Consider the following 55,782-nt stretch of genomic DNA (forward strand, 5'->3'; position numbering starts at 1 on the left):
TTCAACTTGTTTGACGACTTTGTTGCTCTGTGAAACTCAAATGAATTGATTTTGAAGAATGCTTCGACTTTTTTTGTCCACAATGAATGGAAAAAGGGGTTGAAAACAACATTGGAACCCATTGACTTTGAATGTATGGACAAAAAAAAACACTTGAGTTATTTTTCAAAATGTCTTCTTTTTTGGACCACAGAAGAAAAGAGAATGTGATACAAGCTTGGAATTATGTGACGGCAAGGAAATCACAGGATTTTGGGGTTAACTGTGCTTTTAAAGGCTCCTCTCACACTAAAAGACAAATATGAGTACTGGTAAAAGCTTTTGATCAAAATGTTATACTGGATCATCCAAAATAGTGATTTAAAAAAAAAATGGTACCAGTCATTACAGAATCATTTGTCTTAAGCCATATTTAGCTCATATGTTGTAATATCAGTCTTGTCAGGACCGCTAACGCATGCATGATTTAATAACAGTATGTGTCAGCAAAGAAAAAAATGTATTCTTGCTATTCAGCGTAACCAGTTTCTGATGCCAATATTCCCAGTGGAAGTTTTTTTATATACTACTGTGCAAAAGTCCATTAGTATTTTCATCAACAACAACAACAATAAAATTTAAGCCAGTTATTTCTGTCATTTGCTGAAATGTGTTGGTAGGAAATATCAGTTCACTTTTCCAAGCATTCCTTTTGCCATTAATTGTAATAATCCAGTGAGATTTTTGTTTGCACAAGTCTTACAGTCTTGTGTCTTACGACAGCCAGTGCTCCACACAGATCTGATCTCATCAACTTTTACACAGTACTGTATATATATATATATATATATATATGTATGTTCTCTCATTTAATGAAAATATTTGTTTATTTTCTTTTATTTACTTCTTGCTTCTGTTGTATCATTGAATGGGAAGTGCAATAAAATGCTCAGTCTGTACAATACCCTTAAATCTGTTTATTTATTGACTGCTCATAGAAAAATATCTAGACTTATTGCTTATCTTTTTCATCTTTTCTTTTTTTGTCTCAACACACATTACAACTTGATGTATGTGACATTTCACAACATCAGACCAGTGACAGTCCATCTCATTTTCAAGTTTCCATAGTGATGACCTTGAGTGGGCTCTACCTCTCCTTTTAAAACACTGCGGCAAGAGCAGCCGATCGATATTCCATTACAGCAGTTCAGTCAGTAGGGAGGGAGCTAGAGGAGCACTGCGGTGAGCCCATAGCATTTTCCCAAGGGACATTAGATGTGTGTGTGTGTGTGTTTGGCAGCCCAGTATTGCAAGTCAGTAGTTTGCAGTGACATCAATGTATGATGAATGCTGTGGTCAGCATATTACAGTCACTGTCTCCTGATGGCCTAAAAAATTTTGTTTCTTGTTTGCAAACGAGAAGTAGATGTAATTGTATTAATGTTTAAAGAGATAATTTTACCGTTTGAGATGCCAGGGAAAAATAAATAATTTAATAAATGACATATTTAACATATTTTTAATTCAACCTTTAATTTGTATAAAATTATTTTATATAATTTAGAATTTTCCTCAGATTTAATCAGTACAGAGTAAGCAGATATTATTCATGCTTTTTAAGTTGTCACAAAGGACAGCTTGGTGACTCATCGGAAAATTGTATTTAGTATATAAAAATGCAGTAAAATAAACAGGGATGCACTATAAGAAATGGTTTATACCTTAAAATTTTGTTTACTATCAATTCTCATAAAACTAGGTAAAGACAAATTATTGATACTTGTTTTGTGAGCTATTAAAATGACCTTGTATATGTATATATATACATATATATATATATATATATATATATATGTGTGTGTGTGTGTGTATGTGTGTGTGTGCTAAACGTATACTTATCCTCCAACTCACACACTGGCGAGTAAAATTTGAGAATTTACTAGCCATTGGCTAATATTAGACATCATTTAGTCGCCCAAACTGAAGAGTCGCATATGCAAGTGATTTACTCGCAATGTAGAGGGCTGGTCAAAGAAAATGACTTTGGAAAGAAATGTAACATTACAACATTGTAAAATCTGTTTTAAAACTAGTTGAGAACAGCAACGTCAAAAATTCACCTTTCTTATCTGCATCAGTGTTGGTTTGGTATTAAGATAGTATTTCTAAATATTTTGAAATAGTTTTCATTTTCCTTTTAGTTTAAGATTTAATGATTTCATGTGTTTTTTAGTCATTTTTAAAAATTCTGTTTCGCATTTAATTCATTTTTATTCAGTTTTTGTTTCAGTAATTTTAGTACTTTAACTTATTTCAGTACTTTTAGTAGTTTTTCTCATATGTATTTGATCTCGGCTTTATTTAGATTGGAGAAAACTATTTTCTTATATTTTTTATTTACATTAACAACACTTAACTACATGTGATTCAGTAAGAGTTGAAAAAGGGAAATGAAGAGACAGACATCACTTGGTAGTATTAAATGTACTAGATGTTTTATTGGATTTGACCTTTCAGATTCATGTTTCTACCAGTAGTTGTGTCCTTGTCTTTAGTTTCAATATTCACACATCTGTTAGACTGCAACAACGCACGGTCCCTCCACACACACACACACAGACACAGACACAGACACAGACACAGACACAGACACAGACACAGACAGACAGACAGACAGACAGACAACCAGACCTGATACTGCTTCATACCAATCAAAACCTGGCGTGTTTCGGTTCACAATGACGGTTGATTTTATTCCAGAGATGCTGTTAACATCATACTAGTTTTCTGTACAGAACCTGTCAGGAAACTGAATTCTTTTGTTTCAATCACATGAGTTCAAACATACAAGAGAATCATTTTATACTGTTTTTCAGTGTTTCTATCTGCCAAGATATGTCTTTATTCATTTAATCAGATGTGGTATTGTTTACATTTTCCCTACAACACAGAGACTGAGAGCATTTGGGATTATTGTAGCGGTCAAACAAGCACACAAAGACAGCAAAAGAACGTCAGTGAGAGTAAGAGGATTCCAATGTCAAACTTAAGTAGAAAACAAAATATATAAACAAAGCCACCAAAACCACCTCCATTAGTGATTCAAGAACACAAATCAATTAACAAGCACAATTATTGACAAAACATGAGTGAAATAAGTCAACCTTCCTATGTTAAACAGAGTTAAGTGTGTGCGTTGGGATCCAACAACAGGTTTTGTGTGATGTCTGTATGCGTGTGTGAATGGACGATAGGTTGAGGGAAAAGGCATGGATGTAAAGGAGAGGTGAAGGGACGGCCTTTTTTAATAGGCGGGCGTACATACTCCCATTTTTGCGTCAAAATCTCCTTTCGTATCTACATAATGATTATGCAGCTGCCCGCTTTAGGTATATAGAGGACTTTATGTACACAGCCGTGTGAAAATACATGCAAAGATTATTATAGGAAATGGGGGGCATGAGGTGAACATTTGAAAGTGTGGAAGGTGCTTTGTGGTTTCCTCTTTGGAGAGAGACGTGCTATTGGCTTAAAGCTGCTGGACGGCGGGAGAGGATGGTTTGCGTCTTGTTTGGGAAGAGAAGTAGCAGAACAAAATGAAAGATGTAGGAATGTGATTAAAGAAGATTTGTTGATCAGTAATATGTCTCCCTTTCCACCCATCCTGCAAAAAACAAAAAACAAAGAGAAAAATGCAGTAATCACTTTGAGAAATGCTGCACATCTGGTGAGTTTTCATTTAATTCTTAATTAAACAGTGTTTTATTGTATCCCTGATGCAAACAAAGACATTTAATGATCCAAATCGGGGGCTTTATGCAAGATATACTCATAAGAAGTGTGTAATTTTGTGCATGTGTCTTTGGGACAGTATGAAGGGACACGTACCACCGGGGTTCCGGCGCAGGAGCAGCTTTCGGACCTCATCATAAACAAAGATTAAGAAACTGTATGGGAAAGCACAGAACCACCAGCTCGGCCTGGAGATGAGAGAAACAAATGAAAAGAGAGACTGTTTTAAATCGCAGAATACTTTGAGTACCATAAACTTCATATAAAAGATTATGGAACCTTAACATTTGGATCATGCGATATACTGTATGTAAATTTCAAATGAGTGTATTTATTACTGACCTAATAATTAAATAGCCTATTTACTAATAAAATGAATCATGAAATCTGAATCAGTTTCAGATTCTTTTGCTACTGTATGATTCATTTTCATATCAATGCATTTATGCATTTTTACACCCCATATTCAAAAACATGAGGAGCACGAATTCCTATCTGAATGGTTATACTTTTCATTTGAAATAGAACACTGAAGTCTTTCCTGTCATTTTTGTTCTTCCTTGCTGATTAAAATGATTCATTCCTTTCAAAACAAAGAGAAAAACCTAACTGACCCTAGAGTTGGAACTGGATATGTGCTAGTAACTGGAAAATCCATTTTCATGTATGCATTTGTACATGTGTGTGTGTTGATCTCACTTGAGCGGGTACATCCTGAGGGCCACATCCATGCCTGGGCAGTATGAGAGGAATGCAGCAAGAGCTGTTTCTTCAAACAGCCCAAAGATCAGAATCTTATTCCTGTAAAAGGACAAACACAGTTAGATCATATGTTCTCGTTGATTTAAATACATAAATGTACACACACTTCCTGAACTCACTTCATGCCCTGCTGGAATACTGAATTACGTCTAGTCTTGCAGATGATGACATCAGCCCATTGTACAACCACAATACTGACAAAGAACGCTGTGTGACATGTAAACTCGACGATCTTCCTCTGCTCGTATGTCTGGGGATCATGAACACACAATCTTACAACATGCAGGGAAAGTCTTTAAACCTTTGAGACAAGCGTGACATCTAATCACCTTCATAACTCGCTAAAACACTCACCCACTGCTGTCCGTAACTGTCTTCCAGGTCATTCATTGAACGGTCATCCCAGTTGAGTCTGATACCCACGAGCAGTGAAGGAAGGAAGCCATTCTCAGCCAAAATCACAAAATAGCTGAAGAAACCACCCAAAGCCTGGATCATACCTACACACACAAACACATGCTTACTTTTTCTTTTTCTTTTTTTTAGCAGATGCCTGCACAATTTAATATTCATGACAGATTTATAAAATAACATATTAAATTTACTAAATGATATAATAGTTAAACAATGTTTCTTTCTTGTTTATAGACAAGTTCATCATATTCTCTAGTTTTATTTGTGGTACTATGAGAAAATCTGTACATAAGTAAGCTCTGTTCAAATATTTAATGCTTTACGTTTAATGTTCTAACATCTGAATGATATATATATATATATATATATATATATATGCTACTTTTCAAAAGTTTAGGATCAGCTGGATAATAAATAGATGATTACCCAACCCCCATTATTTTGTTAATTACCATTACTTTTCAGGGCCTAGAACTCACAATTTAGTTTTAGTTTATGACCATGGAAGCCCTAATATTAGTAGCTTATGCTATGGGGCTGTTGAACGCTTGAATATGATTGGCTGACGAACATTCTAAAGTCCAATTTATACTTCTGCGTCGAACCTACGTCGTAGTCCACGCATAGACACACAATTGCAAGGTGTGCAATTATTTTCAGGGAAACACACAGTTAACATTGTTCCAGGCAGCTGTGGATCGCATTACATGTCCATGTCCCTTCGCCAAGTGATTTCTGTTATTTCAAGGGTCTTACAACAGCACAATAACCAAAACCCACAATAATAGATATAGTAAGCAATATGATAAAAACAACAGATCATTTCCATGTTTTGACACAGACTCAGGGGTAATATAGCTACGCTCTCTCTCTCTTTCTCTCTTTCTCTCCCCCTCTCTCTCTCTCTTGCTCTGTCTAATAACTTAATTATAATTAATTTTAATATCTGCATTAGTCTGCTGGCAATGGCTCAAGCCAGGGCTGTTGCTAGGAAACTGGACCCTGTACACATCAAACATTTCTAATTCAAACAATAAAATAAGAACAAGCAGAATAAGAATTTACCAATCAAAAGAAATCATTAATTTGCATTACAGAGGTGGCACAGAAGAACACATAAGTGGCATACAGGCTAGGTATTTACAGAAGTTTAACTAGGCTTAGAGGTGACATAGATGTTTTAAATTCATAACAATCTTATGAAATTAATATTTTAAATATAACATCTTGAAAAAACTAAAATATTGATTGATTGATTGACTGAAATGATTTAAACAACTCAAAGGATACTTAAAAAATTTAACTAAACCTGCCAGTAGGTGGCAGCAAGTCACGCAGTTTGTCACAGAATCATTAGGCTTGTTTGAGATGTGCCTTGCCTCGCCTGAAATGTAGGCAAGAGTAGGCGGCTGCAGTAAGGGGAGGGGTCAAGGTCCGCTAGCCAATGGCGGCGCCCAGGGGTGCTTCAAAAAAATATGAAACCCTGCCCCCCTGCTTTGAAGTCGGACACTTCCTGAATCTCGCTGTTTTGTCGCCTGCAAACGTCAGCAATGGAGGAGATCGCGTTCGCGTTTGTTATCGCAGACGAAGTGGATGTAATCGAAATACCACGGTTTTGTTATCATGTGCAGATCACGTCCATAGTATTTTTTCCAAACTATGCAAGTCAAAGCTGTTTTTGTAGCAAACATTCTTCAGAATTTCTTCCCTTGTTTTAAGCCAGACCCTGACACTTCTCAGATGAAACCACACAAAGATGAGGCATAATGGCTAAACAGTCTATTTAGATATGTACGTGTGCATGTATATTTTTAATGGATTGATTTATTAATTCACACAAACATACAATAGAATAAAGTGAAAATTACAACAAGGAAGAATTCTAATTAAAATTTAAATAAAATAACGCATGTCCTAATTCTTAACTTCACTAGGTGTTTTGTTTAGTTCATGTAAATATAAATAAATAAATGGGTAATCTAATTCTTAGAAGAAAGAGAAAATGTATCCGTTGACCTTCTCAGCCAATGAGCATGAAGCTGTGTCATCAGTCAGTCGTTTCTCATCATGCTTTTGATCAGCGCAGTCGGTGGAGAGCAACTGCGCTCAACTGCTCAGTCCGACACAGCCGCCTTGCCGTCGCGACAGTTTTTTGGCACACGTCAGCAGGACATCAGAGCAAGGCGGATGTAACTCAGACACTTTTCTTACTGGCATGCATCTCACGGTGATCACCGGTGATCAGTTCTGTGCAGATTTTGCTCATCTCAAACAAGCCTATTCATTCAATTGATTCTTTAGAATGGCTGATTCATTCAGGAGCTTGTAAGTCTGTGATGGGTAGTTGAATCATTAAATAAGATTAATTTAAAACGCATTCATTCATAAACAAAACAGCTGTGTTTGCTTGGAGATTGACTTATAAGCTATTTTCGTTGACAGAGAAAAATCAGGCAATATTGCTATAGTCAGACAATGTAAGACACTTGATATTAACTTCTTATTAATTGATCTGTTGTATTAAAATCCATCACATTTGCAAACTCCCTTAATAATCTTTCAAATTCACTTTAAAAATTCACCTATTTGTTAATGAGAGGACTTGAGTTTGCATAAGCAGGTGTTTTGAGCAGTGATTGGATTCTGATTAACATTGCATTCAATGAATCAATAGAAATGTCTTTGCTACATTACTCAACGCTGCAAAAACATGTTGTAAAAACCTTTGAATGTTTCCCGGGCGCAAAATATGCTGATTGGGTCAGTTGCACTGGTGCTTACATTTTTATTTATTTATTTATATTTTTTAAATAGTCACAGCACATAGTAGTTTTCAGTCACAAATGCAATGGTCGCACTGTAGACCCCTGGGGGAATGGCTTGTGCACACAAAATAACGTTTGGGGGGTGGGAGCAGATCGCGGGCCCCCCAGACCTCTGGGCCCTATACAGGTGCATCTCAATAAATTATAATGTCGTGGAAAAGTTAATTTATTTCAGTAATTCAACTCAAATTGTGAAACTTGTGTATTAAATAAATTAAATGCACACAGACTGAAGTAGTTTAAGTCTTTGGTTCTTTTAATTGTGATGATTTTCACTCACATCTAAAAAAAAATGAATACTTCATAAGACAAATAAAAAAAAACATTTTTAGTGAATTGTTGGCCTTCTGGAAAGTATGTTCATTTACTGTACATGTACTCAATACTTGGTAGGGGCTCCTTTTGATTTAATTATTGCCTCAATTCAGCGTAGTATGGAGGTGATCAGTTTGTGGCACTGCTGAGGTGATATGCAAGCCCAGGTTTCTTTGACAGTGGCCATCATCTCATCTGCATTTTTTAGTCTTGTTTCTCATCTTCCTCTTGACAATAACCCATAGTTTCTCTATGGGGATAAGGTCTGGTGAGTTTGCTGGCCCATCAAGCACACCAAAACCATGGTCATTTAACCAACTTTTGGTGTTTTTGGCAGTGTGGGCAGGTGCCAATTCCTGCTGGAAAATGAAATCAGCATCTTCAAAAAGTTGGTCAGCAGAAAGAATAATGAAGTGCTCCAAGATTTCTTGGTAAACGGGTGCAGTGACTGGTTTTCAAAAAACACAATGGACTAACACCAGCAGATGACATTGCACCCCAATTCATTCAGACTGTAGAAACTTAACACTGGACTTCAAGCAACTTGGGCTATGAGCTAGAGCTGTAATCGGGCCTTAAAAGTTAGGCCCGACAGGACCCGAGCCCGACAGATTTCGTCCTGAGCCCGACAAGTACATTTTGATTGACAGCTTTTTAAAAGCCCGAACCCGTTTACAGTCCGACATTATTCAAATGTGCGCACACACACAGCTCTTTTGCCTTTTGTCAAGAATTAGTCATTTATACATGTTTTAACATAATTTATTCATAACTAACGTAGACTAGGCCACTTGGAAGTTGGAACAAAGAAATAAAATAAGTCCTCTGTGACATCTTAACATCTCAGCACTCTAAATAGGCCTAAGCATAGTCCATTCGATTTATAGGCCAACGCACCAATAAAAACGAGTCTATTTTTAACAAATTAAATTAAGATAAATTTTAAATTGAGATAGGTATTTGGCAATAACGGAATTAGATAAAGGCTCCGGCTCCGCCGGATTTGCTTCGCAACTAGCAGCGGACATTAAATAAAAGAATAATGCCAACATTAGCCTATATACTCTGTCTACATTATGCATTTAAGACTCAATGAATATTTAGTTATCATTTGAAAAACCTTTACTCACAGAGATTGGGCTAGGTCTACATGTTTTTGTGGAGGAAAATGATTGAATCCATTGTAACGTTAGATCTACTATGAGCTTCTCTACCCTTCCTCCAGACTCTAGGACCTTGGTTTCCAAATGAAATACAAAACTTGCTCTCATCTGAAAAGAGGAATTTGGACCACTGGCAACAGTCCATTTCTTCTTCTCCTTAGCCCAGGTAAGACGCTTCAGGAGTGGCTTAACAAGAGGAATACGACAACTGTATCCAAATTCCCTGACACAACTGTGTTTGGTGGCTCTCGATGCCTTGACCCCAGCCTCAGTCCATTACTTCTAAAGTTACTCAAATTCTTGAATCGATTTTGCTTGACAATCATCATAAGGCTGCGGTTCTCTTGGTTAGTTGTGCATCTTTTTCTTCCACAACTTTTCCTCCCACTCAACTTTCTGTTAACATGCTTCGCTACAGCACTCTGTGAACAGCCAGCTTCTTTGGCAATGAATGTTTGTGGCTTTCCCTCCTTGTGAAGGGTGTCAATGATAGTCTTCTGGACAACTGTCAGATCAGCAGTCTTGCCCATGATTGTGTAGCCTAGTGAACCAAACTGAGATACCATTTTGAAGGCTCAGTAAACATTTCCAGGTGTTTTGAGTTGATTAGCTTATTTGGATGTCACCATATTCTAATTTTTTTATTTGTTTTTTTTGTTAAAAGTGAGCCAAAATCATCAAAATTAAAAGAACCAAAGACTTAAACTACTTCAGTCTGTGTGCATTCAATTTCCCAATTTGAGTTGAATTACTGAAATAAATGAACTTTTCCAGGACATTCTAATTTATTGAGATGCACCTGTACACTCTGTCACCCTTCCCCCCCCCACTAGCAATGCCCCTGGCTCAAGCCTCCATTACTAGGTCTAAAATGAAGTTTTGGAATTAGCAACGGAGGCGTTGGATGAGATGTGCAAGAAATTAATCCTACTCACAATAGCGTTTTAAGTACAAAAAACGGACAAATGCCTTGAGAAATATCATCTGATCAGTGTTTTCAGGTGTGGTAACCAGAGTATAAGCTGAATAATTGACTATGGGCCATTGAATTATTAGAAAAATAATGCACACCCGAGGTGGTGATGTGACCAAGATGCAAAGTGGCAAAGCAAACAGTTTCAAAGTTGTTTGTGACTAACCAATTTGTCCATAAGCAATGCTGATGAGACGCTCGTTCACAAGTTTGTCTCTCTTAGGGTTCCTGGGCTGCCTCTTCATGATGTCACTCTCAGCAGCCTCATAAGCTAGGGAAATAGCAGGTACCTGTGGAGGTACATATAAAGTTAAGTTTCTGTGAATGGGTAAATTATTGTGAATATTGGTCTGAGAGTAGGTCATTATTTTTCCTATTGTTCTTTCATTATTTTAGTGCTTACCATGTCGGTTCCCAGGTCGATGCAGAGGATGGTGATGGTGCCCAGGGGCAGAGGGATATTGACAATAATGAAGAACAGGAAGGGGGTGATCTCAGGGATGTTGCTGGTCAGGGTGTACGCAATAGACTTCTTCAAATTATCAAAGATAAGTCGGCCTGAATGGGGAGAAATTAATTTATATATTTTGTTTGACAACATCAGTCCTGTCCTCCTACTCAATAGTCTTACTCACCTTCTTCTACTCCAGTAACAATGGAGGCAAAGTTGTCGTCCAGCAGAATCATGTCAGCAGCCTGTTTAGACACATCAGACCCAGCAATGCCCATGGCAACACCAATATCAGCCATCTTCAGGGCTGGAGAGTCATTCACACCATCACCTGTTACAGCCACAATGGCTCCCTAAGTGACAGAAAAACAAACAGGACATGTATAGAAAACAATAATCAGTACTTTATTAAAATTACAAAGGACCACAAACAATCTTGAATACCAACATGTGCGTTTACCTGCCGCTGGCAACCCTCTACAATGATGAGTTTTTGCTGAGGAGACGTCCTGGCAAACACGATCTCAGTGTGATTCTGCAGAACTTCATCTATTTGCTCCTGAGAATAGTCCTTCAGATCTGTTCCATGAATCACACAAGCTTTGGCATCCCTGAAACAAACAATAAATGCTGGTAAATATATAAATAACTTTGTCCGGCAAATTTTTACAGGCAAAATCCAATATTTTAAAAGCAGTTTTGTGTGAGTGCGAAATATTTTGCCATACAGATTTCGCAAAAGGTTCAAGTTGGCCATGTTGACCAATAGAAACTGCTTGGTTTGGAAGTGATTTCTGTGTGAGTTGTGCTTCATTCATCATTATATTATTGACAGACAATGACACCTTTTTTGGACATGAAATTTCACTAATCCGACCGTACCATTAATGCATGTTGATATGTGATGTGCATTTACAGTGCTGGTCATTGTATTACCTGGGATTGACCTGACTGACGGGGATGTTGAGGCGGGCAGCAATGTCTTCCACAGTCTCGTTACCCTCTGAGATGATGCCCACACCCTTGGCGATGGCCTTGGCAGTGATGGGGTGATCTCCGGTCACCATAATGACCTTGATTCCAGCAGAACGGCACTTTCCCACTGCGTCAGGCACGGCAGCACGGGGCGGGTCGATCATGGACATCAGACCTATAAAGCAAAGGTTGTCTGTATGGAAATTCACATCTTCTGTGTCAAAGGCAAAGCCTTTTGGGTACTGGTCCTCAGGCATCAAGACATGGCAGAATCCTGTGGAAAGAAGGCAAGTTTACACATTTTTATAATATATAATTGGGTTCTTTAATGTTTTGAAAGATATTTCTTATTCCCACAAAGACTGCATTTTTTTAATGAAAAATACAATAAAAACAGTAATATTCGGAAATACTACTATAATTTAAAATAACTTTTTTTCCTTTTTGAATATATTTTAAAATGCAATTTATTCAATTTTGGGAAACAAAAATCCAAACTTTTGATGCATATACTTTGAAATAATAAATTTTTATATATATAAAATTTGAAGGCGGCTATATTTTATAACCATTCATTTATCATAAAGGGGTTTATTTTTTCTGCTTATTACACAGCCACTCAAACTTCCATAAATGGACATCAAATTATTAATTGAACATTTAAAATAATTGATTTCAGTGAAGAAAGAAACCACAGAGTGCTAACAGTCAATTATACAGTTTAGTGATCATTATACAAAAATATTTGACCTAGAATGCCGTGACTAACCAATAGGATTTGAATATTCTAGAGAGCTGTGTAATAATACCATATATACCCACCAAGCACTCGCTCCCCAAGACCTCCAAGCTCCAGGTAGGCGTTCTGGAAGGCCTCCTTCATCTCCTCATCCATTGGCTGCTCTTTACCCTGCAGCATTATAGTGGAACATCGATCTAGGATGCGCTCTGGTGCCCCTTTCATCACCAACAGGTAGCGGTTATCATTGGGGTCTTCTGTCTCATGAATGGACAGCTGGGTAAATATGGAAAGAGGGATGACTGAGCTTGACTAAAATTGTGATAATACCCCACTTCTATTTTTGACATGCTGCAGAGGTGCTCCACACACTTTATTATCCACATCTGATTAAAAAAAAACAATTTCAGATTTACATTTAGTCTTTTATCAGAACCAAACAATATTAAGTTCCACTATTTTCACAACAACAACAACCGTATTTGCACTACACTATGTGCTATTGTTTGTTTGTTTAATCTCAGCTTTTCCATTGATGTAACTCATACTGATATTTTCTGTTTGATTTAGAAAATCAGTAACGGATGACAAACCTGGTATTTGTTAGTGGAGTTGAATGGGATTTCGGCTACTTTCTTATTTTTCTCTCTCATCATCTTCACTGAGCCACAGGAAAGCTCGATACACTTGAGCAGGGCAGACTCAGATGCATCACCTGCCACATCCCTCTTTAGGATAGGCAGAGGATCTTGTCCCGCCTGAAACACAGCCCTGTTACACAGAGCCGCCACACGGGCCAGAGACACCCACGTCACTGAGCTCTTATCAAATGATGCACCTGCAGAAAGAGACCAACTTAGACTCTGGAGGGAAAAAATGGTGTCATAAAGTGGGCAAGACCAGATCACCATTAGGCTCTGCATTAGAAGAAAAGAACAAACCAGACTGATCTTCAGTGGTATCAGCTTCATGGATCTGGTTGTCAAACCACATGTGTGCAACAGTCATTCGATTCTGTGTCAGAGTTCCAGTCTTATCTGAGCAGATAGTTGAGGTGGATCCTAGTGTCTCTACGGCTTCGAGATTCTTAACCAGGCAATTCTTCCGAGCCATACGCTTCGCCGTCAGTGTGAGACACACCTGAGATTAAAGAGACATAAGAGAGACGTTGATTAAATTACATTTAGGAATAAAAAATTTGTTCCAGTTCGTCTCATGCGAATTAGTGCTTCTCAATAAATTAGAAGGTTTTGGAAAAGTTAATTTATTTCAGTGATTCAACTTAAATTGTGAAACGTATGTATTAAGTTCAATGCACACAGACTGAAGTAGTTTAAGTCTTTGATCTTTTAATTGTGATTATTTTGGCTCACATTTAACAAAAAACCCACCAATTCGCGATCTTAACAAATTAGAATATGGTGACATGCCTATCAGCTAATCAACTCAAAACACCTGCAAAGGTTTCCTGAGCCTTCAAAATGGTCTCTCAGTTTGGTTCACTAGGCTACACAATCATGGGGAAGACTGCTGATCTGACAGTTGTCCAGAAGACAATCATTGACACCCTTCACAAGTAGGGTAAGCCACAAACATTCATTGCTGTTCACAGAGTGCTGTATCTAAGCATGTCAACAGAAAGTTGAGTGGAAGGAAAAAGTGTGGAAGAAAAAGTTGCAACCAAGAGAACCGCAGCCTCATGAGGAATGTCAAGAAAAATTGATTCAGGAATTTGAGTGAACTTTACAAGGAATGGACTGAGGCTGGGGTCAAGGCATCGAGGGCCATCACACACAGACATGTCAAGGAATTTGGATAAAGTTGTTGTATTCTTCTTGTTAAGCCACTCTTGAGGCGTCTTACCTGGGCTAAGGAGAAGAAGAACTGGACTGTTGCCCAGTGGTCCAAGGGTCCTCTTTTCAGATGAGAGCAAGTTTTGTATTTCATTTGGAAACCAAGGTCCTAGAGTCTGGAGGAAGGGTGGAGAAGCTCATAGCCCAAGTTGCTTGAAGTCCAGTGTTAAGTTTCCACAGTCTGTGATGATTTGGGGTGCAATGTCATCTGCTGGTGTTGGTCCATCATGTTTTTTGAAAACCAAAGTCACTGCACCCGTTTACCAAGAAATTTTTGAGCACTTCATGCTTCATTCTGCTGACCAGCTTTTTGAACATGCTGATTTCGTTTTCCAGCAGGATTTGGCACCTGCCCACACTGCCAAAAACACCAAAAGTTGGTTAAATGACCATGGTTTTGGTGTGCTTGATGGGCCAGCAAACTCACCAGACCTGAACCCCAGAGAGAATCTAAGGGCTATTGTAAAGAGGAAGATGAGAAACAAGAGACCAAAAAAATTCAGATGAGCTGAAGGTCACTGTCAAAGAAACCTGGGCTTGCATACCACCTCAGCAGTGCCACAAACTGATCACCTCCATACTACGCTGAATTGAGGCAGTAATTAAATCAAAAGGAGCCCCTACCAAGTATTGAGTACATGTACAGTAAATGAACATACTTTCCAGAAGGCCAACAATTCACTAAAAATTCTAAGTATTCTAATTTGTTGAGATAGTGAATTGGTGGGTTTTTGTTAAGCCAAGTTCAGACTGCACGATTTTCGAAGTGGTCGGGCCACTGTTCTTTTCGACAGAAGGTTTCACACCGCACAACTCTGTCTGGCACACAAACTACGTTTCACAACCAAACACACGCGAGATGTGACAAGGAAACAACGCGATATCACGCGTGCAAGACCGAGTTCTCACGTGAGACTGGAATTATTATTAAAAATGGTAGCCCGCAAGAAGCTTGAAATACGAATTGCCTGTTCGCTGATTTGCAGCGAAAACAAGAAAAAGAAAAGAAGAATATGGAGAAGGAAATGGTTCGGGAGACGGGAGGATATTGTGCTCTATAAATCCTCCCCGAACTCCCTGCTGCTCTGTATGTTACTCTCTCGTTGGCTATCGGTCATCGCCGATGTAGTTTTCAGTCAGAACACTTTTCACACAGCATGGATATTTAGCATACCAAATATCTCACGGGCGTTGGCGACTCGTCACTTAATTTTGCTTATTCACACTGCGTGATTGTCACACGCGTGAACGAGCACCGATTTGCCTGTGATTTTGGGCATTTGTCGCGATTTCTCAAAACCTGTCGGCGAGCCAAATGTGGGCTAAAATCGTGCAGTCTGAACTCGGCTTGTGAGCCAAAATCATCACAATTAAAAGAACCAAAGACTTAAACTACTTCAGTCTGTGTGCACTGAATTTATTTAATACACGAGTTTCACAATTTGAGTTAAATTACTGAAATAAATGAACTTTTCCATAACATTCTAATTTATTAAGAAGCACCTTTATTAATAATAATCATTCAGTTTTATTGGAACGAATGGCTTGTGTTGGAGTAGCTGATAATGCACTTCTTTGGTTTTCATCTTATGTAAGTGACAGGAAGCAGTTTGTTCAGATTAAGAATGGTCAATCAGAAATGTCCATTCCCAAATGATTATGAATTGATCATATAAAATGTTTATAAATAAAAAAATTATCAAAGATATGTTTAAAGAGACTTTTTACTGATTTAGATATATATCCACTGTATGTTTTGATGCACTAAAAATAATTCTAGTCTTTTGCCCAGGAATCAGACTATACTGGTCATGCTAAATGTTTCTGCTTCACAAAATAAATCATAAAGGCTCCAAAATTTCTGATGCACTGAAAAGAAGTGGTTCATGAGATTAATTTAGCTGGAAATCAGTCTACCTTGGTTGTACTGAATGTTTTTAATTCACTAAAATGTTCATTTCAGCGTAATTTTCTCTGGAAACTATCTGGTCATGCTGAATATTTTTGGACAGCACTGGTTACACTGTGCTAACTTTACTGAACTGTATTCGAATGCTTAGATTACTGAATGTGCTCACAGTGACAGTAGCCAGCAGACCCTCAGGCACATTAGCAACGATGATTCCGATGAGGAAAATGACTGCCTCCAACCAGGAGTATCCCAAAATGATTGACAGAATGAAGAAAGCCAGTCCTAGGAAGACAGCCACGCCTGTGATGATGTGAATAAAGTGCTCGATCTCCTTGGCGATGGGGGTTTTCCCTGAATCCAGTCCTGAAGTCAGTGTGGCAATGCGGCCCATCACGGTGCGATCTCCAGTGCAGACCACAATACCACGAGCAGTGCCTAACAGAGAAACAAAAAATGTCACGCTTCTAAACCTTACATTTACATAGGTAGACAGGTTCAACACTTCACTGTAGCAAATCCTGCACCTTCCACACAGTTAGTGGAGAAGAAAGCGATGTTACGGGTTTCCAGAGGATTGTCATGAGTGCAGTCAGGTGATCTCGTCTGAGGTTCTGATTCGCCGGTGAGGGAGGAGTTATCCACCTGTGTAAAGACACACAGTTGTCCACTGGGTAGCAACACAGGAACAATTATTTACAAATGACTGGTTTATAAACCACACACCTTGCAGCCATGAGAAGAGATGACTCTAAGGTCAGCTGGGATTCGGTCTCCACCTTTGACCTCTACCAGGTCGCCTGCTACCACTTCCTCAGCATTGATCTGCATCTTCTCTCCTTCACGGATTACTAATGCTTGCTGTGGATAGAAAGAGTGGGTAACACTTAATTTTAAGGAGTCCTTGTTACACAAGATACATGATACAAAGAGTGTTTTTTTCTACTCATTGTTTCTTTGTCTGTCTGTGTATTTTAAATTTGCAAGGAGTGTCGCCAGTACCTGGGGCACCATGTTTTTAAATGACTCCATGATCTTGGAGCTCTTTGCCTCCTGGAAGTAGGAGAAGCAGCCAGTGATGATGACCACAGCTGACAGCACAATACCCAGGTACAACTAAGAGGAGACCAAAGGAGACACATTCAGTTATTCTATTCATGTATTCATATTCAATATCGATTCATTGAAAAGGATGTGTGTAGTTAATGGTGCTAGTGTGTGAATGTATACGCACGTTATCTCCAGCTGGCTCATCTTCGGTAGCAGCCTGAATGGCGTAGGCCAGAAAGCAAAGAATAGCTCCGGTCCACAGCAAGATGGAGAAACCTCCGAACAGCTGACGGCAGAATTTAACCCACTCTGGTGTTGTGGGAGGTGGGGTCAGAGCATTTGGCCCATCTCTTGCCAGAAAGTCTCTAGCCTTTGCATTAGTTAAACCCTTTTGCAAAGAGAGAAAGAGAGATCATTGTCTAAATTTATTAAATCAATGTCGTGCCACTCAGTTACAAGTTAAGTAGCTACAATGCAAAAACTAATCTCAATAAATCAAGTTACTTTCAAATGCTAATTTTACATTTTATTTTAAGTATTCACTGTGTGAACATATAAAGTATGCTGTGTACTAATAAGGGTCTATTATACCAGCAGTTCTCTTCCAGGGGGCCTCAGAAAACATAGCTACATGGAGGTGACAAGATGACTTGAAATTATTTAAAATACATTCTTATTTGTTTATTGTAATTTAAAATATTACATAAATAAATATTAATGTATTATATAGTGTATGGTGCTCCCTAGTGGTCAATAATAAGCAGTTTGGTGCATCAGTCATTCCCAAGATACATTTTGAGCTAATATTATCTACTTCTTAAATATTATTTATAATAATATTATTCTACTTATTAAAAAGATCTAAACTTTTATTACATAAATAAATAAGCAAGAACCTTATTTAAAATAAGTGCTAATTACAAGATTGACACATGTATTTTTTTTCATCAACAACTGTTGTTTTAATTGTTTCATATACAGTTACAGAAACATCTTGAATCATGAAATTAATCACAGTCATTATCGTAATCTGCTGGCACCTATTGACACTCCTAGTTTCTGTTAATTTAAAAGTTTGAACACAAGTAGTTTTGTCATCATTACAGCAGAAGTACATCCTACAGGGGATGCAAAACGTTAATAAACCAATCTATTACCGGTATACAGAGTATGGTGCTCCCTAGTGGACAATTAGTGCTGCAAAACTGTCATTCTCAAGACCTGTTCTTCATACACTTAAACTCAGATAAGTATGTTATGCTCTATTATATTTTAAATCACCTAAACACATCAGATTTATATTTGGAAAAGGGTGTTTTTTTGTTGTTGTTTTTTATTTTATTTTTATTATTATAATTTTTTAGAAAACATGGAAACCTGGTTTTAGAATACACTAAATAATTTGTGAGTTTACCTGAACAATGTCTGTCTGAAATTTCCGGCATACTTCCTCAACTGACATCTTGTGTTCTGTCTGAAATGGAAGGTAAAAAGTGAAATTAACAAAAGAAAAAGACAAAAGATTGCTACCATGCTGCTTTGTGAGTGTGATTGTTACCAAGGGAACTTCTTTTTTCAGATCATCAAGATCCTTGACCCCCTTCTTCTGCTTCTTTGGAGAAACTTTGTCATCTTTATCTTGCGTGGTGGCCACGCGGTAGCTATCCGATCGCCCATACTAAAACACAGAGATTAATCAGTTAATTAACTTTTGACATTCAGTCACAGAAACTGAGATTTTCATCTCTACCTGCTGTGGTTCAAACAACATAAGATCATAATAAAGAACATTTCAAGTCATTTACCCTACATTTACAGTGATTTCAGTTTGAACACTGGTCTGGCAGATGGTGGATCATGGGTAGTGTCCGAACAGATCCGTCCCTTTTGTGCTTGTGTGGTCCCCTCAAAGAGGTAATTTAACCTCATTTAATTTGCTGAAAGAATACAGAACTTCCCACCGTTCTGTCATTCATATGAAGTGAGTGTGGCATCACAAAGACTCTTGTTGTGCATCAAAGACACTCTGATTAGGTTGAATATCAGTCTGTTTCAGTTTACAGTGTCATGAAAGTCTAAAATGTGTAGTGAAACATGCATGCAGACACAACACATTTCAGAGAGTGCATGAGCTTCAAAACATATTAAATATAATTTTTCACGCTTTGTTCTTTATCTAAATGAAAACAGAACCGACACGCCTGGTTTAGACCAAAAGACGTAGACTCACACACACAGCCAGTTGATGCCTATTAAAAGAGAATGAGAACGTGAGAGAAGAAGATGGATGGATAGATAAAAAGAAACAAAACAGGGGAGAAGATGGAAAGAGAAAAGAGCTTTCAGATGTGGGGATTGAGAGAAAGCTGACAGACTAAGAGAGAAATTCAAAGAGAGAGAGATTACCAGAGAGAAAGAGGGAGAGACAGAGGAATATGTGTCACTTCCTGTGTGGTAATTAGATATTGACCTGCTGCTCTATCAGTGTGAGCTTGTCGCAGTCAGCGGCTGCTTTTAATGCCTGATGACTCTCAGCATCACACCACCTGCCCAAAACCAAGCGGACACACAGCCGCACACACACAGTGACCTTCTAACCAGCCTGCATGGGACACAACAATGCCACGGATCCTGTGACAAAAGCGAGTGCGTGTATGGTAGGTGACACCACTGAATAATTAAGTGAATAGAAAGTGAGGATCACCCTTATCAGCTCACACTGATCTTACAGCACATCTAAAAGCACATCTAGGAGCTTTTAGAGTTTGACTTTGTAATAGTGGCATAACAGTGTGAAAGCTTGTAAAAAAAATTAAAACTGATGAGATATACTTGGAAACACTGCAAACATACACACAGGTCCTCTTTCATATCTATCAAATTAAAGACAGCTGAATACACACAAAGAACAAAGGGAACGATGAGAGAAATGAGAAGGAGAAACCCATAACGAGAGTTGTGGTCAGAGGAAAATAGATTAAAAAGAAAATAATAATAATAATAATATATGCTGTGTAATATGTTTCTATACTTTTTCTGTTTTTATGGTAGGTGTGTGTCTTTAGATGTGAAGGATCTGCACTGATACCTGCACTGCGGCCAAGAACAGAGCATACTCTTTCTCTCACAGACAAACCTGATGCAAATTCTTAGAGATATCAGATTAATATTAACTTTGAGTAAAGCTCATGTTGAGAGATAAACTATCAGACATACAGAAAGGGTCTGAGAAAAAGAGGACAAGAAGATCAGTTTCTAAATCTTTTTGCCACACCTGTTAATGGAAGATCCATTGAAAAGTGTACATAAATAAAAAAAATAAAAATAAACATAAATAACATTTATTTATTAACATAAATAACATAAATACATTTTCTACTAAGATAAATGTTGTTATACCATGGAAGTTACTTCATCTTTGAATTGTTCATGTCACATACATTAGTGAAGGCCTGATTCTTACACTGTTATTGAAAACATTTTATTTTCAGTTCATAATAAATTTATTGGCAAGTAACTTTAGAAACTGGTGAGTAAAGTTTTTTTTCGTGCCAAAGCCACTTATTTGAACCTTAGAGAAAACCCTTCAAATCTGCAGTTATTTATCATTATCATTGCTATATTTATGTGATTTAAATTACAGTATGGTTTACAGTAGAAGTCTACCGTAGAAGGTGCATGTCATTAAAAGGTGACAGTGGTTATCTAATTCCTGATGAGATATAACTGTGCTCTTTTGGTAACATTACTGACTGACATACTGCTCTGTGAGAGAACCAGAGACGATGGGCTGGAATTACACACCAGCACAAAGACATTTCAGCTGACTAAGACAGAACACACACACACACACACACACACACACACACACACACACACAGTCTCTGGTACCGACTTATGTCTGTCCCCTGAACTCTTCTCACAAATTATTGATGCTCTTGAAACTGAAGGACTCATTCAGTCTACATGTGTGCACATGTAAGTTCACATTCTACCGAACAAGAGATACAGAGAGAAGAAAAGTGTGTGGCTGTCGAGCTCAGGGACTTATGTATGTCCATATAAGCTTGGGCAGAGGGACTGAGATAGATTTTGCAACATAGAGAAAGAAAGAAAGAAAGAAAGAAAGAAAGAAAGAAAGAAAGAAAGAAAGAAAGTGTGTGTGTGTGTGTGTGTGTGTGCTCTTGTTTTTGTGACATATCAGGACACAACTTTGTATAATGACATGGGTATGACACAGGTATTACAAGGAGAGGGTGACTTATGAGAACATAACCCATGTCCCCATTTTTCAAAACGCTTATGAATCATACAGAATGAGTTTTTTTGAGAAAGTAAAAATGTACAAAGTTTCCTGTGAGGGTTAGGGTTAGGTGTAGGGTTGGTGTAGGGCCATAGAATATACAGTTTGTACAGTATAAAAACCATTACGCCTATGGGATGTCCCCACTTTTCACAAAAACAAACGTGTGTGTGAGAGAGAGAGATGACAAAAAGCACATATTTATTTCCTTTCATATTTTCCACACCATTTTTCTATGGTTGCAGCACAGAATTGGTCATCCATATGTTTTGTCCATCTCCCCAGAGGAGCAGGGCTGTACATTTTAAACTTAATTTTGGCAACTTTAGAAACCACAAAAGCATGCAGATGTTAGCCTTGAAGCTAAAAACCATTGACTAACACAGATCACTTAAATGGCTCAACATTAAACAAATTAAAATAACATTTCAATCAAGACTTAATTATAAAATACATATTTTCTTCAGCTTCTACTTTTTCAATTTCTTCAACATCTTATAATCAGGATATATGAGGTAGTCTAATTTTAAAAGTGTGATTTCTACCTGAAATTACTGGTAATGTAAATGAACAAAATCTTATAAAACTGCATTTTTTCTAATGAATATGCATTTTTCTAGTGAATATTTTATTGGGTATATATTGTGATTAAAAAAAATATAAAAATCATAAAACTCTTCCTCACTGAGTTTGTCCTTGTCGTGATGACAATGTAAGTTAATCTGTGAATAAGCAAAGCAAACCTTCCCTTTAGGAAGAGCAAAGGGCACTGCAGCCTTCATGAATGTTCACAAAAGTGCAACAAGCACACTGTTCTCCATGCAGTGTCATCTTGTCCTTACAAGCTTTTGGTGGGAGAGGACTAAATTAATAAATACTGTAATACTTTTACACAAACACCTTAATGCTTATTAATACAGAGATGTCCACATACAGACAGAACAGAATAGTCACTTCAGTACAATTTTGGGTCAGTATGATTTTTTTTATTAAATCAACATTTTTTTTTTTTATTCATTTGATTTGATCAAAAGTGACAATAAAACTATTTATAATCTTACAAAAGATTTTAATATCAAATAAATGCTGTTCTTTTGGTCTTTCTTTTCATCAAAGAATCATATTTAAAAAAAAAAATTTCACAGTTTCCACAAAAATATTAAGCAACACAACTGTTATAAACATTAATAATAATAAGAAGAAATGTTTCATAAATACCAAATCGTCATATTGGAATGATTTGACAGTAATGGCTCCTGAAAAACTCAGTTTTGCCATCACAGGAATGAATTACATTTTTAAATATAGTAAAAAAGAGAACCTTATTTTAAATTTAACCCTGAATCAACAACAGAACTAACAAATATTGCTACAAGTGTGACTGCATCATATAATAATTGCTGTTAATAGTGTTCATCGTCTGGCTGACTACGTCTTGTATTAATTTGTTCTGAAAAAATCCTCTCATACGTGCACAAACTGTCAGTCACCACTTATAAGCTACTACTAAATATTGTAGAAACGTAATTTTCTGTAAAGTTGCTTTGTAACGATTTGTATTGTAAAAAGCGCTATACAAATAAACTTGAATTGAAATTTACATTTAGTCATTCTGCAGATGCTTTTACCCAGAGCAACTTACAATTGTTGACTAAAGAGGCAACCAGACACAGGAAGTGCTCGTAATACCAAGTTTCAGGTATTGTTCATATAAGTACAAGCTAGAAAGGGAAGGAATAAATAAAGAGAAAGACAGATTTCCTCTCTTTAATTTAAGATGACAGACAATTAAAGATTTCCTCTCTTTAATTTAAGATGAAGTAGTGTCAAAAGAGATGGGTTTTCAGCTGTTGCTTGAAAATATCAGCTGTCACCTGAAAATTGTCATATTTCACAATATTATTGTTTTACTTTATTTTTGATCAAACAGATGCAGCCTCTGTGAGTATAAGAAAAATAAGAAAATCTTACGGATCCCAGACTTTTGGAAAGCAGTGTAACTTGTGGCAATGATGAAACCACCATCGAAACCATCTTAATCAAACGAAATAGAAATCATATCGTTTTACACCATTTGTTACGATGGTGTTTTAGAGCCACGCAAATAAAAAATGATAAAAAGATTACAATAAAGTCTTTTTTTTAATAAAGTCAAAATATTTTTGGAATAAAGTCAATATTATGATAATTAAGTTGTAGCAGTTACGAGAATATATAGTTATAATATATATAGTTATATAGTTAATATATATAGTATATAGTTATAATATTTCGAAAGTACAGTATAGTCTATTTTGTGCATGCAAATGGCCCAGATTGGGAGCATTGGGAGAAATTCCAGAGGCCTGGCAACTGATTTGAATATATGTGGGATTGTCAGCATGAAGTATCCTATGTCATATAATCAGAGGTACAGTATGCTTGGAAATAATATTTCATGTGTCCGAATGCATTTGTTACTTGTAGAGCGCCAGTCACCCTATAATAGCAATAAGCATTGTACTTTGGTGCTATTAATGTAAAACAAAGTCTCAGCTTTCAAATTCTATCAGTTTTATAGCAAAATCCTAAAAGGATGTTCAGGACCAGAGGGTCTTCTCAGTCCAGCTAGTCCTGATCTCTAGGCAGCATGGTGCCAGCTCTAAAGCATTTGACTGTTATGGCAGCAGACACATCAGTACTGCCCTGAGAGTGCTGTTTGGTGTGTGTGATACATTGCTGTGAGTGTGTCAATGACTTTTACACGTCGATACAGCCATAAAAAGGTCTTTTTGATCTGGCATGAGTGTGTATTTGTGTGCTTGACTCTGGGGACTGACCTTAAAAGTGTGAGTCATGAAGTACTTCAAGAGCAGATAAGACTGAACACTTCATCCAGTTTGTGACTGAATGAGTGTGTGTGCGTGTAAGTGACCTTGCTGTACTATCTGTTACATTGTGAGATGTAGACCAGGCTAGATCTGGGCCTCAAAGTACAGAATAAATAATCTATATTTAAAAACAATCTTTCCAATGCCATATTACTTATTTAAAACATCCCTTCAAAAATCATGGTAAAATCATTTTAAAAAATGTAAAAAAAAATTCTAGTTATCTCAAGCACTAAAAGATTTTGTGTAGAAATTGATATTTGTGAGGAAAAAAAATCATTTATAAAACTTGTGTTTTAACAAAAGACTAGAAATCCTGATGAACGTTCAATATATGGAATAATGGAATTTATTTATTATTATTTTATTTTGTATATATATATTTTGACACTCCTACTTTCAATTGCTTTTTTTCAGCCAGAGCCAAAAAGTTTGAGAATCACTGGTTTGAACCAACAGAAAAATGAATAAACCTCCTTCATTAATAAAGAATACTGAGATTAAATAATTACTATGATGAGGTCATTTAATTCCTTTACACAGAATCCTCACATAACCCTTCCACAGCTCAACCAACAAACACACACACACACACACACACACACACACACACATTTAAAGGATTGTAAAAGAAAAAAATAAGGGTGGAGAGGGGTTGTTGCAATATAATTTCATTTGGTCAGCGCTTTCTAAAATCAACATTGAACAAAATCTATAATCCTCCTTGTTAAATTATTACCTCTATATCCCCTCCTGTTCTTTCCTATCCATTACTCTATACTTCCATCTGTCTGTACTTCATCCACTCAGCCAAGCAGAGCCAAGCAGCTTTGCCAGAGTGTGGGGCATCTGTGTGTATGTTCTTAATTGGAAAAATAAATCACCGTCCCAAACTACAGTCACAGCAGGACACACAGATTCTTCACGTCTCAAAGGTGTTGTCCAAGAATTCCTCTCTTTATTCTGTCTCATACAGACATACTGTACACACTTCATAAGCAGTTTCTCTTGCCATTTTATAATTTTTAACTCCCTAGTTAGTACTTAGTCACGTTCTCTCTGACATCTGACATTTATTGTTCATTACAGCTCTAGTTAAAGCAGAACTGATGGTCAGCTGCCCAAGAATTCCTTCTGTCACAAATGGACTATTATTTCTCTGCTCCTCTACCAACAAAGGATGCATTAATAAATGATTGTGTGGTGTGGATGTGGAACCTGAACCTCCACCTCCACACATGTCCCCACTGATGGACCTGAGGGGGCAGTTACGCTACATCAACACTGGGGAAAGAGGAGGAGAGAGTAATCTGACCTTGAGTATCCTCTCCACTCACAGACGTCGAATGGACAGAATGTGATAACGAAACCTAACACACTTGTAAGCCCAAATGTGTAATTTTATGCAGAGACAATTGTCAGTAAGACACTTTTAAGTTGTCTTTAAGTTGACTTAAAAGGGAAAACATAGTGCAGAAATTGCATTCTTCACCTTTAACCTTTAACAACAACAAATCTTTCATACCTCTAAATGTGGTCCAATAACATTGATACATTGAGAGACTGTACCAGAAGCCTGTAGTTATAAGAGGCGTATGATGTGGGTCAATTAGTTCAAAATAATTCTGTCATTTCAATCCTATAGTAAAGTCATATTAATACAAAGGCAGCAATAAAATGTTCTAATTATTGATTATGTGCTCAACTGAAGGATGTTATACAGAATTTCCATTTATTCAGGACATGATGTTCGGAGAGGACATGCATTGATAAATGACATTATTTATTTATTAAATGTATTATTACATTTAAAACACAATCGATGTACTTTATATACACTACTGTGCAAACGTCTTAGGCCATTAGTATTTTCACCAACAACAGTAGAACAAAATGTCATGTCTCACAGGACCACGGTGCTACATAAATACAGACATACAACAATGAAGTAAAACAGTATAAACCTATACACAACTAAACTACTGACAGATTTTGACTATTAATATAGTATATATAAATGTTTACCTATATACAAGCTAAAAAATACAGACTACACGAATGCTTCACATAATACTATACCTATACAAAACTAACCTTTTGACTTTAAATACTATATATAAATGTTTACCTATATATAAACTAAAAACAACATACAAACTATCCATATGCTACACATAAACACTGTATATATAGACAAATTAACCTACAGATTTTGAATATGAACATACTATATATAAATGTTTACCTATACATAGACTGAATAGGAAAAATATATACGTAGACTATACGAATGCTTCACATAATACTGCACATGTGCAAAGAAAAACATCGTAAGTCAAGCAGCTGGCTGGGGAATAGTGCAAGATGACTTGTAGTGCATGTAAACACATATTTGAGTCTTTTATGGGATTATGTGCACACAGCAGTGTGTGTGGAAAGTGTCTAGTGTGCATAGAGGAGAATTGCACAAGAAGGATTCTTTTTTAATCATTTACCTTCTCTTAACTAAATCAAATCAACATTTGGTTGCATTTACAGGTAGGTTTCTTCAAGTGTTTTGTAGACAGCGCATCATCACGTGTCTGAAGATGCCATCAGATGTTCTCTCCCTCTCTCTCTTGGGTTAACAATGAAGCAATATTTAAATGGGTTTACACTAAATTAATAATCATTATTGACATGCTCATAAGAAATATTTTTAATTTAGATTACTACAATCAATTTGTATATTACATGTATACATGTAGATAAACATTTTAATAGAGTAAGCTGTGCACATTCTTGGTGTTTGTTTCCTTCTGGTCTTTTTAAATGGCAAGACTTCAACCTTTAATAACTGAAATTAATGTTTTACATGATTTTAATGTTTTCACATTTAAATAAGTCATACAGGGTTTTAAAGGGGTCATATGATGCGATTTTAACTGTTCCTTTCTCTTTGGAGTGTTACAAGCTCTTGGTGCATGAAGAAGATCTGTGAAGTTACAAAGACTAAAGTCTCATATCCAAAGAGATATTCTTTATCAAAGTTAAGACTCTTCCACGCCCCCCTAAAATGGCTTTTTTAAACCCGCACCCACATCTTTACGTCACTGTGTGGAAAATCTGTGTAATCCCGCCCAAATGTTCACGCAAAGAAAAAAGGCCTGGTTTCAGTAACTGCAGTTAGTGTTGAAGCAGCCATGTCAGAGAGATCCTGTGTGTTTCGAGGCAAAAGCAAAAGCACTTTATTTGGCCTTCTGAAAGAAAATGCATTTTAGGAATCTTTAAGATCACTTACAACGACTGTTTCGTGTAGGAGAGGAGGTAATTCTGACTTTACTATGAGTTTCCACATTGCGTGTGTAAGTGTGTGTGTGTGTGAGTGTGTGTGTGAAAGAGAGAGAGAGCAGGTCAGCTGTCTTAACCGTCCATGACTCGTGTACTGCAAACACATACGAGCTTCATCACTGTGTCTGTCACACCACTCTGTTCATCTTTCGGGCTTGAACTGATGGTAAAACTAAGGACATTATTAACTGTCTTTACATTTATGTATTTATGGAAAGGTGGTGCGTAATATTTCCAACATGTCCTTGCAGTGTTCGGCCAATCACAATGCATTGGTTCAGTTGGCCAATCAGAGCAGACTGCGCTTTTCAGAAGGAGGGACTTTACATTTGAGAGAGGCGGGGCATAGAGGACCTACAATAATGTACAGTATTTTAAAAAATAATGTGTTTTTTTGAACATTAAAGCATGTCAACATATTCTGTTACACCAAATACACGAAATAATGATCTTTTAAAAAGCATCATATGCCCCTTTTAATGTTTTTACATTCAAATAAGTCATACAGGGTTGGAACTGCATGAAGATATGATGATAAAATCGTACTCTTTAGATTCAATATGAATGGCGTGCTCAATCCCTTTTAAGTTTGATTTGGGTGCTCTTCGGTCCAAGGTAGAACATCTTAAGAGGCAGTGTAGAGAAAAGAAATCTCTGATAGCCGAGGCACTCCATAAGTAAAATGTCTTTATTCCAAAAATGACATGTCCTAAATGGACAACTTTAAAATGCCCACGCGTAGCGGCAATGCTTCTTCAGGGCATGTCATTTTTGCAATAAAGACATTTTAATTATGGAGTGCCTAGGCTATCAGAAATTTCTTTTCTCTACACTGCCTCTTAAAATCGTACTCTTGTTAACTATCCCTTTAATAGACCATTTGAAATCCAGGAATTCATGACCTCTATGAAATTTGTTTAATTTCCTCTATTGGCTTTTCGTATCCGCATCTCGTGCCTATCACAGACCGTTGTTGGGAATTTCCTCTCGCGTGGCTCCGCCTCGTGTTTGACGCAGAAAGCGGCCTGTAGAGCTGGGATGATGATGATGATGATGATGTTGCACTGCCGCGAGCATCACTGCGACACAACCGGCACGGCGCGCGGCAGAATCGTCTGAACGTTAAACTGATAGAAAACTGTGCTTAAGAAACCAGCATGTCTGTTTAACCACACAAGCGCTCGGATTAATCCATGACTTGACAAAACTGTCTGCGTAGCGCTGCTGGTTCAGTTTTGACGCATTCACTGCAGCGCGTCTGTGACATTAAGTACTGCGCTGTTTAATGTTTCTAACGGATCTTTTATAGCTGAAGCCGGTCTCTCCGGTTCCCTGGCAACGGCTATAAATTCTCTCCGCGCCTCGTTGCTTCCTCGGCGCGTCATACAGACACGTGACTCCGAGCGCGATAAAAAATCGCAGATGAGACAAACTGCGCCACTCGCTGACATTCGTTTCACCCCAACGCAGTTACACACTGCAGCCTACCTGATGATTCTCCATTAGCCGCTATTAAATTTTCAACATTAGGGTTCATCATTCAGAACTGGATCTATTAAATCTGTCCTGTCAGTGATTACCCGCGTGAAGTTATGTCACAGATGCAGGAAATAAGCCGTCTGAAGTACAGATTTCGGATAACCGCATTATGACGCATGGACTTCAGCTATGGACCGGCTTTGAGATGTGTGTGTTTTTGTGTGTGTGTGTTGACACCAGTCACTCAAACACACCCAGAAATGCCGACTGTGCCCGTAAATACAACAATGACTCAAATTCACATTCAGTACATCCGGATTAACTGATCAGAACAGGAGGCGCGCGCTGCTGACAGTAGCCTCAGTACAGAAGGATGGGTGGAAATGGGGTGCTGGAGGGGGGAAGGGGGGGAGAAACAGTTCTAAAACATGTCAAAACGAACTGACAAAACAACTTCTGAGCATACACATTCTGAATAGAAACATACATCACGCATTCATCAGCCAAAGACAGATAGACCTATAGACCTATAGGTCTCCAGCATAACCCTATTAAACTGGCACGTGAAGGTTACTAAGATAACCTTCCAGATACTATAATTAACACAACACCGACAAGCTTTCAGTTAATATGCCAGGTGTAACGTCATCTGCGTCTACGCCACAGACTGTATAAAAACAGGTCTGCGCGGACTATGACGACAGCGTCTAAAAGTTATGAAAAGCAGTTCCTCTGCATTTGCTGCTGGTCATTCACAACCTTTAATCACAATGTCAAATTTATAATGTCTAATCTGTGACGTGTGTTTCTAGAGCGTCCTGTCCCATCAGTTTGTCGCAGTCTCGAAATCCGCATATAAGTCAATGTCATTCTGTCACTTTAGCTATATCTGACAGCATAAGACATGACGCTGCGTTTTACAGCATTTAAACCTGCTCAATAAAGTTTAAATTCATTTGAAACATTGTTTTAACCCTTTTCTGTTTGCTACGATGCAGTCAAAGAGAGGTGTCGTACTTACCCCCATGGTTGCGCAGTCAGTCCGTTCTCTTCAGGTAATATTGGAGTGATGGAGAGAGGGACAGCCTTTTACGAAGAGAGAATGGCAATCATCAGAAAGGAGAATAATTAACTTATACCTGGTTTAAAAACTTTGATTCGGGGTGCTTTACCTCGGCTGAGGGACCTAATGCGCACACTTTCACGTCAAGATATAAAATCAAGTTATTCGTTGCAACATGAAGTTAATGAATCTGACAACTTGTTAAGGATTAAACAAACTAAATGGTAAAATGAAATTCGACGGCGAGGCAGTGCATTTCGCATGGATGCCGGTCTCGTGCGATGCTCTTAGTTGTTGCGATTAAAGCCGGCAAAACTGCGAAGCCACACGGACACCTTTTTATGATCTGGTGTCTCTCCGCAGCACCGCAGCTGTCGCATCACTCCGCCTGGAAAGAAGCGCCGGTGGATGTGAGAGATGCGCTTCTCAAAGGAACGCCCACATTGGCGCTCTCAGCCAATAGACGCACGCACGCTTTAATATCGACGTATCATCTGTCCAATCAACGCGCAGGCAGCAGATACATGTCATCAATCGGAAGCGGCTGAGGCTCCTCCTGCGGTACTGCAGAATTCCTAAGGTAACAGTCGCACAGCATCATCGCGTGCTTTGAGATAATCTCTTTTTTGATAAAATGGACTAAGAATAAGCTAAGTCATAATCGGTGTGATTGCATGATTAATGTATTGTAAACGTGTTTGGTTTATTGTTGTTTCTGTGTATTTATTACGTGTATTCAATTTGTCAGAGAAAGAGAGCACTCCTGCAGTTCTAGCCGACACTGCGGTAATTCTGAAGCACACTATGTTCAATATGTTGAAAACGGTCCTTTCATACTTAAACACTGCCTAACATCTTTGCCATTTTTTTTAATTATAATATAATGTTTAATGTGTATAATAATTTATCGTGATTTTGCAGTTATCAGATCACCAGTTTTGGTCTCTTCAGTATTTGTGGCGCATGTCTGTATTGTATTTTTATTTATTTTTTCACTCTGTAATAATGAAATAGCTAATTTTGTAGCTTATATAAATAAGAATGACTAATACTTCACCAAAGGCAAATATATCTTGCTATAAAGTTTCATTTTTACATGGGCTATACATTACACATTTATGTATACTTCATTCTATACATTACTCTTTATTGACATCTTCTTCTATTTCCTTCACTCTCCTATACTGAACACCTTATTTAACTTCATTTACCTTTGTAAATCTGAACTACAGTTTCTCTAATTCAATGCATTAGCAGAATCCACAATACTGAGTACAGTATGATGAACACGATGACTGCAAGAATAGCTTCATACTGAATACTGATTTACAGTGCATTTAAAAAGAACAGACAACTGCACACAAGTTCAATAAAAAGAGAGGAAGATGGAGAGAATAAATCAAAATGTGACCTTACTCTCAGTGACCGTGGAAAGGTCAAACTTACAAAGCAAACACATGCTGTCACCTTAAAATACCACAGATGCCCTTTAAGTACTTATTCATGTCTCTTATAAAAGACAAATGTCATATGTTAAAGAAAGCATATGCATACATATCACAGCTAAGCTATAGTATCTGGGAACACCTCGTACTCCAGACAGCAAGCTTCTAATAGTCAGAGCCACCATCTACAGATCCTTCACTGCTAATGTGCATGACATAGACATTCAGTGTAAGATATACACGATATTACAATTGCATTACTTTAACTCCATTTTTGATGTTCAATAACTTGTTAGTAAGCATATAAAACAGAAAAGGTTAACTAAATAGCTTTTGGCAACATCTGATGCAGAGTTTATAGTTTAATCAACTGTGTGGCACATTTAATGCCCCTTAAATGTAATATAGTAAGCACTGTCTGTGGCATATTACTGATAAAGCTTTTTCTGAATTTTTGAAAAACAAAATGGCTGACACCATGAATGCTATATCCTTCTTTAACCTTTGGCAGCATCCCCCTCAACCCCCCCCCCCCCTCCCCCACTGCAGAGAGAAGCAGAAGGGAAAAAATTTCCACGGCAACTGCAGTCAGGTGACCTTATCTCTTAGTCATGATGCTGAGTCAGAAAATGGGGGATCGAGGAAGAGAGGGAGACAATCAAAGAAACCCTCATTTTAATCAGTGACAGTTACATCAAGAATCAGCGTGAGAACACTGCTGCTAATGTGTGTGGATGAGAACTGAGTCCCTCATAATCTCAACTCGGCTTTTAATTTTCAGATTACTAAAATCTCTAAAATGACCAGTATAGTCAGGAGAGTGAAGGAATGAAGTTTGCTGAGAATAAGTGTTCAAGCTGTAAATGTATACATAATATATATTGCTAAATAAAGAATATATATATATATATTACATTATATTTGTATGTATAACTTTAAAATGGAATTAATAAAACTTTTAAAGAAATTTACACTTATATTTAGTAAGGACGCATTAAATTGATCAAAAGTGACAGTAAAGACATTTATAAGGTTACAAAAGATTTCTATTTCATGCATAAATGCTGTTTCTTTTCAACTTTCCTAGGATGGAAAAATGTAACAATTTCCAAAAATATTAAGCAGCACAACTGTCTGTTTTCAACATTATTTAATGCTGAATAATATTGTTTGTTCATATATTCATATGATTTATATATACAATACACACACACACACACACAGTACAGAATATGGTTTAAATCAGGAATGTTAATCTAATCCCTCACATTTGAGTCTAAACTAGGTCAAAACTAGTTTACTAAACTATAGTGACACTGTCAGAGAGACGAACAGTGCATCTAAAGGAGGTGGGAATTTCCCCAAATAAGCTTCCTTAATGTAAACTGACAGCAGGAATAATGTGTGAGTATATCTGAGTGCAGCAGCTGTATTCTGAGCCAGTTAATCATATGAACATGGTTTTGTGCTGTTTGACAGAGAACAGAACATTCTCTCCCAGGAGCGATGTGCTTTTTATCTTTTTCCAGGGCACATCTTAAGTAATTGCACAGCTCAGATGCTGTGATACTGCGGGAGCGTGAGGTTACAGTGCTTGTTTCAGAAATTCTTATGTTTACTGGGGCACTTTTTCTTTAAGAGGTAGGTAGATGTCAGGCCTAACAGTAAGAGTAGGGTGTCCTTGGAAATGACCTTTCGGGGTATAAGGGTGAGGTGAGGAGTGAACGTCACAGGATCATGTATATCAGGAACCAAAGCTGCATGTCAGTTCACAGAGATGTGAAATGAATTAGAGATAATGAATGTGAGATACAGAGAAGGATGAGGAGACAGTTGGAGTATTAAGAGCACAGAGGTATTTGCTACACACACACACACACACACACACACAGACGTCATCCCCCTCCAGATTAAAGTGACCGCTCACCATGTGTCCCCGTTGCATAATGACTTCCCTGAAAGGAGTAGAGGACAAGATAGGAATAGACCTGGATTAAGGAGAGGAGGACAGACATGAATGCGGGGGAAAGAGAGGAAAAAAGAGAGGATGGGGCGATGATGAGAGAGGTTTCGGGCCAAGGGGTTTAAAACAAGCAATCAAATTCAGATTAAATGTAGCACTCCGTGTTCCTTTTTTGTCAGACCTTTGTGTAAAATGTTACTCCAAGTCCTTTTGAGCTAACAATAAACTCTTTATAACTACTGATCCACGGACACACTTAATGTTTCAGTCAGCTATTAAACTGTCCTAAAAAGATCTGTTCAGAAATCAATCATGCACTTTTCTGTATAGAGAACAATGAAAAAAAGAAAGAATAGTAAAACAGATTTTTGGAATACATTCTTTCTTTTACATTTAATTAGATGTCTCACTTGCCATTTACTTAATTATTTGTGAAATTTACTAGCGAGTGAAAATTTCTTGCAGAAAAAAAACCTCACTGAATATCCACCATCACTGGACATAAATGAAGACACAGGCTGATCTTAAAGAGACCCAAAGCAGGGCATGTTGTCACAATATATGGGTATAGTCGCTAAAGCTAACAGCCTTTAACAAAACTGAAAACATTTTAAAAAAGAATGTAGCAGCAAACATGTAAAAAAGTTACTGTATGCAATACTAATTTACTATTTGGGAAACAAATATTGTAATGAATAAATGAAAAACAGTAAGAAATTTATTTTTAGTAAGAAAAATATTGTTGAACTAGATTTGAACTAGATTCTAAACTAACACACAAAACTAACTTTTGACTCAAAACCTTATAGTAATGAGATACTATTCTCTCTAATACAAATGCCAAAAGGAATTTCTTCTTTAGTTTTCTGAACGCTGTAGGGGAGGAGGTGTAGTCTTTGTTGTTTTTTGTGTCTCAGTCAGCTGAATGGAGAAGGAAAATAGAAGAAAACACATACCCCATGCTTGTTTCCCAGGTGCGGGTCCTCAGGTTTTATTAGCATTAGGCTAGCATTTAGCACTATCTGAAACTGCTGTGTTGACAATAAATTCTGTTATGATAAAGAACAAATGCACTTGTGTGTGCACACACTGTTCGGTAGCCCATCGATCATTGCTTATGATTTATGAAGTTTTTTTCCTTATTATTCTGAAGTACAAGGTGTACAGATACACATCACACACTCAAGATAATGTCACTTTTGCCCCATTAGTTTGAAAAAGTGCTTTGGCCAGATTTTAGACACATCATCATTTTAGCTCGGTTTCTCTCTCTGTATCGCATACAAAAAAGCATACAGACACACATACGCAAGTGCAAAATATCAAATCAGCATAATTTCAGTTGCCAGATTGGGTAGCATGAATGTGTGTTTCACACCTGCTCTTAGAGCGTTTTATTGTACTCACATGCAGTATATGAACTAATATAAACCTTAAAATTTAATAGTGTAATCTCTGTAGGATTCTTTATCTAGGCAGAAGTGTGTGTTGAGCATTTTGTGACCATTTTGATAAACTTAATCTGCTATTTTGATAGCCCCCATGCCCCGAAATACGCACAACAGAAAAGTCATGATGTAGTCTATAAATGGCAGCATGGCATCACAGCCCCTCCTCCACATCTGTTAGTCATGCTATTTATGCTTCACACACACACTAACACATTGATTCATGCATACAAAGTTTTAGGCTCATAAAGTGATACTTTTAATGCAGTATGACATGCTGAATCAACCAATCAAACTGCCTGTAGTGAATGCATATCTAAGGAAAGGCCATACCATAAACTCATCCGTCCAGCATCCAAGACTAAGTTACATAAATCTCAACATGAAGCAGCATTATCTTTACACTCTTACACAATGCATCATTAAAACAGGTCCCTTTCCCTGTTTGCGAAGACCATGTTAGACCACACTGGTTCAGGATCATTTATGCTGGTTTTTAGTCATCCTGTTTTTCACTATTGCAATTTATCTGATCAAGCTCATCGACAAGCATGGTCATAAAACTAGCTTAACTATCAAATCTTGCTTTGTTAAACCAAGTAACCTAATGATTTTCATGACTTGTGACTTAACGGTTAACAGTTCGGAAACTTTTTTCAGTTGTCTTTTGGGCGTAATTCATCCACCACTCTTTGTGATATACTCATTTGTGAAGAAGTATGTACTGTCAGTATATACAGTAGTACACTTTAACTATGTTTCATACTAGACAATACATGTATTTATGAATTTAAATAAAGACATACTTAAGGCATATTTAGGGAGGTCAAAAATGCACTCTAAATTTCAGTTGCCGGTTACTTAGATAACAAAGTTGCAACATACCATAAATGTACAATCATTTTAAAGAACTGTATAAGTTCTTATATTTTTTCTGATTTCTGTGTAATTTTCTGCTGAAATTTCAAATGATCTTATAATTCAACAACTGACTTCTGAGTGTACTTAAAGCAATGCAAAAATTGTTTTCATTACATTTTCCATTGTTTCTTCCACTAAGAATTACTAAAGGAATTATTTAAAGTAGAGTAAAGGAACCAAAATCATGACGTACGTGAATAGAACCATAATGTAATACAGCTCCTAATAAATGACTTAAAGACTCCTGGAGGCAAGCACGAGGGAGGGAACAAAAGCAGATCCAGTGTGATCTCATGAGTAATTGACTAATTGTGTGGTTATCTCACCAGTAACAATGAGCGATGTGGGCCTGAAATCTCATGAGCAGGTGGACAAAACCCAATCCTTTACACTCGGACAATGTCCACTTTACACTGTCTTAACACAACCACACAAAAAATCTATCACAAATGTCCTATATGTCATTGTGCTAAGGGGAATTATACATTAAATTAATAAAATATGATAGTAATATATTATTAGATGCTGGACAGAATATTTCTGCTGCTCTATTCCAGACAATGAAATCGAATGGTGCTCACTATATACCATGTGACTGAATTCTAGTTTGCACCATGTAGTATCCCCCTCATTTCTCTCTCACTCACCATTCTGTCCAGATTTCCTCCTCCGTCTCCTCCTCTGTCTTCTCCTCCTCTAGTCCAAAAGAACCTACCCGCCTCAGGGTCAGAGGTGACCCAAAAACAATGGATGATGCAGGTCAGAAAAAGAGAGAGATATTCAGTAAATGATTCTGGGTGTCAGAAGGCCTCTACATTAGTCTACTTCACTCCACATACAGAGAATGAGATCCTGTCCACTAAGCACCTTAAACAACCTGTCTAATCACAGCTTCTATTACTTATCACACACACACACACACAGCACAATAGGGGGTCTACAGTCACATGACAGGAATATCATCCTCGTAGCAAGAAACGAGAAGTCTAAAAAGTAGTAAAGTGTGTCAAATACTGTAGAATCATTCGCTTTATTAGCTTGTCACATAGTTTCTCTCATGTCGCCTGTGATAAAATTAATTGTAAGGCAAATTAAGGGTGCCTTGGGAGCAAAGTGCTATTAATATGACACATATAGTTGCTGCCTATGTAGAACGTTCCAAATCAGTCATTTATGAGGTTCCTGCTAGCTTGGTGCCATAGAAAGCAGTGAGGAAACCTGTTTTTGGGAACAGAGCTGTGTTTAACATGCACATGCACAGGGAGGCCTGTTTTTGTCACAACTTATCACACACTTCAGAAGTGTCACTGAACAGAGAGCAGACTCTGTATAAGTATTTATGAAACTTTATTTAGCAGCAACGTTTGGGTATCAAAAAGACGTTGGATTTGTTCCCAAATGGTGTACTCAATCTTGTGACCGTCACCCACAGACTGCCATCAAAAATTTCACAGGATCACAGAGTGTCCTATTTCACTTGGTATGATTTGCTATGTGCCATCAATGCACCCAACACCCCATGTGGCAAAATGTCTGCAAAAAATAATTTTCTTAATCAGTACTTCTGTCGTATTTTGCAAATACATAATCACAATTTGGGCTGTTCTCAAATAAACTTTTGAAAATTATATACAAGTACAGTGGGTATAGAAAACAATAGAAAACAAAATCCCTACATTCTTTGTTGTTGTTGTTGAATATCCTAGTTCACTTCAAAATGCATCACATTATAACGTCATTTCATGTTGACTTTAAGCAACATATTTGTGTTATCAACTATTTTTGTTGAGTGTACTCTACAGGGAAACAGTCTTTACTCACCAGCCATGACAACAGTGCACATGCTGCCACGCTCATCACAGTCAGACACATGGTTACAGACAGCAAGGGAGGAATGGAGTTTATCCATCAGAGACACATGCTAATAAGAACACATTTGACTTGGCAGAGAGCAGGGAAGGATCAGAGGGAAGTGTACCCCACCTGCACACCCTTTAACCTCCTTCTTTTATCCTTCATCCTCTCCGTCTCATGCTCCTCGCTTCTCATTTATTTTTAGACAGCTTAGTTGAGGGGAGAAGGAAATCATTCATCTGGCTGTTTCTTAAACGATTATGTCCCAGGTGTTGATTTTGATCAAAACGAACAGATTTATATTTTATATATAATATATTTTATTAATATTTGTATATTTTACACAGACACACAATTTCAAAACAATGATAATATATCAAATATTATAATATATATATATTAATTAAATATTTTGTGAAAATTGCATGAATTTTCAACACAGGTGTTGGATCATTTCCACCATAGGCAACCGTATCTTTCCAAAGTGGGAAACTTAAGTGAATACAGTCTATATATTATATAAATTAAATAAACTATTTTAATAGTCTAAAAGTGCCCATATTTAAAGAAACATCAATTTCTGTCAAATTCGAAGTTTCTAAGTAATAAGCGCAATTTTTTTGTTCTGAGGGCAGCTTTAAATCCAGAACACAGCTGTCAAATTAATGACAATCCAACCCAGCACGCAGTTCAGAGCCAGACACGTCGCCCTCCTCTATTTCTCTCACACTTTCTGTCTGTCTTCTGAGGAGGCTGAGAATTGTTGCTGTGGTGATGTCACTGGTTGCCTAGCAACAGCAATCCCTGGGCAACCCGCAATCACAGCCTCAGATGGAACATTTTGGATTATTTGGGGATGATCGAGTTCATCAGTGGTTTCTTGCAGCAATCTGACAAGCTACGACACAAGACTTTATGTCCGGGGAGATAAGATGAAGAAAGCTGCTGTGAGGTCCAAAAGTCCTCTGGTCAGACGATTTCAATTTTAACTTTTCATCTTAAAATATATAATATGTAATTAAATTATAATAATATAACATGTTGTATTAAATTAGAAAAATGCTAACTAAAATCATTTTCACTTGTGGTCGCAGACTTCTGGACTCCACTGTATACACCTTATATTTATCTTGATATATGATGATGGATTTCAAAAATAATGTCCTCAGGGTTTTCTATGGAAGGGAAGTTAACTCTTTGATATTTAATTTTTTGTGTTTTCTCCTTAGGGTGTTTGTGAGAACATTAACAGACAAACAGTGCTGAAACATTAATTGATGGAAAAGCTTGACTCAGCATACAGTATTTCACCACTTCAGTACAGCTGACTATAGTTATGCTAATAATCAATCCTCCACTTATTCTGTTACACTTGCAGTTTATCAGTAAATCACGTGCCATGCTTTTAAGCGATTTTGCCCATTTTAAGCAAAGACAATAGCGTCTTGTTTAATTAATGTATTTACTGTTTGTACGGTTCATGGTTGTAGTTAAAAGTATTTACCTGCTACTGCTAGCAAGTAACTGTAATCTCAGCACTAAACTCCTTCCTGCAGACTACAGGTGGCGCGCGCCCTCGTGTGGTGTGATTTTAACAGTGTCTGTGGACTGACTGTACAGTGAATATATATTTGTTCTTGTGCATTATACAGTAAGTATATTCTTGTTGTCTGTTTGTTTAGATACTTCTGGAACATGAAGTGAGGTTGTATTTATCCTGGCTGTAACTGAGTACCTACTGGTAAATGTTGAAGGCCCCAGAATGTGTAATTGAATGATTACCATGTTTATTAAATTACTATTAAAAATTATTAGCATAAAATTATTGAATTGTAATTCTTAAAAAAAAAATTGTACTATAACTGCAATATTTTGTTTCTTTAGATTTGTATATGAATCTGGATAGGAATTACTGTAATAATGTAATGACTCTTGAATGTGTGTGTGTGTGTGTGTGTGTGTGTGTGTGTGTGTGTGTGTGTGTGTGTGTACATGTATTCACCCATACTTGGTTCCATTGTACGCAAAATGTAAAAATGACAATCATCAATTCATGAATGTTTACAATATAATACACTGATACATACATATAATAACCAGACACCACTTCACCCTGTTTACTGAGCCTAAACAATCATGAAAGTACAGTGATCTTAAACTCTTATATATATAAGAGTTTAAGAACAAAAAGAAGGAAATTTCACACTGCAGCTATGGATTACATCACTAATAATAATGACAAAACAATGCTTCAATAATGTATGCCACTGGCTCATTGCTTCCTTAGGGCTGCTGCTGTGTTAAATTACACATTCATAGTCAACACACCCTTAAAAATGGCACATACTAAAATATATTCCTTATTCAGATACAGAAAGACGAATAATGTGTATGCACAACTACATACTGTATATGTGTGCAAAGATATAACTGACGTCATAAAATGGGCGCTGTATTTTGGTAAAGCAAAGCCTTTACAATCAGATCAAACTATTTCATATTCAATTTAAAACAGTACAATAGTGTTCAGGTTACAGTATAAAAATCTACGGCTCAGTTGATCCCTACACAACCACAGCTGGTGACATGAAGCTGCTCCCTCTGCTGGCTGAGGAAGTGATGTAATAGTTGTCTTCCTCTCCCATCCTTCTGTCTTCATCTCTGTCATCCTGGTAAGGAGACTGTTTGTCCTCCCAGGAGTAACATGAAGGCTCATGATGATCCTGACGGAGAAGAGATTATAGTGTTGTGATAGAGTCAAAGCACGTTTCTATTAAAGATTTGATTATAGTCTGTGAGTAATAGGTGTGAATAATGCATGGAAAATGAACATGCCATCAAATATGCATGATTTACCATCAATGCCTTAAATGCCACAAAGAATTAGTGGAATAGAGAGAGTGAGAGAAATGGCCTCTTACTGAAATCGCGTCCTCTGTCTCATGGTGCATGAACTGAGAATCAGACACAGGTTTATCGATGTTCGGCAACAAAAGGAAAAGAAAAGGATGAATTGTTGAGCATAATAAAGTTTACTAATAAAACTGCTCATCTTGATAAAAGTTTTCAATGGCTAAACAAACACTGAAATACAAAATATAATAAAAAATGTGTTCATTTTAAACTGTAGGTTATTATCAGTGTATATGAGTGAAAATATTAACAAAAATTTATTTTTTACATTTCTTTATCTGGATTACCTTTCTAGTAAAATCTTTCATCAAAAATATATTGTAATACATTACATAACATAAATGTCCACAAAATATACCAAAATGTTAAAACTTTCTATTCATCTTCAAGCAAGGCTTAAATTAAACTTTGCTTTGTGACTCAGACTTTTGGACATCACTACTTGAACACATTTACATATATATAGCTACGAATATACATTTTCTTTCTTTCTTTTTTTATAATATTTACAGTTTTCTCAGTCACTTTGGTACATTTCTCGAATCAAACTCACAATTTGCAAAACAGTAAGTGCATTTCTCAAAACAACTCTTACAAATAGCAAAACACAATGGATTACCTGCAAAAGCCAGTCTCTTGCTCAAAATCCTTAGTTCATCTATCAAAAATAAATATCTGTGTCAATGAACATGTCAGTGCCATCAGAATGACAAGTCTTTGTGTCATAGTTTACGGATAAGACAGTCAAATTGCTTAGTCATGTTGTCAATATAACAGTGTACTCTGGAGGGATGTTATGATGTAAACTATGGCAACATTTTGGATGACAGTTACTGTATTGAACAGTATGCAATATGCTTTTGTATGCCATATATCCATTTCAAAAGTACAAATTTACACATTACTGTATGTGGGATATTGATTGAAAGAGACTGGATAGAATTCCCAGTTACAATTTTAGTGGTCTGGCCAAAAAAAAAACCTTTACAATGTCAATGTGATATAGAAAAGGAAAAAGAAATATGGGCACAAAGATGAAAATAAGTCCATTTTCAGAATGTGTAACTCTTGTGTTGTCCTCTGTCTATACAGTATAAGCTTTCCAACTGAAGATTCATGAGATGAACCTTTGAGCTATTTCAGAGAAATGGTTTATTATTGGTTTATCATCTACATTCTCCTCATTAGTAAATATTCACTTGCACAAGTCATGCCAAATTGACAAAAAGTCTAATAATAATGTGTAAAAAAAAAAAAAAAGTGTGCTTGGCAGTTTATGACAACTAGATTAACCATTTTGCATTTAATGACTTATACGATGAACTAAAGACCCGATATTTTGGGGGTAAGACTATTGCACAGAAAACTGTATAATGCATTTTGAGCAACATGACATTAGCAACTGATAATGTAGGAAACAACAGAGAATTGTACATAATCATTTGCATGGAGGTACCAAAGCATTTGCAACTTGTTCAAAGAAATGAGAAACTGCTTTTTTGATGTGCACAAGTGACACAATGATGTGAGAATTGAACAGGTAGTTTTGAGAATTTCAATTCTGATCTGAGAAATGTACCAAAGCGACTGAGAAAAACTGTAAAGGATTGACTGATAACCTTTTCTTCACTTTTATCAGCTACATTTTCTCAGAGCGTAAACTAAAGTATGAATTGCTCAGCTCTACTCACTCTTTCTGAATAGGAATATGTCTTCATGGGAGGAGGAGGTTTGTAAGTGGGTGGACCGCTGTGAGAACAGACATAAACAATGATCAGTAAAGTGGGAAAAAGTTCATAAGTATTATTATTTTTTATTTATTTTGTTCAACCAGGGTACCAGTTAAAGACAGCATATTACAGAGATGGCAGTACTTACTCTTTGTTTTTCCTCTTGCATTTGCAGACCATCACTATAGTTGCAATTAAGGCTACCAGGATGATCACACAAAGAACAGCACCAATAATACCTCCAGTAGCGGCACCCTTCATTGGCTGAGGAAATTCTTTCATCACTATGGGTCATATATCTGAATTTTCCTTGATCTTCTGAAACAAAACCATTCAATAAACCTAGTAAGCATAAGTTTCTGAACTCAAAGCATTATATTTAGTAAAATCAGCTTGTGTGCTACCGTAAGACATGACCACCCGCACACCATACAGCGCCATGTCTATAAGTTCAGGTTGTTTATAAAGCACCACCTAAATCCTGCTGCGCTGTTATCTTACAGCAGATCCTGCTTTCTTAGTTTGGATTAATAAATCCCAGATTTCAACACATAGAGTCAGGCTTATCTGTCTTGTATGGAATATCTGTACTGTTGACATCTTCTAAGTCATAAAAATGCTGCATTAATCTCTGACGACATGAGATCTTATTTATGAATATAAGTATTATGTGCATTTATTTCTATACAAATCATAGTGTTTTTTTTGGATGCCTTAGTTAGCAGGGAGTAGTACAAACCCGATCCCAAAAAACTTGGGACACTGTACAAATTGTGAGTAAAAAAGGAATGGAATAATTTACAAATCTCATGAATTTATATTTAATTTACAATAGAATATAGATAAAATATCAAAGGTTGAAAATAAGACATTTTGAAATGTCATGCCAAATATTGGCTCATTTTGGATTTCATGAGAGCTACACATTCCAAAAAAGTTGGGACAGGTAGCAATAAGAGGCCGGAAAAGTTAAATGTACATATAAGGAACAACTGGAGGACCAATTTGCAACTTATTAGGTCAATTGGCAACATGATTGGGTATAAAAAGAGCCTCTCAGAGTGGCAGTGTCTCTCAGAAGTCAAAATGGGCAGAGGATCAGTTTGAATTATTCATCATCATCTACAGTGCATTATATCATCCAAAGATTCAGAGAATCTGGAACAATCTCTGTGCATAAGGGTCAAGGCCGGAAAACCATACTGAATGCCCGTGATCTTCTGGCCCTTAGACGGCACTGCATCACATACAGGAATGCTACTGTAATGGAAATCACAACATGGGCTCAGGGATGTTTCCAGAAAACATTGTCGGTGAACACAATCCACCATGCCATTCGCCTTTGCCGGATAAAACTCTATAGGTCAAAAAAGAAGCCATATCTAGTAAACATGATCCAGAAGCGCAGGCGTTTTCTCTGGGCCACGGCTCTTTTAAAATGGACCGTGGCAAAGTGGAAAACAGTTCTGTGGTCAGACGAATCAAAATTTGAAGTTCTTTTTGGAAAACTGGGACACCATGTCATCCGGACTAAAGAGGACAAGGACATCCCAAATTATTATCAGCACTCCTTGCAGAAGCCTGCATCTCTGATGGCATGGGGTTTAATGAGTGCGTGTGGCATGGGCAGCTTACACAAAGGCACCATCAATGCTGAAAGATATATCCAAGTTCTAGAACAACATATGCTCCCATCCAGATGTTGTCTCTTTCAGGGAAGACCCTGCATTTTTCAACATGACCATGCCAGACCACATACTGCATCAATTACAACATCATGGCTGCGTAGAAGAAGGATCCGGGTACTGATATGGCCAGCCTGCAGTCCAGATCTTTCACCTATAAAAAACATTTGGCGCATCATAAAGAGGAAGATGTGACAAAGAAGACCTAAGACAGTAGCAACTAGAAGCCTGAATTAGACAAGAATGGGACAACATTCCTATTCTTAAACTTGAGCAACTCGTCTCCTCAGTCCCCAGACGTTTGCAGGCCGTTATAAAAAGAAGAGGGGATAAATATGGTGGTAAACATGGCCTTGTCCCAACTTTTTTGAGATGTGTTGATGCCATGAAATTTAAAATCAACTTATTTTTCCCTTAAAATGATACATTTTCTCAGTTTAAACATTTGATATGCCATTTATGTTGTATTCTGAATAAAATATAGAAATTTGATACTTCCACATTATTGCATTCTGTTTTTATTCACAATTTGTACAGTGTCCCAACTTTTTTGGAATCGGGTTTGTATTTCATACTGGGGAGTCCATAATGAAATATGAATAATAGGACTAACAATAACTTCTAATAATTATATAGTATAATAAGTATTGTGAAACGTTATTATGATGTAAAATAAAGTTTTTCTATTTTAATATACATTAAAATATAATTTATTCCTGTTATGCAAAGCTGAAGAGACAAAAACAGACAGACAGACAGAGAGACAGACAGACAGACAGACAGACAGAGAGAGAGACAGAGAGAGAGACAGACAGACAGACAGACAGACAGATAGATAGATAGATATGTGATCCTTTTTTAATAAAAAGTTAAAAATATTTTCTAACAAAATACACTATGGTTCAAAAGTTGTTGTTTTTTTGTAAGAAAATAAACTTTTATTCAACAAGGATGTGTTAAATTGTTGAGAGGTGATAGCTAACATATATATTTTAGAAAAGATTTGTATTTTGAATAAATGCTGTTCTTTTTAACTTTTTATTTATTGAAGAATCCTGAAAAAAGTATTGCAGTTTGCAAAAAAATATTTGGCAGCACAACTATTGCCAACATTGATAATTCTAATAATAAATCAGCAGGATCATGTGACACGGCTGGAGTAATGGCTGATGGAAATTCAGCTTTGCATCACAAAAATAAAATGTATTTTAAAGGATATTAAAATATAAATCATTATTTGATATTGTAATAACATTTTGAAAGATTACTGTTTTTCTCTGTATTTTTGATCAAATAAACAGACTTCTTTAAAAAATATTACAAGTTTTACTGATCCCAAACTTTTGAATGGTAGTGATTATGTGTGTGTGTGTGTGTGTGTGTGTGTGTGTGTGTGTGTGTGTGTGTGTGTGTGTGTGTGTGTGTGTGTGTGTGTGTGTGTGTGTGTGTGTGTGTGTGTGTGTGTGGAGCAATAGCGTAAGAAAGCACTGAAAAAATTCAAATCAATCTTCAATGTGACATCTCCGTTTATAAATTATAAATTTATTAATTATTACTTGACAATTTAATAATACTCCGATAAACCTGTTTAAAACATTTTCTGTTTAATATGCAATTATTTTTTTTCTTTTTCAAAACTAAGTAATCTTGGTAACTCACTTTAGAATAAGCTAATATTGTAAATGTCTATCGATGTAGTGTAGTGGAGTAACTTGATGTTACACTAGATGGTGCTCCAACTGTATAAAAACACTCATTACGTCTAACTTCCTCCTGGTCGATGTTTTCCAGACACAGACTCGCTGATATCACCACCCTGAAAGTGCAGCGTTTACTGTGAAAATAGATCTGCTCTCATGGATCACTCTCATTACGTTGCAGGTGTTTTTAAGGACAGAATGATGCTTTTGTTAAAGGGGGAGGAATTTAAAAGAAAGACAAGAGTTTGGATGAAGGAATGTGTGCACGTCATCATGTCTTGCTGAATATCTGCCTTGTCAATCATATGTCGTTCTTTCCCTCCTTTCGTCTCGCGCTGTCAATCTTTGTTCATGTCCTGAAGCACTCTTTCCTCTTCTCTCTCACTCGGTTCAGCTGAAGTCAAATAACACATCCGAGATGATAGAGCATAAAATTTTATTAAACTACTCTCACGAATACGGGATTCTGGTCAATCACAATGTTAAGCATCAACTATTTTCGTTGAATGATGCTAAACGGGATATTTTACTGTTGTCCATGGCAACATACTGACTGTCTTATTAAGGTTACATTTAAGATTTTTAGGCAATATTATTATTATGTTTTTTGTCGAATCATTTCAATATCCACACAACTAATGCTGCTGTATAGGCCTACTACAGTCGTGGCCAAAAGTTTTGAGAATTACATAAATATTAGTTTTCAAAAAGTTTACTGCTAAACTGCTTTTAGATCTTTGTTTCAGTTGTTTCTGTGATGTACTGAAATATAATTACAAGCACTTCATAAGTTTCAAAGGCTTTTATCGACAATTACATGACATTTATGCAAAGAGTCAGTATTTGCAGTGTTGGCCCTTCTTTTTCAGGACCTCTGCAATTCGACTGGGCATGCTCTCAATCAACTTCTGAAAACCTTTACAATGTCAATGTGATATAGAAAAGGAAAAAGAAATATGGGCACAAAGATGAAAATAAGTCCATTTTCAGAATGTGTAACTCTTGTGTTGTCCTCTGTCTATACAGTATAAGCTTTCCAACTGAAGATTCATGAGATGAACCTTTGAGCTATTTCAGAGAAATGGTTTATTATTGGTTTATCATCTACATTCTCCTCATTAGTAAATATTCACTTGCACAAGTCATGCCAAATTGACAAAAAGTCTAATAATAATGTGTAAAAAAAAAAAAAAAGTGTGCTTGGCAGTTTATGACAACTAGATTAACCATTTTGCATTTAATGACTTATACGATGAACTAAAGACCCGATATTTTGGGGGTAAGACTATTGCACAGAAAACTGTATAATGCATTTTGAGCAACATGACATTAGCAACTGATAATGTAGGAAACAACAGAGAATTGTACATAATCATTTGCATGGAGGTACCAAAGCATTTGCAACTTGTTCAAAGAAATGAGAAACTGCTTTTTTGATGTGCACAAGTGACACAATGATGTGAGAATTGAACAGGTAGTTTTGAGAATTTCAATTCTGATCTGAGAAATGTACCAAAGCGACTGAGAAAAACTGTAAAGGATTGACTGATAACCTTTTCTTCACTTTTATCAGCTACATTTTCTCAGAGCGTAAACTAAAGTATGAATTGCTCAGCTCTACTCACTCTTTCTGAATAGGAATATGTCTTCATGGGAGGAGGAGGTTTGTAAGTGGGTGGACCGCTGTGAGAACAGACATAAACAATGATCAGTAAAGTGGGAAAAAGTTCATAAGTATTATTATTTTTTATTTATTTTGTTCAACCAGGGTACCAGTTAAAGACAGCATATTACAGAGATGGCAGTACTTACTCTTTGTTTTTCCTCTTGCATTTGCAGACCATCACTATAGTTGCAATTAAGGCTACCAGGATGATCACACAAAGAACAGCACCAATAATACCTCCAGTAGCGGCACCCTTCATTGGCTGAGGAAATTCTTTCATCACTATGGGTCATATATCTGAATTTTCCTTGATCTTCTGAAACAAAACCATTCAATAAACCTAGTAAGCATAAGTTTCTGAACTCAAAGCATTATATTTAGTAAAATCAGCTTGTGTGCTACCGTAAGACATGACCACCCGCACACCATACAGCGCCATGTCTATAAGTTCAGGTTGTTTATAAAGCACCACCTAAATCCTGCTGCGCTGTTATCTTACAGCAGATCCTGCTTTCTTAGTTTGGATTAATAAATCCCAGATTTCAACACATAGAGTCAGGCTTATCTGTCTTGTATGGAATATCTGTACTGTTGACATCTTCTAAGTCATAAAAATGCTGCATTAATCTCTGACGACATGAGATCTTATTTATGAATATAAGTATTATGTGCATTTATTTCTATACAAATCATAGTGTTTTTTTTGGATGCCTTAGTTAGCAGGGAGTAGTACAAACCCGATCCCAAAAAACTTGGGACACTGTACAAATTGTGAGTAAAAAAGGAATGGAATAATTTACAAATCTCATGAATTTATATTTAATTTACAATAGAATATAGATAAAATATCAAAGGTTGAAAATAAGACATTTTGAAATGTCATGCCAAATATTGGCTCATTTTGGATTTCATGAGAGCTACACATTCCAAAAAAGTTGGGACAGGTAGCAATAAGAGGCCGGAAAAGTTAAATGTACATATAAGGAACAACTGGAGGACCAATTTGCAACTTATTAGGTCAAATGGCAACATGATTGGGTATAAAAAGAGCCTCTCAGAGTGGCAGTGTCTCTCAGAAGTCAAAATGGGCAGAGGATCAGTTTGAATTATTCATCATCATCTACAGTGCATTATATCATCCAAAGATTCAGAGAATCTGGAACAATCTCTGTGCATAAGGGTCAAGGCCGGAAAACCATACTGAATGCCCGTGATCTTCTGGCCCTTAGACGGCACTGCATCACATACAGGAATGCTACTGTAATGGAAATCACAACATGGGCTCAGGGATGTTTCCAGAAAACATTGTCGGTGAACACAATCCACCGTGCCATTCGCCTTTGCCGGATAAAACTCTATAGGTCAAAAAAGAAGCCATATCTAGTAAACATGATCCAGAAGCGCAGGCGTTTTCTCTGGGCCACGGCTCTTTTAAAATGGACCATGGCAAAGTGGAAAACAGTTCTGTGGTCAGACGAATCAAAATTTGAAGTTCTTTTTGGAAAACTGGGACACCATGTCATCCGGACTAAAGAGGACAAGGACATCCCAAATTATTATCAGCACTCCTTGCAGAAGCCTGCATCTCTGATGGCATGGGGTTTAATGAGTGCGTGTGGCATGGGCAGCTTACACAAAGGCACCATCAATGCTGAAAGATATATCCAAGTTCTAGAACAACATATGCTCCCATCCAGACGTTGTCTCTTTCAGGGAAGACCCTGCATTTTTCAACATGACCATGCCAGACCACATACTGCATCAATTACAACATCATGGCTGCGTAGAAGAAGGATCCGGGTACTGATATGGCCAGCCTGCAGTCCAGATCTTTCACCTATAAAAAACATTTGGCGCATCATAAAGAGGAAGATGTGACAAAGAAGACCTAAGACAGTAGCAACTAGAAGCCTGAATTAGACAAGAATGGGACAACATTCCTATTCTTAAACTTGAGCAACTCGTCTCCTCAGTCCCCAGACGTTTGCAGGCCGTTATAAAAAGAAGAGGGGATAAATATGGTGGTAAACATGGCCTTGTCCCAACTTTTTTGAGATGTGTTGATGCCATGAAATTTAAAATCAACTTATTTTTCCCTTAAAATGATACATTTTCTCAGTTTAAACATTTGATATGCCATTTATGTTGTATTCTGAATAAAATATAGAAATTTGATACTTCCACATTATTGCATTCTGTTTTTATTCACAATTTGTACAGTGTCCCAACTTTTTTGGAATCGGGTTTGTATTTCATACTGGGGAGTCCATAATGAAATATGAATAATAGGACTAACAATAACTTCTAATAATTATATAGTATAATAAGTATTGTGAAACGTTATTATGATGTAAAATAAAGTTTTTCTATTTTAATATACATTAAAATATAATTTATTCCTGTTATGCAAAGCTGAAGAGACAAAAACAGACAGACAGACAGAGAGACAGACAGACAGACAGACAGACAGAGAGAGAGACAGAGAGAGAGACAGACAGACAGACAGACAGACAGATAGATAGATAGATAGATATGTGATCCTTTTTTAATAAAAAGTTAAAAATATTTTCTAACAAAATACACTATGGTTCAAAAGTTGTTGTTTTTTTGTAAGAAAATAAACTTTTATTCAACAAGGATGTGTTAAATTGTTGAGAGGTGATAGCTAACATATATATTTTAGAAAAGATTTGTATTTTGAATAAATGCTGTTCTTTTTAACTTTTTATTTATTGAAGAATCCTGAAAAAAGTATTGCAGTTTGCAAAAAAATATTTGGCAGCACAACTATTGCCAACATTGATAATTCTAATAATAAATCAGCAGGATCATGTGACACGGCTGGAGTAATGGCTGATGGAAATTCAGCTTTGCATCACAAAAATAAAATGTATTTTAAAGGATATTAAAATATAAATCATTATTTGATATTGTAATAACATTTTGAAAGATTACTGTTTTTCTCTGTATTTTTGATCAAATAAACAGACTTCTTTAAAAAATATTACAAGTTTTACTGATCCCAAACTTTTGAATGGTAGTGATTATGTGTGTGTGTGTGTGTGTGTGTGTGTGTGTGTGTGTGTGTGTGTGTGTGTGGAGCAATAGCGTAAGAAAGCACTGAAAAAATTCAAATCAATCTTCAATGTGACATCTCCGTTTATAAATTATAAATTTATTAATTATTACTTGACAATTTAATAATACTCCGATAAACCTGTTTAAAACATTTTCTGTTTAATATTCAATTATTTTTTTTCTTTTTCAAAACTAAGTAATCTTGGTAACTCACTTTAGAATAAGCTAATATTGTAAATGTCTATCGATGTAGTGTAGTGGAGTAACTTGATGTTACACTAGATGGTGCTCCAACTGTATAAAAACACTCATTACGTCTAACTTCCTCCTGGTCGATGTTTTCCAGACACAGACTCGCTGATATCACCACCCTGAAAGTGCAGCGTTTACTGTGAAAATAGATCTGCTCTCATGGATCACTCTCATTACGTTGCAGGTGTTTTTAAGGACAGAATGATGCTTTTGTTAAAGGGGGAGGAATTTAAAAGAAAGACAAGAGTTTGGATGAAGGAATGTGTGCACGTCATCATGTCTTGCTGAATATCTGCCTTGTCAATCATATGTCGTTCTTTCCCTCCTTTCGTCTCGCGCTGTCAATCTTTGTTCATGTCCTGAAGCACTCTTTCCTCTTCTCTCTCACTCGGTTCAGCTGAAGTCAAATAACACATCCGAGATGATAGAGCATAAAATTTTATTAAACTACTCTCACGAATACGGGATTCTGGTCAATCACAATGTTAAGCATCAACTATTTTCGTTGAATGATGCTAAACGGGATATTTTACTGTTGTCCATGGCAACATACTGACTGTCTTATTAAGGTTACATTTAAGATTTTTAGGCAATATTATTATTATGTTTTTTGTCGAATCATTTCAATATCCACACAACTAATGCTGCTGTATAGGCCTACTACAGTCGTGGCCAAACGTTTTGAGAATTACATAAATATTAGTTTTCAAAAAGTTTACTGCTAAACTGCTTTTAGATCTTTGTTTCAGTTGTTTCTGTGATGTACTGAAATATAATTACAAGCACTTCATAAGTTTCAAAGGCTTTTATCGACAATTACATGACATTTATGCAAAGAGTCAGTATTTGCAGTGTTGGCCCTTCTTTTTCAGGACCTCTGCAATTCGACTGGGCATGCTCTCAATCAACTTCTGGGCCAAATCCTGACTGATAGCAACCCATTCTTTCATAATTACTTCTTGGAGTTTGTCAGAATTAGTGGGTTTTTGTTTGTCCACCCGCCTCTTGAGGATTGACCACAAGTTCTCAATGGGATTAAGATCTGGGGAGTTTCCAGGCCATGGACCCAAAATTTCAACATTCTGGTCCCCGAGCCACTTAGTTATCACTTTTGCCTTATGGCACGGTGCTCCATCGTGCTGGAAAATGCATTGTTCTTCACCAAACTGTTGTTGGATTGTTGGAAGAAGTTGCTGTTGGAGGGTGTTTTGGTACCATTCTTTATTCATGGCTGTGTTTTTGGGCAGAATTGTGAGTGAGCCCACTCCCTTGGATGAGAAGCAACCCCACACATGAATGGTGTCAGGATGCTTTACTGTTGGCATGACACAGGACTGATGGTAGCGCTCACCTTTTCTTCTCCGGACAAGCCTTTTTCCAGATGCCCCAAACAATCGGAAAGGGGCTTCATCTGAGAATATGACTTTGCCCCAGTCCTCAGCAGTCCATTGACTATACTTTCTGCAGAAGATCAATCTGTCCCTGATGTTTTTTTTGGAGAGAAGTGGCTTCTTTGCTGCCCTTCTTGACACCAGGCCATCTTCCAGAAGTCTTGGCCTCACTGTGTGTGCAGATGCGCTCACACCTGCCTGCTGCCATTCCTGAGCAAGCTCTGCACTGGTGGCACTCCGATCCCGCAGCTGAATCCTCTTTAGGAGATAATCCTGGCGCTTGCTAGACTTGAACTTGAACTTGAACTTTCCTTGAAGTTCTTGATGATCCTATAAATTGCTGATTTAGGTGCAATCTTAGTAGCCACAATATCCTTTCCTGTGAAGCCATTTTTATGCAACGCAATGATGGCTGCACGCGTTTCTTTGCAGGTCACCATGGTTAACAATGGAAGAACAATGATTTCAAGCATCACCCTCCTTTTAACATGTCAAGTCTGCCATTCTAACCCAATCAGCCTGACATAATGATCTCCAGCCTTGTGCTCCTCAACATTCTCACCTGAGTTAACAAGACGATTACTGAAATGATCTCAGCAGGTCCTTTAATGACAGCAATGAAATGCAGTGGAAAGGTTTTTTTGGGATTAAGTTAATTTTCATGGCAAAGAAGGACTATGCAATTCATCTGATCACTCTTCATAACATTCTGGAGTATATGCAAATTGCTATTATAAAAACTTAAGCAGCAACTTTTCCAATTTCCAATATTTATGTAATTCTCAAAACTTTTGGCCACGACTGTATACACCCTACTACTGTACACCCTTTTCATTGAATTTAATTTCCTAGAAGTTCCTACCCTACTGGAGAGAAAAGTAACACGTTGATCTGCCAGTCGTGGGTCTTTATCCGTGGGTTCCGGAGAACTCTGCTAATTTTTTTGCATGTTGATGCATTTTAAAAGTTAAATGGCCAAACGGATGTTTTTAAAAGTTCACTTTGTTGTTTAATAAAATTAAATAAATATTTTTACCAGGTTAAATGTTGATTATTAGTAACTCAAACCCATTTATCCAAACCTCTCTACTTAACTGTCAGTCACAAAAAATCAGCCATGTTTGTAGTTTTTAACGCTTTTTATTCATGTTTTTAGTTCTGAACCGAATCCTTCACCAAAACGCAATGGATTTTGGGCAATATTAGCAATAAGTTTAAATGGATCCACACTTCAAAAATCAACCTGAAATGTTAGACCATCCGGGGAGTTTTGTTTTTTTAACATACTATGCTTTGGGAGACACTTATTCTAATCTCACATAAAATTTAGGATAGATAGTATGAACATTTGGACGCAGGGTATGAATGTCTTGTGAGATTTTGCATTGGGTTTAGTCACACATATTCGCCAAACACTGACCAACAGAAAGCTGCTTGGTTTTAAAGTGACTTCTGCATGAGCTGTGTTTCATGAATTGCTACACTACTGACGATAGACAGTGGACCTTTTTGCCAGTGAAATTCCACTTAAACTTATCTAATGTGACCAAATCTTTCCTCCACAGTCTCTGTTTTTATCATATCACTAAATAAAGACTTAATAAAAAATGGTTGCTATGAGTACACACTGTAATATAAAAGGTTTAGTGGTTTGGAGAATTATATATGTAATTTCAATATTTTCACATCTGTGTTTTTATTAGTTTTGTGTAATAATAATGATAATGACCAACTAACTGTACATTATCTCTTCCATGTCACACATAAATATATAGTTATTTTTATTCATTACACACAAATAGCACATACTTGAGCATGAATGACAATTATCCCATCACACAAACAGAATGAGCAAAATGGCACTCAAATCTGAGAACACAATCAGGGAGACAGCTGATTCATTGGAGAAAGAGCCTTTGGCGGTATACAACAAATACAGAGAGAGATGGAGAGAGAATATGAGGTGTAGAGGAAGTGAAGGTCACTGCAGACAGAGGCAGAATGAGGGAAGAATGTGTGTGTGTGTGTGTGTGTGTGTGTGGAGCAATAGCGTAAGAAAGCACTGAAAAAAACTCAAAACAATCTTCAATGTGACATCTCCGTTTATAAACTCCAGTCTGCAGCTGGTCTCAGACAGAACATCCATGTGAGGCTGTTTACTGCCACATAAACGGCTAGACACAGATATTGCAGTGCATTAACTTCACAGTGTAACAGTGACCAAACTGGTTATGTCATGTTAAAGGGATAGTTCCCCTAACATGGAAATTCTGTCACCATGTACCAATTTCAATGCAAATCTATTAGTCTTTCTTACAAAACTGAACATTACATAAATTAATTAATTGTATTACTTTTATATTTTTTTTATATTGTTTAAATTTTTGTTTACATTTATTGATTTAAGTTAATTAACATCCGTCAAACATCCGTCCAATGTGCTCTTTGAAATGAATTTAGTTTTCGTCTACTGTCTGTCAAAACCAGATTAGAGATAAACGTCTGTAATTTTGTTTATCTTTCCTGTGGCTTTGGCTCATAGTTCAGAGTAACTGAAACTAAAAGCATTTTGAAAGCTCTTGGGCTCAGTAAACTGTAGTAAGCAGTAAATCAGTTATGGTGATTAGCATTGTGTCACATGACCCATTTCTGCCGAGACAATCCTATTTCACATGGTGTGTCTAAAGTGGCAGGTCGATGGGATTAATTTGTTGAATAAACAATTTAAGGTGAATTATGGATGTGTCGATGTGAAAAGACATACACAATTAAGGGGATTATGGCATTAGACGTGATTCTGCATCAACATAAGGTCGCAAATAGACAAAAATGTGAATGTATGTGTGTCCAGATCCACACTTAATGGAGTTAGATTTTCAGCATCTATCCTGACTCAGTGGAATTTGACATCGGAGAACATTTCCCATGAGACATTGCATCCCGGTGAATAACAATAAGAGAGAGACAGATCAAAGAGAGTTGATGACACATCTGACACTGAAAAACTCTAATGTTCAAACACAAGTTCTGACATATAACCCTGCACTCATGACGAATCCAACCTCAGAAGCTCATGTAAAGTTTTTTTTTTTTTTTTGAAGTGGCTCCAATGGTGGTCCTGACGCACTTAGTGCCCTAGGTGGGATAAAACATGACTTGAAAAAAAAAATTAACAACAAAGTCAGATGTAGTCTAGCAGCATAGTTTTTGTTTAGTGTGCAAGCAGATAATCATGTTTATTTATAAAGCACTTCATACAATACAGATTACAAAGCATATAATACAGTTCACAAATTTTACCACATTAATGTTGTATTGCTGTGGCAAAGATTTTAATTATGAAACAAATACAAAGACAATGGTGTCATTATTCAGCTCAGTTTAGTTCAAAGTTGATTCAAATAAGTTCAATACTATCATGACTGTTGTAAAGTTCATTAGTTATGAAGCAAACTCATACTCATAAAGCAGAAGATAACAGTATCATT

The 55,782-nt window shown here is 36.8% G+C and overlaps 2 protein-coding genes across 2 annotated transcripts in view; one reads left to right on the plus strand and one right to left on the minus strand.

Moving 5' to 3' along the window:
* The window catches only part of LOC132102942 (prenylated Rab acceptor protein 1-like), a 3,244-nt gene extending 2,293 nt beyond the window's left edge, over window positions 1-951 (plus strand). Inside the window, exon 6 of the mRNA XM_059507685.1 lies at window positions 1-951. This exon is cut by the window's left edge and continues 449 nt beyond it. The gene's annotated coding sequence lies outside the window, so the exon portion shown is untranslated.
* Window positions 952-2,455: 1,504 nt separating this feature from the next.
* LOC132102943 (sodium/potassium-transporting ATPase subunit alpha-3-like) lies at window positions 2,456-30,606 on the minus strand. Its single transcript, XM_059507686.1, has 22 exons — window positions 30,358-30,606; window positions 30,207-30,271; window positions 18,762-18,881; window positions 18,618-18,677; window positions 17,388-17,591; window positions 17,156-17,269; window positions 16,880-17,014; window positions 16,681-16,798; window positions 16,323-16,591; window positions 13,333-13,531; window positions 12,985-13,229; window positions 12,475-12,667; window positions 11,614-11,926; window positions 11,138-11,288; window positions 10,862-11,030; window positions 10,630-10,784; window positions 10,393-10,516; window positions 4,891-5,036; window positions 4,656-4,786; window positions 4,474-4,575; window positions 3,871-3,962; window positions 2,456-3,646 (listed from the first exon to the last, which is right to left on the minus strand). The coding sequence occupies exons 2-22, from the start codon at window positions 30,210-30,212 to the stop codon at window positions 3,618-3,620; spliced, it is 3,075 nt and encodes a 1,024-aa protein (XP_059363669.1). The 5' UTR covers window positions 30,213-30,271; window positions 30,358-30,606; the 3' UTR covers window positions 2,456-3,617.
* Between the last annotated feature and the right edge of the window lie 25,176 nt (window positions 30,607-55,782).

The sequence above is a fragment of the Carassius carassius genome, chromosome 24 (assembly GCF_963082965.1).
Source record: "Carassius carassius chromosome 24, fCarCar2.1, whole genome shotgun sequence".
In the NCBI taxonomy this organism is placed as follows: domain Eukaryota; kingdom Metazoa; phylum Chordata; class Actinopteri; order Cypriniformes; family Cyprinidae; genus Carassius; species Carassius carassius.

Excerpts from the sequence above, each read along its gene's own strand:
- LOC132102943 (XM_059507686.1), bottom strand. Across the intron at positions 12,668-12,984 it reads ACTCCACTAACAAATACCAG|CTGTCCATTCATGAGACAGA; the intron begins GTTTGTCATCCG and ends ATATTTACCCAG. Across the intron at positions 11,289-11,613 it reads GTCAGTCAGGTCAATCCCAG|GGATGCCAAAGCTTGTGTGA; the intron begins GTAATACAATGA and ends TGTTTGTTTCAG.